This window comes from Sturnus vulgaris, chromosome 29 (assembly GCF_052056855.1).
Source record: "Sturnus vulgaris isolate bStuVul1 chromosome 29, bStuVul1.hap1, whole genome shotgun sequence".
In the NCBI taxonomy this organism is placed as follows: Eukaryota; Metazoa; Chordata; class Aves; order Passeriformes; family Sturnidae; genus Sturnus; species Sturnus vulgaris.
The window spans coordinates 639,342-710,383 of NC_142271.1; the positions used below are offsets into that span (position 1 = coordinate 639,342).

Consider the following 71,042-nt stretch of genomic DNA (forward strand, 5'->3'; position numbering starts at 1 on the left):
GCCCCCTGCCCACTGGCACCCCACGTGCCCCGGCCCCGCGGGCTGGGCAGGGGCCGGGGCAGGCTCGGGGCTGGGAGCTGCCCCGCAGCTGCTGGGGGTGCCGGGGCTGGCGGGGAGCGCGTGGGTGTGTGCGGGCAGGGCTGTATATCCAGTCTGGCAGAGGGTGTGACTGCTCACACGCTGGGGAGCCGAGCTGCGAGCAGCAGCCCTGAGACACCCTGGGCCAGGGGACGTATGGCAAGGAGGGGTTTGGGGGACTAAGCCCAGCACAGACGGTGTTCGGTGCCTCGTGTTGTCCGTGTCAGTGAAGTGCAGCCCCTGCGCCTGTGATCTCCAGCCATGCTGCACTCCCCACTGAAAACAGCGCTGGCCTACGAGTGCTTCCAGGACCAGGCCAGCTCCACGCTGGCCCTGCCCTCGGACCACAAGCTGAAAACCAAGGGCACGGGCAAGCAGCGGGTCCAGGAGCAGGTGATGATGACGGTCAAGAGGCAGAAGCAAAAGTCATCAGTGTCATCAAGCGTGGGCCACTCAAACCGAGGTAAAGTCCTGCAGCGAGGTGGGCCCTCTGGGGCAGGGCTGGTGCTCTGGGGTGCTTTGGTGGGGTTTGGGAAGGGGGGACAGATTGCTTTGCTTCTCTCCTGGGTCACCTCAGGCAGGTGGTGCACTGCATTGGTTGCAAGGATTTAGGACAGGACACAGAGCTGGATGCATCAGTTCCTTCCTGGCTGGAGCTGATCCCTGGGAGTGCTGCTCAGCCCCACTGAGGCACTTGGACATTTCAGTGTGGTGCTATAACCAGTTTTCCCCTGGCTCTAAAGCTGGAGTGGCTGTCTGGTTTTCCAAATCCTTCCTCTGCAAGTGTCCCCATGGCTGGAATTCTCTGCCACCCCCCTCCTGTGGATAGGCAAAACTGACACCGCTCCTCCTCCACCCTGCCATGGGCTGGGGCTTTGTTGCCTCCTGAGTGCTGGGCAGGTGCAGAGCAGGAGGCTGTGCCCACACACAGGACACAAACCTCGGCTCGGGATTCACCTCTGGAACTCCCAGCACATCTCCCATTTGCAGACTGGGAAGTGTGGAGTCTCTGGGACCCCCGGTGGGAGTGGTAGGAAGGAGATGAGCTAGGAGAAGTGTCCCTGGTTTTGGCTGGTGGGGCGTGTTTCACAGCCCCCTCCACATTGCCCATGTTGGGGGCCAGGTGGCCGTTCCAGCTCTGTGCACTGAGTGGGTGCCACAAGCAATCAGCTGAGTGCTCCAGCCAGGTGTCCTGCTGGAAACCCCTCCTCTTTGGATCAAGACTTGGCTAGTGATTCTCTCTGCCATCCTTGTACCCAGAGGAAGCTGATGTGGAGGTAAAGCCCAGCTTTCCCCAGCTGGAAGCTGCAAACCCAGAGGGTTGTGACAACCTCTGTGCAAAACCTCCTGGCTCTTGGAGGTGCTTTTCCCAGAATCCACAGAGAGCTCTAGACTGACTGAATCCACCAGGGAGAGGAAATCCCGAGGCTTTGGGGGCCATAGGGGTGCGTTCAGCTGAGTCTGGAGTGAGCAGCAGGGAGGGGAGCCCTGGGTGAGCTGGGCCAGGCTCCGATTCCTCCTTTGGGAGCTGTACCTTGTCCAGCAGCTCCTCCAGGCTGCACTGTGAGGCTGAATCCTGTGCTGGTGAGGTGCCATGGTCCAGGGACATGTTTGGGGCTGGATTAGCAAGGGAAGCTGGGTGGCTGTAGGCTGCTGGGGTAAGTGTGGTGGTGGTGCTACCTCGGGAGCCATCCCTGCTGTGGGAATTGCAGTTACTGGAACAGAGGGGATGGAGCAGCTCCAGAGCAAGGGCAGGTGGGCTCTGCCAGGAACTAATCCCTTCTTCCTCTGGTTTTGTGGACACAGACTCCAAGGGATGAAGATGGGCCGGGGCAAGGAGAGCTTTCCTCTGCCACCAAAGTGGAAGATGGGAATCTCCTCCCACCTCCGGAGGGTTTATTGCTTAAGGTGTTACAGTGACAAAATAAAATATACAGCAGGATGAGCTGAGGGGCTCTAGATGGAGAGGGAGGTGGGCAGAGGGATCCATAGGCAGGAAGGAAGGGAGGCAGAGGGGGATTATCCTGCTTGGAGAGGAGCCCAGGTGAAACCTCTGGGGGGCAAAAAAAAAAAAGCACATTCGCAAACTGCCTGTTTCTGCTCAACAAGCTAAACCCCTCCTCCAGACACTTTGGGGAATGTCTGGGAATGGGAATTGCGTGGAGATGTGTAGCTCTGGTTTCTGTGTGCCAGGGAAGCTGAGTCACATCCCACTCCCAGGAGCTGCCTCCAAGTACAGGGCCCAGGCCCCCCTCCCCTCCTTCCTACTAGGGGTGGTTGGCCAGCAAAGGTCCTGGGGCTGATTCATCCCGGTGCATTCCTGGATGGAATCCCAGAAGGGTGAGAAGTTGCTGTTTGTTCCCAGGGTTGTCTCCTGGTTGGTGTTGGAGTGGGTCAGGCTCAGCTTTCAAGTGTTGGGTTTTACTGTTCTTGCCCAAAAATCAGGTGGGCAGCCCCGATGAGAAAAATTAGTTTTCCTACAAAGAGGATATGTGAGTCTGTTTAGCGTGGATTCTGCCTGTCCAAACCCTCATCCAACTTCAGCTGCCTGCATCCCCTGGGATTTCTGAGATGCTCCTCAGAGGCAGCACAAGCTGGGGAATTCCCAAAGCCCCCTTACAAGTGCCTGAGTGCTTTGTTCCCTCTGCTGCCAGACAGTCCCAGAATGGGGCTGGGCAGGTGTTGGGCCAGATCCAAGTTTGTTGCTGTGTTTGGAGCTGTGGTTTGAGCTGGAGCTGGAGCAGGGCCCAGAGGTTCCCCCAGCTGCAGGAACCATGTTCTGATGTGTGTAGAATGGGGAACAGGGACATGCACACACCTTCATGCACACAGGAGGATGGGGTGGTGTATCCCATCACTGGAGTTCCTTTAGGAGATTGGCATTTATTCCCTCACTATCCCAGTAATTGATGGAGCCATAAATTAGTTAGTTGGTGATTTGGAGCCCAGCAGGTCAAGGTGTTGTGGCTACTTTGGAGATCTGGTGTCCCCAGGACAAGGTGACCAATCTGGGCCCAAACTGGTGTGCACTGGGGTGGGACAGTGAGCAAAAACCTCCTGCCAGCAGAATACTCCTGAGCCCAGTGGGGCCTTGGCTCAGCACAGCAGCTGTAGGGAGGCTCTGGAGTCTGGGGTCTGTGGAGTCTGTGGGATCTGTGGGACTGGGATCTGTGGGGTCTGTGGGGTGTGTGGGGTCTCTCCTCCTCGGGGGGGTTGGGTTTTTGGGCTCTGCTCTAGGGTTTATCTGTTCTTCTCCCCATGGCAATACCAAACTAGATAGCTCCCCTTGAATTTGTGAGTAATGCACATTTCCAGGGAAAATTAATTTCAGTGGCATGGCAGAGGAAAAGGCCAGGCCAAACTCAACCAGCTCCTTTTAGCCATTAGCTCTGCTCTACAAAGTCCTCCAGCTAAAAGAACGTTCTGCCAGTGATTTGTCACTGAGGTGACACATCCAAGGATTGTCAGATCCAACTCTCCTATGGCTGAGCTGGGACTGAGAAGTTTCTGTGCTGGCTGTGGTTAAGAGGAGAGTAATTCCACCAAGGTGTGATGGGACCCCATCTGGCTTTGGTGGGGATCAGGACTCTGATGTGAAGGTGAGATTTGAGAGATAAAAAGTCTTTAAGACTTCTGTAACTTCCCCCATCTTGAGATGATTCAGTGAAAGGTTCCACTCTTCCACAAACCTTAGATTATTGGGATACAAAAAAATCCCTAAGCCCATTAGCTCATAGGCCAGAAGGCAGAACTGGAGTTTTGTCATTCCTGCAGGAATTTCAGTGTCTGGGATTTCACTAAAACTTCTCTCCTAGAAGGCACCCAGGCTTTGCTTTGTGCCTCCCACAGGCCTCTGCTCTCCCTGTGTTTTTCCTATGTTTAATCATCCTTATTGTTTAAAGCTGTGCATAGTTTATGATTTAACTTGCCAAGCCTGCACTGCGAGTGACTGGTTCTTGTCTTGCCTTTCCCTGCCACAGATTAATATTTATTAACAGACATCCTTTTCCACAATCTCTACGTTGGCTCTGTGTGCCCAGCTGGCTTGGGAAATGGCACTTTGAACACACCTCTCCTCCTGCCAGCAGTGCCAGCTGCAAGAGAGGAGAGTTGCCTTGGAGGAAAGGAAATAACTCATCAAGAGCAGCTACACTGGGTTCAATGGCAGCCTCGTTTTGCTCTGCAATAATGGATAACAGGGATGGAGAAGGGGATGAGGGCAGTGGGAGCAGCGTAGGGGGGTTCACAGAGATGCTCTGCAAGGTCTTGCACTTTTTATCTGCTGTAATTGATTTTATCCTCATGAATTGTCCCACCGAAGATAAAAGAGATTTTAAAGTGTCTAAGTTTTACAGGAGATGTCGTGGAGGAATGATAATTTGGGGAGGGAGGAATCTGCCCGCATGGTCATTGAGAGGCTGCACCTCATCTGTGTAGTTCTACCACATCTTTCCAGCACTGTCTCAGCTATTGAGGGTCCTCTATCATGAGAAGCAGCTGAGGGAGCTGGGGGAGCTCAGCCTGGAGAAAAGGAGGCTCAGGGGGAACCTTCTGGCTCTTCACAACTCCCTGACAGGAGGGGACAGCCAGGGGAGGTTGGGCTCTGCCCCCAGGGAACAGGGACAGGACAAGAGGAAATGACCTTAAGCTGTGCCAGGGGAAATTTAGGTTGGATATGGGGAAAAATTTCTCATTGGAAAGGGTGGTCAGGCCCTGGCACAGCTGCCCAGGACAGTGGTGGGGCCACCATTCCTGGAAGTGTTCAAAAGAGGTGTGGATGTGGCACGTGGGAGATGGGTTAGTGGTAAACATGACAGTGCTGGGGGAGTGGTTGGACTCTTTGATCTTAGAGGACTTTTCCAACCTCAGTGATTCTGTGATTCTGTGGTTCTGTGCTATCTCCTCTGAGTACAGTGGTTTGAATTGGCTCTGTGTTTGCCCAAGTGCACATGGGCTCTTCAGGGACCTAAACAACTGCTTGGGTGACAGCATCTGGGACACAGACCTGTGGACATCACCAGAAAAAAGCATAAGGGGGGCATCTCTCACTAAGAGCATTTCCACCCTGACCCAAATGGTTTTATGTGATTGCCTGGGTTTATCCCAAATTCCAAGGACCTGTGACCCGATTTTGTGGTCTTTACTCTTGAGGTATCTGAAAAGAGGGATCTCCTTCCTGTCCCTGAGGGCTAGGAATATACAGCTCCCAGCTGGCTGTCAAGATGAACCAAGCAGAGAAGTGTCCAAACCTGCACAAGCAAAGATCAAGTATTCTTCAGCCACCTCCACCAAAAAATCCCCAGGTTCTTCCTGGCTTCAAGACTGAGCTCTTCAAGCAATAAATCCCAGTTGAGTGGTGGCAGGAGAAGCATCTTCTCCAACCAGCAGAGTGACTTCAAAATGCCTTGAACATTTGAGGTTCTGTGTAATTATGTGTTTATAAGCTCTTATGTACAGGTTCTGGGAGGTGAAGGCAACCCTTCTACCGCTGGAGAACATAAACTTGAACCAACTGCCTGATCTCCTGAATTTGGCCACATAGCGGTGAATGTATTGAAGAAAGTTACAGATGTGCCTAAACTGGCTTATTTTGAGTGTCTCCTTGAGTGCAAGGCAGGAATGGATCCTGAAAGGAAAAGTGTGGTTGCCAGTCAGGACTGGTCAGAGGGACCTGTAAGTCAGGCACAGAACCCCTTTTTATAGCTACACACTCAGGAAAATGCTCCAGGTGCTCACATGTGCAGTTACAGGATGTTTACAGAGAACGAGAGGCTGATTTGAAGAAGGAATTCCCAGGAAATTATCATGGAATGGCTTCACCTTCGTGCTCAGAATTATGGTTATCAGATAACTCTGTGTCCTGGGGAAACACCTGGCCCAAACTCAGCACTTCCAGCACTGCCTTGCTGCTGCTGAGGCCCATCACTGATGTCCTGATGTGGAGTTGAAGGGAAATCCCAGGGTGGAGAGGGAGCACAAGGTGAAGGACATGACTGAATCTCCCGTTGCATTTCCGTGGCCACTTCCTTGCCTTGTTCTGCTGTGTAACTTTCTGTGCATGAGGCACTCAGGGCTGGGGAGATCAGGTGAGGAGCAGGGCCCACCGAGTCTCCAGACTACGGAAAAGGAGCTGCTGTGGTTTCCTGCACAGCTGCAGGGCTGGGAGCTGGCCTGGCTGTTGCTTGTTCTCCATCCAGGGATGTTCTCCAGGTGCAGTCCTGCTGACAATAGAAAGCAAATCTCATTATTTACACCACGTCCACAGGAATCATGTTCCTGAGAAAATGCAAGAATTTTTAGCCACAAACCAAATCACCATAACAGGTTCTGGGTGCCTCAGGCAGGGCAATAAATAAGGTTTATTCCAAGGATCAGTGACTGGAGGAGACCTGAGTGGCTCCAGGGCCTTTGTGGTCGAGCTTATCCAGTTTATCTCAGAGATGAGTTTTATCGAACAATCACAGAGATTAGGATATTTCTGACATTACCCACCAGTTTAGGTGCATAAGTTAGGACAGGTAAGTCCTGATTTTGTACTTTGTTAGACATTCAGAGCTTCCCCTGGAAGTTAATTGGAGTGTAGAGTTTGCACTTCCTCATAACGGGACCTGGGATGCCACAATTATTGAGCACTTTTGAAAATTAAGCTGAAATCACCCTAAATTCTTTTGGACCATCCAAAGGGGGTTAGGGGAATTCTTTTGGAAAGAGAATGATTCACTTAATTTGTCTTGTAGTGATGAACGTGGTATTGAATAAAATACTTTTAGGAGGGATCAAAAGTTTGCAGTGCCAGAGACTGCTGGAAGAGCTCTTGGAAGGGCTGGGGTAGGTAAATCCAAACTCTCGCTAAAGCACTGAGAAATAGAAAATAGGGGCAATAGGAAAAATGGTCGATGAGTGTAGGGACACATATTGAGAAAGTAAGAAAATTATAGCCTGAAAAATATTCCAGGCTGGAGCTTCTCAGCTCTGTTCCCAGGCAATAAGCTGGTCCAGCTCAAGACCAGGGAGAATTTCTCCCAGGATGATATCTTGGTCAAAATAAAAAGGAATTAATAACAAGATAGAACCCCTGTTGTGGTGTGTGCCCAGGCCCTGGCAATGGGGTGTCTTCTCTCTGAACCAATCACCTTTTCTCTACTCTTGGAATTGCAGTCATGCTATAAAACCAAGTGTGTTTCTGAATAAACTTGGCTCTTTCTTCCTGTCATGAAAGACGACCATGTAGTTGTGCATCTTATTTCTGCCGCACTTAAAGGGTTAAAACCCCTTTCCACGGCTACAGATGAGTTCTTCCTGATCCAAGATATTTGCATCTTTAAAAAACATATCTGAGATCCAGACTCACTTATCCCTCCAGCATCCCAAAAATAATGATGGAGCTCTAGGCATTTTCAGGACAAGAAAGTATAGACACACAAAGATCTTTTAGAGATGAGATAGGAATTCAAAGAGTGCAAAGAGATTTTGTAGTGTTTGAACATTTTTAGATCCCCAGGTGTTAAATAGACTGGATCACCCTTTATCCATGGTGTTTGTTAGTGACCATTGATTGATTTTAGCAAGCCTTGCTCAGGTGGCTCATGCTGATGGGATTGGTGGGATTCAGACATGGAGTGGATTGATGAAGGGGTCAGGGGTAGGTTTTGCCTTCAAAGAGGGAAATTGTATTTATTACAAGTCTTCCATGGCCAGACATTCCCCGACATGTAGCACAGAATATCATCAGGTTCCTCTCATACAATAACTTGGAGGCCACCAAGCTGATCAGAGGAAAGAAACTCCTCGCCAGGAGGAAAGGCTGAGAAACTGAGATTGTTCAGTCCTAGAGAAGAGAAGTTTTGGGGTAACCTAATTGTGGCCTTCCAGTACCTGAAGGAACCGACAGGAGACATGGAGAGAGATTATTTACAAGGGCCTGGAGGGACAGGACAAGGGGGAATGGCTTCCATCTGCCAGAGGGCAGGGTTAGATGGGATATTGGGAAGGAATTGTTCCCTGTGAGGGTGCTGAGGCCTTGGCACAGGGTGCCCAGAGAAACTGTGGCTGCCCCTGGATCCCTGGCAGTGTCCAAGGACAGGCTGGGTGGAGCACAAAGCAACCTGGGCTAGTTTAAGGTGTCCCTGCCCGTGGCAGGGGTAGAAATGGATGAGCTTTAAGGTCCAACCCAAACCATTCTGGGATTCTGGGATTCCATGATGTCAGACACTGGCCCCATCTGTGACCCCTTCTCCTCCTCTGCTTTGGGTTTTATGGCACTCGGTCCTCTGTGCTGCAAACCTTGGGGTGTTTTAGGGGGTCTGTGGTGTGAGGGCTGGAGTTCCCAGCAGTGACAAGGGCTCCTCTTGCTGCCTGTATTTCCTATGTTTCTGTTGAGATTTATAACTGTCACTTTCCCATAACGAAACTTGCTGTTAAAAAAGAGCTTTGTGCTCTGAAAGGAACCTGCTGGAATCTTTTCTCCTGGGAATGCTTTCTCGTGCTGATCATGCCTTTTCCATTTGCAGGTTCCATGTATGATGGTTTAGCTGATGGTTATGGCTACGGGACGTCCCGGGGCAGCTACTACACCAAAACCCAGACAGGGAACAGCAACTGGGGATACCCGGTAAGATACTCCTTGATCTGGGAATTGTGACACAGTCTGAGGCGACCTGGACAGGAAGAACCTCTCACAGTCATGTAGGGATGTCACACAGTGCTTCAGAAACTCGCCCGAGAGGGATCCTGGCTCTCTGAAAGGGATTTGTTGCAGTGCACAAGGAGATTGAGGGCTCCACAGCTGTTTTATGGGGGGATTTTAGAGTGGACAAGATTTAGTTTGGGTTTGTGGTTTGATAGCCGATGGCACGAGAGTTTGGAAGTGGTCTGAGAAATCAGGACTGGGTTCAGACTGTCACAGCTCAATTCAAGTCTGGCGCACATCCAGGAGTTCCCATCTTTGTTCCTGTGAATGACATGAATGTGTCTGGGGAATGTGGATCAGGGGATTTGCATTAGAACTGTGCTGCTGTTCCCAACCTCAGTGCTACTGCAGACTCTTCCCAGGTATTCTCCGTGCTTGCAGAAAACGGGGTGCAGTTCTTCCACAGTGATTTCCAAAAAATTATTGCAGATTTCCAGAAAAAGCACGGGTGAGATGGTATCTGTCTTTGTGCAGTGTGAGTCTGGACATCCCCCAGAGCTCCTGGTCCTTGATGACAGACCTCTGGTACACAGGGTATCGCTGCAAACCATTCCACAGTCCACTGGGACAACTTGTGCTCATGCTGCCCCTCCATTTCATACCTGTGTTCTGATCTTCCTTGCTTTTCATCAGCTCTAAAGCAGAAAGGCGCAATTCACAGATCTGGGATTTGAATATGAGAAAAGCAAAGGGCTCCTTTCAACAACCCTAGGACTGTAAAGCAGCTCCATGTCAGCCATCAAAGGCTTGAACCAGGAAAGGTTTTGGTGGCTCCAAGCACACAGACAGAGGTTGCCAGATCCTCTGCCTGTTCAGAGCACCGGCATTCCTCAGCTTCAGAAGGATTTATCTGGGTCTTCCCTAATGGCCTTGTTGTAGCATGATGGCTTCAAGGCAATGGTGTCGCTTGCTGAGTTTGCATCACTGTGTGTTCCATAGAAAAACTGGGAGCACTGGAGTGTCTTTGAAATGTTTATTTCCAGCCTGTTGTCCCATTTCAGTGTCTTTTCCTGTGCTGGTTAAATCCCAGCCAGAGGGGCTTCTGTCTCCAGAAGGGAAAAGTGTGTTCAGAGGAAGCACCAAGTTTATCAGGGGGATGGATAATTCTGCGGTGAGGGAAGACTGGGAGAGTTGGGATTGTTCAGCTTGGAGAAGAGAAGCTTTGGAGTGACTGTACTGTAGCCTTGCAGTACCTGAAAGAGCTACAGGAAAGATGAAGAGAGATTATTTTCAAGAGATGGAGTGACAGGACAAGGGGAAATGGCTTTCCACTGCCAGAGGGCAGGATTAGATGAAATATTCTTCGTCCCTGTGAGGGATCAAAGGAATTCTCCCCTGTGAGGGTGGTAAGGCCCTGGCCCAGGTTGCCCAGAGCAGCTGTGGCTGCCCCATCCCTGGCAGTGTCCAAGACCAAGTTGGACAGGGCTTGGAGCAACCTGGGCTAGTGGAAGGTGTCCCTGCCCATGACAGGGGGTGGAAGTGGATGGGTTTTGAGGTCCCTTCCAACCCAAACCCCACTGAGGGTTTCCAACCCAAGTCCCATTCTGGGACTCTGGCATTCTGTGATGGGTCAGAGCACAGGTCCATTCATCCAGGTGTCCTGTCTCTATCCCTAAGACAGTGGTGCAGCCCTGCAGAGGGTCCAGCCATGGTAACCAGACAGGGTTTTTGTGGCCACCAGAAAAGTGGCCTTAGAAAACTGAGGTAGCTCCCGAGGCAGAGGTGGAGCATCTGAGCTTCACAAGTCAAACATTGGGATGTTTTGTTTTGATGATATGTTGCTGTTTGCCTATTGTGATTCCTGAATGGAGTTTGTTGTGCTTTGTCCAAGCAAAATTGCTCTCTTTCAGCCATTCCAAAGGTTTGTAGATGGGTTTTTTTGTTAAAGAGGGAAGAAGCCAAGGCCCAGCTATGCTTATGCTGGTAAGGTGCTACTGTAGCTCCTGTTGCTGGTGTGAGGGTTATTGTTTCCTGTTGTTAATTCCTGATCTTGTTCCCAATAATTGTGGCAGCTAGACAAATGCTGGGTAGGTGGGAATGCCACTGGCTGCTGGGGGTTTCTGTCAGCAGTGTTGGAGTCCTGGGGAACAGCTGGAAGGTGGTAGTGAAGGTGATGAAGGTCAGGACCTCCATTAGTCCCGTGGAAACAACAGTTCAGTCCTTTCAGGCTCACTGGGGATTTAGGCAGCTCTGTCTGTTCTCTGAGAGACTCCTCTGCATTTACTGAGGAGGGAAGGTCTTTCTCCAAATCTAAGTGTCATGCAAATCTTTAATTCTAAATATTTTTGATAAACGTCTTCAGGATCCGGGTTACTTTATCAAAAAGGACTGGGATCTGTGAAGGATTCACAGTAAAATTTGTCTTACCTACCTGAGTCTATCTGAGAATCAGCCATTTAGTCCTGACAAGTTGTCTGACTCCTCCCCTGGCCAACAAAGACAGAGGTAGGGGCGGTGATTCATCTCCTTTATCTGGGAAATCTGTCAGCTCAGGATGAATCAGCCCCCCTGGATCCCTATCTCCTGCCACTGGAGCTGGATAGAGCAGGGAGATGAGTGCACAGGGAGATGACTCTTGCACTCAGGGGCAAGCAGTCCCAGGTGCCACTGACACTTTGGAACATACAACCTCAAGTCTAAATGTGCTTAACAAGATCAACAGACAGCAGACTCCCCACTCAGGCACACTGAGCAGCCTCCTCCATTCTGCTTCATCCAGACAGTATTAAATGTTCCACACATCCACCACCAGCCTTCTGCTTGGGACAACTTCAGCTTTTGTCTACAGACCTGTTTCAAGTCTGTGCAGGTTTCTGGGCTTTGTAAAAAATGTTTCCTGTTTGTACTTCCTGGGTTGTAGGACATGAAACCAAAGATAAAGCAAATCTGTTTTTGAAGGCAGAATTGCTGGACTTATTTCCAGCTGGAGCTGGTACTGTGTTAGAAAAGTGGCAAAGTATTTTGAGATGCACAGGCAAACTCAGATACTTCGGGGAAGTGACACAGTGTAATATTGAGGGGAATGACTGACTCCCGGTCCCCTGAAGTTAAAAAGGTGCAGTGGGGAATCCATGTCCAGGATGTTGCTCCACAGCACCTACACGTGAGACTGCTCTTGGAGTGGCCTAATCTAAGGCACTTCCTCAGATGGTGACACTAAAGGCGTCCTATCTCACCCAGAGCTCTTAAAAGCTGCTATCCCTGACTTCCTCTTTTTGTCTTGGTTTGTATCTTCCTGGAAATGTCAAACTTTTCACTTCTGTGTTTTCTTCCCAACCTTCTGAGACTGATGTTCAAATATCGGAGTAAGTAAAATGATGGATCTGGAGGAAGAGCTCCTGGATCACTCAGTTTGGAACAGGCTGCCCAGGGCAGTGGTGGAGTCTTCAGCCCTGGAAGTGTACAAAAACTTGTGGATGTGGCTCTTGAGGACATGGTTTAGGGTGAATGTGGCATTAATGATTAGATTATTTGATCTTAGAGGGCTTTTCTAATTCAATGATTCCATGATTCTTTGTTTCTAACACTTTGAATTAAACTCTTTTATTCACCCATTATTACAGATTATTTTCTGTGAAATCCCCTTGTGAGGTGCCTCATTTGCAGCATCACTGTCCCCAGTGAGCACCTTCTCACTGCCAGTGCAAGGAACACTGAGCCAGTGGGGCCACTCCAGAACCTTGGAGGCACTTGGAGGACAGTGTCTTTGCTCTTGGCTGCAGCATTTCCCTGGCTCATGTGTCAGGGGCTGGTGCAGCCCCCAGGGATGTTCAGCCTTCAGGAATTTCTATGCTCAGGTACCACACTGGGATGCAGTCATGGGAGGATCCATAACTGCAAACCCTTCTGGGTCAGGGTGATACCTCAGCCCAGGTGCTGGGGAGCTTTAGAGATATTTGTCCCCTATTGCCACTGTGAGCTATGAGTGGCCAGCAGTTCCCAAAGCCCTTCAGCCTCAGGAACTGTGTCCTGGTGTGAGCAACACCTCAGGTCCCACAGGGGGGTCAGTGGTGACTGTCACTGACTGACCAACCAGAAACCACTGCCTGAAACCCATGAAGAAGAAAGAAGATGAACACCGAAAGAAACACCACCCAAAAGCCTCCATCTTGTCCCATATCCATTACTATACTATAAAAACCTCAAACTTAAAAAATGTGAAAAAATGTGCAAGCACACACTTCTATTTCACTACACACCCTTGATTTTAACTTCATCACTCAAATTTAGAAGCCTTCTCCAAGGCCTCAGGTCAAAACCAGTGTTCTGGGGATCAGTGCCAGAAAGCACAGAAAGCTCAAAAACCCCAGGTTTGTGGGATCCACCAGTGACCCCCCATTTACACAGACGAACCCTGGGGAAGGTTAAAGAAGCTGGACTGGGCACCTAGAGCAGTGCAGTCATGGCAGAAGCCTCAGCATGAGCCACACCCTTGTCTCTGTCAGCTCAGTTCACACCAAAATGGAATCTCTCCAGCACTGTTGCAAAGCCACAGCCACAGTTGGGTGGTCCATGGGTTGCAGGACCTTGGTGCTCAACCCAACTACAGGCACAGCTTTGGAGAGGCACAACCAAATCCCAAACACACAGAGGGCAGCACGTGGGGTGCCACCAGCAAAGACCTCTGAGGTTTAGTTCTCACCCTGCTCTTGCCTGGGTCTGCTGGGTTGGCAGGTCCATCGCTGGCAGGGAGTCAGGGCATTCCCAGGTCCCACAGCATCACCAAGAGAGGCAAGACCAGGACAAGGTAGAGAACCCTCCTGGCTCTCCATGCTGCTGCTTCCACATGAAGGAAATGCCCCACATGATTTAAATGTGTCCACAGTGTGTCCCCCTAACACTGTCCCCAGCGAGAGCAAACAAACCCTGGATGTGCTGGGGAGAGAATCTCAGATGTGTCCTGTCTCCAGAAAATCCTTATCCCTACAGAGCTGAGCTGAGCCCCACAGGCTTTCACAAAATCACAGGATCACTGAGATTGGAAAAGGCCTCTAAGATCATTGAGTCCAATCTTTGACCAATCACCACTGAGTGCCAGGTCCAGTCATTTCTTGAACACCTCCAGGGACTCTACCACTGCCCCGGCAGACCATTCCAATGTTTAACAACTGCTTCCATGAAGAAATTCCTCCTGATGGCCAGCCTGAACCTTCCCTGGCACAACTGATGCTGTTTTGTCCTGTCCCTGTTCCCTGGGAGCAGAGCCCGACCCCGCTTGTTGTCCCCTCCTGTCAGGTTCCCCTGAGCCTCCTTTTCTCCAGGCTGAGCTCCCCCAGCTTCCTCAGCTGCTCCTGGTGCTCCAGACCCTTCCCCAGCTCCGTTCCCTTCTCTGGACAAGCTACAGCCCCTCAGTGTCTCCCAGGTGGGGCCCAGGTGTTACTTTAACAACACCTCTGCAGCAGCCATTTGGCTGGCCTGGTGGTGCTGGATTAAAGAAAATACCTGTAATAATTGCATCCGTTATAGCACTAATGAGAAACACACACTGGTGATCCTTCAGAGACTCTGAATATTTTAACCAAAAACCTCTGTGGGAGGAACAGTCAGAGCTTTCTCTCCCAAGAGCATTACTTGAATAAGGGGTGATGACTGTTGTCCTTGCCTGCCTTTGCCTCTTTGGACAAAACCTCTCATTGTAGTGGGAGCTTTGTTCCATAAGGATTTCAGGTCAAAATTTGTTGTTTGTTGTGACGATACATCCAAGCTTAAACAAACCCCAAAAGAGAGTGGTTTGGATAATCTTCCCAGAGAAAACAAAGGTTTAGAGTCACTGCACGTCATTGCTTGGTCAGAGCCTGGTGTCCCTGGGAGGTTTGCACAAGGCTTTAGGCTTTGGAACAGCAAGTTGGACATTGCCTTCCTTGGCCAGAACCAACAGAACCAGAAAGATTTAAATCTCAGCTGAATGAGAAAAAGAGATGAAAAAACATAGGGAAAGGCAGCTCCTGGGAGAGGTGGGAAGGAGCATTTCAGAAATAGATAAACAATGTATTTGCTGGTTTTGCAATTTTACTCCCTGCCATGGAGGGAGCAGCACTCAGAGAATTTCGCAAGGAGCATGAGGAGCTCTCCCCACCCAGCATTCAGGGTGGGACCTGCTCAGGTTGCATCTCCTCTGCTTTGCCCTCCAGCCTGGGAGAAACCTGCTCTTGACGTGTTTATACGGAGCCCTTACTTCTCTGTCTGCTGCTCTAGAAACAAACAAATTGCAAGGGAAAAAAATCTAGGCAGGTAATGAACTGATGGCGTCCTCAGATGCAGAATCAGAACCACCCAGTTCTCTGGGAGGGCTCTGACGTGGGAAGGCAGAGCTGGATCCAGGTGCCATTCCTGGGCTGGTGCACCTTGCTACCTGCTTCTGCTTCTCTTAAAAGTAGGGGGAGGACGGAGACTTTTCCTGCCGAGCAAAAGCATTTATGGAAGGAAAAAAACAGAAAAGGACTCATGACTGATAGCTGGGGAAATGCCATTCTGACTTTCTCTCTAGACCCAGTTTTATTCCAGCTGAAATAAGAGGTTAAAGATGTTTTTTTACCTGTCTGATGGGTTGGATATTCCATTTGTTCCTAGAACATACTGCAGGCTGAGAACTGGAGATCCACAAATATTCATTAATTCCAAGGCAGGTCTGTGCTTCTGCTGGCACTTCCTCCCTGGGCCTGACAGGAGCACCAGTGCCACCAGTGCTCATCTCCAGTGCTGTTCCTCCCTCCCTGCCTTCCCTGTCTGATGTGAATGAACAGCTCCTGAGGCCTGGCCTCACACAGACAGACTCACAGTGAGGAGGCGAAGTTCAGGCTAAAATTCAGAATCTCCAGTGGCCTGACTGCATCTGAGCATCCTCCTACATCCTAAAACCAGAGGGGACTGCTAGGGCCTGATGGAATGACTGGAATCAGAATCATAGGATCATAGGATTGAAGAAGGGTTTGGCTTGGAAGGGACCCTAAAGATGATCTCATTTCACCCCCTTCCACTATCCCAGGTTGCTCCAAGTCCTATCCAACCTGGCCTTGGACAATTCCAGGCATGGGGCAGCCACAGCTTCTCTGGGCAGCCTGTGCCAGGACCTCTCCACCTTCACAGGAAGAATTTCTCTCCAAAATCCCATCTAACCCTGCCCTCTGGCAGTTTGAAGCTGCTCCCCTTGTCTTGTCACTCCAGTTCCTGATGAAGGGTCCCTCTCTATTTTCCCTGTAGCCCCCTCATATTCCTGGAAGGTGCTGTGAGGTCTCCACACAACCTTCTTTTCTCCAGGCTGAACATTCCCAGCTGTCCCAGACTGTCTCCAATGGGGAGGTGCTCCAGTCCCCTTATCAGCTTGGTGGCTTCCTCTGGACTTGCTCCAACAGTTCCATGTCCTCCTTATGTTCAGAGCACCAGAACTGTGCAGAGTATTCCAGGTGTGGTGTCATAAGAGCAGAGTAGATGGGAGAATCCTCTGCCTCCCTGCAGCCCACGCTGGGGGATGAGCCCAGGACATGGATCATTTTCTGGGCTGCCAGTGCACATTGCCAAGGAGTTGTGTGCTGGAAGGAGACACTTTCCAAACTGCTACCACGTCTCAGCTCCCTTGGGGAGAAGCTTCAGTGACAGCCTGACCCCTCCAAAATGCTTCCCAGATCCCGCAGTGCAGAGAGAATCACTGCCTTCTGTCTCCACTCCACTTTGAGGGATTTCCTGGTTTTTCCCATCATTTCCCCCCACTCCTAAAAGGCAGAGGTGTGGATGGCGCAGCATGCACACACCCACGAGCAGTGGGCAGATGCAGTTCGCAGCATTAGGAAATCTGGGCACTGATGAGGTCTGAAGGCCAGAGATTGATTCTTTCCTTTCACTGCTGCTCTTCTGCACAGGGAGAGCTCCCTGCACACAGAGTGGCATCAGCAGAAGTTGGGAGATGTTGTCAGGTGGCTCTTTAAACCACAGACTGTGTGACAACATCACCTTCCCCCTCGAAGATGGCATCTCTCCAGACACAGAATGCTTTCCCTTCTTCCTTGCTGGGCATCCTGTCTCACTGATGGCTGCAGGCAATTCCATTCCCTTGGCCACATCTGCTCCAGTGCTAGAAGTGATGGTCTCTGGCTTAGCTGGGTCAGCATCCAACACAGGGATTTAGGTTTTAGTATGGGGAAGCTGCTCTAAGGCACAGACAGGGCACTTTGCCAGGAACAGGAAGGGATCAGGTCAGCCCTGACCATGCAGGGATTCATGGACTCTTTGGCAAGGTCTGAGGTCTGCTGGAGCTGCCAGGAGAATCCTCATCAATCTGGAGCCGTTGGACCAGGCTCCTTCTGCAAAAAGGAATTCTGAGATACCAATTAGGTCCGTGCCACTTGAAAGAGATTAAAATCAGTCAAGCATCTGGTAGAATCAGCAATAAAAGTCGTGGACTGCCTTTGGTAATGAGCTTCACATCACACGGGAACGATTTTCCCATGAGTTTGCAAAAGGCTCCCCCGCCCTGCCGGGACCTGCTCGGACTTGCAGCCCAGGGCTCCTGTGTTGCAGAAAGGTGTCTTTGCAAACAGCTTCACCCATCTCGGGGCTGCCAAGGAGGAGGACAATGCTATAGTCTCTCTAAAACCCAGCAGGAAATCCAGAACCCATGATTCTGTCTCAGTAAACAGAGATGCACTCCCCACTCCCCTCAGTGAGTGCACTGCAGAGCAAATCCCAGCTTTAGATAAACAAGTTCTTCTTCCAGGCTTCCCTGAGTCAGTTTCAGCAGATGCCCAGGGGCTCCACAGCTCTGCCAAGCTTCTGACAGCCCTACAGAATAATCCCAGCTTAAACTGACTCATAAAGAAAACCAGCATCTAACAAGCTGCTCTCTGTCCTGCAGCTGCTGCCAGCGGCTCCACTGAGCATAAAGTCCACCCTGCACCTTCCCACTGTCCATCCCTCACTGTCCCCAGGGTTTCTGAACCCAGGAAAATGAATTGAAATGAGGATGATGTTACCTCAGAAGGACATATATGCTAGATCATGACTTCATGGAAGATCACTGCTATTGCTGCGTGTGTGCTGCATTCCAAACACACCTGGGATGAAGAGAGCCTGTGTATGTGGTCATCCTGGATTTTATCCTGGGCAGAAGAGGGCTTATCCCACTGCCAGAGAGCCCCTGAGACCCATCACATTCTACTCTGATGTGCCTCACCCTGGCTCTTCTTTTCACCTGCACTCTGTCCTTCCAAACCCCGGGATCTCTGCAGGAGGCTCAGAACCTGCAACTGCCCCACTCAGCACTGGGTTTGTTCTGTGTCCTCTGGAGAAGACACAGAGTGAGTCTGCTCCTCTTTTGCCTCCTTGCAGCAATTCACCTGTTTAGATGCACATCTGGAAGTCTGAGAACTATTCAAATAACAGTTATCTGGGCATCAGTAGAGATGGACTAAAGGGTTTAATCCCACCCTGGTAGTGCCAGGGAGCCCCTTGGGAAGGGTTTCAGCTGTTACCTCTGCAGCTCTCTGGGACACAGCTGAGAGGATTCCCTGCGTTCCTGAAGATCAGTTTGCTAATGGAAATATTTGGCTTAATTAATTAACATAATGACAATTCTGCAGAGTGTTGGAGGCAGGAATGATGCTGAGTGTGCTGAGGCTGGGATAGAGTTAGGGCAGAGCTGAGGAACTTGGGGTGAGCTGGAAGAGGATTCCCATTTCTCTGTCATGGAGTATTTCCAGGTTAGGAAATATGGATTTTTTTTTTTTTCCAGTGACATGAACTATTACACCAAGGACAGGCTTTTCACTATTCTAAGGAAATGAATAGGAGCCAGTGTTAACTTTTCTCTCCCAGGCAAAGGGACCTTTGCTGCCCTTTGCAGACAGTGGCATCTGAAGTGCCACTTCTTAGAGTTGGATGAGAAAAAATCAGTTTGATCCAACAAGAGACCATGGATGAGCTTTCCCAGGATAATCAAAGGGAGATGGGGCAGGCAGTTTTATTCCTGTTTGCTGTATGTCTTGGAGATCTCCTTGTTAGACTACTGAGGGGATGCAGAACACAAACTCAGCATCATGGGTCAAACAGCACTAAAACTGTTTAATTTTTTTTTTCTTTCTGGAGTACACATCTGAATGAGTTGTCTCTCATTTGGACATATCCCTGCAGGCTCCTACAAGCCAACAGTGACATCCCAAAGGTTTAACATTTCAGAAGAAGATTGAATTCAATCCTGGTGTGGCAAACTTGATGCAAATCTGGAGGACTTCTGGTGAAGTGGTGAAGGCATTTTGAACTGACAGCAGGGCAGTTAAAGCCATCTTTTTGTTTTGCTAATTGTAGATGGTTTATTTTACCATCTTTTATCCTTTCTTATTTACTTCCTCTCTTAGTCATCTCAGTTTTTATTGCACATTCCCCATTGTTCCCAGAGCATCCCATTATCTGAGCAGATACTACACGCCTCGGTAACTCATAAGCAGATATTCATTGTCTCCACTTGTTTCTTGGCACAGTTTGATTCAAGAATCCATTCTTACTCATTTTTCACTCCCTTTACTCCCCTTCTAAGGACCTAATAGTTGGGAAGGGAAGAAAAGAGCATAAGGAAATTAAAAATGAATACAGGCACTGCTGGAAGGTCAGAATGGGGCATCAAGCTCTATGATGGTGAAAGATGTGCAGTGAGCTCCTGTAGTTACAGGGTGGGTTAGACCCCGTGTGTTGGGAATAAAGCACTTTCTCTATTGCCAGGGTCAACTTTCAGTTTGTGAAAAATGAGATTTCGTTTCTTGGAAGATTTTTAAAAGTTGAATAAAAGACAGTAAGAGACAATAAAGCAAAAGGTTACAATGGCTGGGTGCTTGGCATTTTGCTAAGAGCACGCCTTAACTTAGAAAACGTTTTGTTAAATGCATTAACTTGTTGCATATTTATAGATCTTTCATGCATTATTCATAATTACCTCTTCTAATCTGTAAATCAACATTTTAACTTTTTTTTTCTTTGTGGCTCATTCTTGTTGGTGTAGTCTTTGATAATGGAGATCGATAAATTTTTCCTTGGAGTTTTAGTGTTTGTCACCTCTATTTTTATTCAGATAGGATAATCTAAGAATGTGAAGAATTTTTAGATTTTTTTTTTTACTATTTTCTGAGTTAGCTGCATGAACAAAAGCTTTTTACATCACTACATTATAGTCCAAGAAAAAATATATTTATCACACTACTATTTCTAAGTTTTGTTAATAGCAGAACTAAAAGAAACTATATTCATTCAGCAAAGTTTTCCAACATTATACATGTAGCACTCATTTTAATATTTGCAAAAAGCCAATCATATAATGTGAAATTATAACAAGTTTTACTTTAAAGCTCCTGGATCCCACATCCTGATCCCTCAGTGTCCCTGATATCCAGGTGGGGCTTGGCACCTTTGTAAGGGCTGCAGGTTGGATAACGCCCCAAAAATTTTGGGCACGAAAATGCTTGAGAGGCCCCGGAGAGCGGTAAGAGGCAGTGAGGGCAGGCGCGGGGGCGCAGAGCTGCAGCTCAGCCCTAACCCGCTGTGTGTATTCGGTGTTCAGTGTTCGGTGTTTGTTTGGCAGCTGTACAACGGGACGCTGAAGCGGGACGTGGAGAGTCGGCGCTACAGCTCCTACAGCCAGATGGAGGGCTGGGCCAGCCGGGCCCACGGCAAGGCCCTGTGCAGCCCCCGGGCCGGCAGCGACTACTGCTTCGTGCAGAACATCAAGAGCAGCCGCAGCGAGCCCGACCTGTACTGCGAGCCGCCCCGCGGGACCCTGCGCAAGGCCCACGGCGGCGGCCGCGCCGAGCACAAGGCCACCCTCAACCGCCAGAGCATCTACAGCTCCTGCAGCACCCAGCAGGGAACCAGCAGGACCAGTAAAAAAATGCCAGCACGAGCCCTGTCCTGCCCCTCGAGCAACAAGCCCGACGTGGTCTATGCCCAGCCCGTGATGAGCTGCAAGCAGGACGGGGTCTATGGACAGGCCCAGTCCAGCTCCAAGTAAGTGCTCGGACCCTGAGGGAGGGTGAGCAGTGCTGGGGAGCTCTGTCCACCAGAGCAGGCACCTGAGCGGCCCTACGGCCCCTGGAGAGCCCTTACAGTGCATCCTGCAGCACTGATAATGGGTCAGAGGGGTCACTCCTAAGGGCTTTCTTTCATTTCCTGGGCTGTGGAGGGGAACTGATAGGACTGGCTCAGTGCTGACATCTCTGCTGTAGCTCTGTGATATTGGGCAACACAATCCCTCAGTGTCTGTGGTGGCATTGACCCATAATGATACGAGGATGGGGAGGTGAAGAGAAGAAGGCCTGGTGTCAGGGTGTCTCTCCTAGCTGTCCTCCTGCTTCAGTCTGGCAGAAACCTTATAAAAAAAACAACCTGTCTTGGAAGGAGCCAGGTCCTGAGGGTCTAAGTCAGAACAGAGCTGAGAGCCTACTAAGCAGTGGTGTTTCCCTCTCTTCTCTCCACTCAGCCCCTGCTTAACTTGCAGTAAAAGGTCTGATTTGGGTTCTAGAAAAAAACTGAGTCATAAATTGAAATAAATACCCCAATTGGAATAATCTGACTAATCAAGAAAGAGCAGCCAGTGGAAGCTGTTTAATTCCTTCCTGTCCAGAGCATTCAGTCCAATTTAGGGTAAGGATGGGGTGGTCCATCATGTTTGAGCATCAGATCCCTTCTTGTAGATGGTGCTGTTATGAATGATTTTCTATTTTTCCAATTTATCAAACAACAAAGATTAAATGTAACAACAAATTTTTAATAGTAACAATTATAAATGAATAAAATCAAAAGTATTAAAGATGATTACAAAAATTATTGAAACTGAATACAATCCAAGTAAAGTATTAAAGTAGAATAATTTGGGATAGATAAAATTTGAGAGTAAGTGTTTTAGTATAATTGAGGTTCGTATAAAGCATAAGCAAAACCGACCGGGGGTACGGGGAGGGGCCTGCCCTTCCTCACGTACCAAAGCATCCAGGCTAACAATCCCACTTATATACTGTAGGCTACAGAAGTTTCTAGAAAACTCCTCCTAGTTTCTATTCCTAAAATCTACGTCACTATGTGTATGGCACATGCTCTACTAATGGGTTAGGGGGTCTCTCATCCTTTTGAGGGTCTTATTTCCGATGAAGGCTCATCGTCTTCCTCAGTGACCAAGGTGTGACCTGCAGGTAGCGCAGGTGCCCTGTGTGACTGAGCAGATGTTTTCCATAGCAAGGCTTTAATTGAGTCCCATGCTTGGAATCATCCCATTTTGGCCCATTTCAAGGTTGAAGCTCTATTTCTAGATGCTGCTTATCAGACCTACGTCCTTCTACTATTCTTGTTTGACTTTCTTCCAACATCCTTCTTCGACTCCCAACATCTGGAAGATGTCCTTTGTCCTGTCTCACCCATCTCCCCCCCCCTTTCACTCGGTAACAATTGTCTTCTATTGATCTAAATACAATTTTGCTAATATAGTTACAATTTAATTAGCACGAATCACATTTATCACAGTGCCTACAAGCACAGGGCATGTAAAACACAGCAGTGAGCTCAGACCCTCCCAAGGATGTACCTGTGAAAGCAGCAGAGCTCCCACTGACCACCACCTGGTTTGGGTGGTGACTGAACGCTGCCCCCATGCCCTGTGCTACCTCCAGCTCTGGAGCACCAACCATGTTCAGTTGTAGTCTTGGGAGAGACTTGATCTGCACAAACCATAGTCTTGGAAGCCTTGGAAGACCATGGTTTGTATGTTTTGAACTGCAAAACATTGCAGTGAGAGCTGGGCTGCAGCTTCCACAAGAGTCCCCAGGGCTGCTGCACCATCATGCAGGACTTGCTCTGCGCCAGCCCAGAAGCTCTCACAACTCCCTGACGGAGGGGGAATTTTGTCACACGACCCCTAAAAGCTCCCAAACTCTTTCCTGGTCCCTGGTCCCAAAGAGAAGTTTCCCAGTGCAGGATGTATGTGAGACTGTTTATCAGGGCTCGTAGATTTTGTCACAACTCCCACCAAAGGCCTGAAACTGTTGAGCCGTTGCCTCAAGGAATGATGGAGATACTGAGAAATTCCCCTTCCCTGACAGCAGTGTGAGCCAAACCATGCCCTTTTCCACATCTGAATGGCCCAAGTTACTCTGGCTAAACCTCCCTCCTTTGGGATTGAGTAGGAGGGTGTGTCCCAGAGCATGGATGCCAAGAAGTGTCACTGTCCCATTAGAACGTTATCATTAACCCTTGGCTGCCCATGTGCTCAGTTACTCTACGTTTGACACAGCCCTGGCCAGCCCAGGGCACTGGTGGCCCTGGCTTGCTGCTGTCAGCAGCTCCATAAACCCTCTGGAACAGGAACCAGAGATGTTACACAAACTAGAAGTGATTTGTTCTAGAGAATTTCTCACTGAAAAGCAGAAAAGTTTGGTGGGAAGGATGGCAGGATGCCTGAACTCAGGGCTGCAGCTGCCTTCACCTAGGGAGGACACAGCTTTGGAGCACTTTGGCAGGCTCTGGCCAAAGCCACACTCGGGGGCTTGGTCATGGCTTTGGAGAGGTCACTTGAAGAATGATGGCATTTTCTGAGAAGAGAGCTGCTGTTGTGAGAGAAATTCTCTCCAGCTCTGGCTGCCCTTGGTTAGGGAGTGGCTCCATTTACACACTCCTGGCTTGGGGCACGGCTCATCTGGCAGAACTGGTTCTGCTGTGGAAACCTCAGGCTCCAAGTCGGGCTTCAAGTTGGGCTTTGAGCTGTGGGCTCAGCTGGGGCTGTGTCACCTGGGTGAATCTGATGTGGCTGTGGCACAGCCCCTGCTCTGCCTGAAGCTCTGCAGAGCTGGACTGGTACAGGGGGCACCTGGCACAGAAGTTGTGCTCAGAGGGGAGGAGGTTGAGAGCAGCTGTCCTAAAAGCTCTGGAGACATACAAAGGAGTTGTTGTCTTTGGAAAAATGACTCTTTTAGATGACTCTTAGCTCTCAGAAGTGTTTTGCAGGGCACTGTTGGCCTTGCTCTCAGTGTGCTCTTGTTAGGGAGGGGCTTCTGAGGTGGGTCAGGAACATGTCTGGGCTCTGCTTGCTGTGTAGGGCTGTTGTGTCTGGAGGATTCTCCACCTGGAGATTTCAATCTTCCCTTGGATCCCGCGATGTTGATTAAGGAGAGCTTTGTTTGTAAGTACCTCATTATTAACCTCCACATGCAGGGACAGGGCTCAGCTGGGTCACAGCTGCTGCCAGGTCCCAGTTTGGAGCTCTGTCCTTCCATTCTGGTCATTCTCCAGACGGAGTTTGTGCCTTTGTGACATGGAGAATTCTGTGTTCAGTTTTGGTGCTGCAGATCTCCTGGTTTGGGAAGTGTTGGATGTCTTGTCTGCAGGCTTGCAAACAGCCTGCAAGAGCCAGGGGAGGGCTGGATGCTTTCCATGCTTTCTGAGGATGGATGGATTTCATGATCCATGGGGTGATCTGAGGTGATCCATGAGGTGATTTCCATTGCTGTGAGAGAGATTGCACCCTGTGATCCACTGGGTCTGTCTGTGATACAAAACTCTGTAATGCCCATTGATGGTGTCAGTACTGGCTCAATAATGGTGCTTCTCAGGCATCCTCTGCCGTGGATCTGGTCTCCCTGGATGGTGTGAGTGGAAAAATTGGTCACTGGGTGTTCTTATGTGGTGAGAGTGCTGTGCAGGTATCAAAATTCTGAGTGTGTCAAACTGTCTGTGCTGAGCAGTCACTCTGCATCTGGTGACAAAGTTATTTAATTTCTGCAACTCTTCTCGATCATGTAATTGCTGCCATTTATTGAAGTGGCTTTGGCTGCGTGAGACAGGAAAGAGTTGCCTCTGATAACTGATATCCCTCAGATATCCCTCTTACAGCAGCATATCTGACCAAAGCCTCTTTCTTCCAGCTGCCTGATGAGCAGTGTAACACTGAAGTGTTTTTCAGGAAAAGCCATTCTATGATTCCCTGATAAACTAGATCACATCACAGGGGTTTCCTCACCCCATGCTGTTGGTTCTGGTGATGAAATCTGAGTTCTGCACAGTTTGCCAGATCAGAAGGTTGAACACAATTTAAAACTCATGCAGTTTATTCTCCTCCACCAGCCCCATTGTCATAATCCTGCCTCAGTGAGCAGAGAGGGACCTTCTCATGTTCATTCCATTTCTTCCACGAATAATTTCCTCACAGAAAGGATTGTTAAACATTGGCAGAGGGTGCCTAGGGAAGTGGTGGAGTCCTCATCCCTAGAGGTGCTCAAGGAACACCTGGATGTGGCACTGGGCTGGGTGACAAGGTGAGGATTGGCCACAGGTGGACGTGATGGTCTCAGAGGTCTTTTCCAACATCTGGGATTACAGACATACTTCTCTATAACCACTCAGAGACTTGAGCCTGGGTAATCATTATGTCATATCTGGATCAACATTTCCAAGCTCAGCACCTCTGGCCTGGGCTCAGATATTCAGGGTTGTTCCAGTGGCTCCTGCTCATAGGCTGCTCTCAATGAGCAGCACTTACATTTTGCCAAAATGCAGCTCTCTGGAGTCTGGTAGAGCTGGAGGAATTTTCTTGGTGTCCAGGACTCCCAGAACCCTTCTCCTTTCTGATCCCTGTGACATCCCCCAGAGCTGCAGCATTTTACCCTGGAAGCTGCAGCACCAGTGATTTCAGCAGCTGGTGGAGACCACCCATATTTGTCCACTTTTAACCATTTCCTCTGCTGGGTGGCACTTGCAGCATGCCCCAGGTGACCGGATAGCACCCTGAGCAGGCAGCTTTTGGCTAAATTACGTGTTGCAATACTACTGATGTTATTATTTATGCCCACTTAGGATAAAAGTCTCTGCATCCTGCTTGGTCATCAGGGAGCAATGATGAGAAGCAACAACAAACAATGAAATGTTTAATTCTCCTAAGAAATTTGGAGTCTTTGTGCCCCTCCAACTGGAACCTGGGGTACAAGAAAGCTGAGTCCACCAAGGACTGACATTGTATTAGTTCTTCTTAGAGCTGTTGTACTTCGTGCTTCAGGGCCCACATGGGACAGAAAGGGCTGGGCAAGCTGGTGGCCTTGGTGTCTGTGGCCTTGCAGTGGCCTGAGCTGGTCACACTACTTCAGGAGATGCCTCTATCTGAGCTGAGGCATCTGCCCCCTAACAAAGCCAACACCTCTTGCTGATCTCAGGGAACCCCAGATGTCTGAGCTGGAGACATGGCTGAGAGCCCAGAATCATCCCACTCCTGGAGAAGGATTGGGGGATTCTCCTTTAGGAGCATGGAATGGGGAGCGGGGTGTCTGCAGACAGTCTCTGGCTCAGGGTTTGCTGATCTGGATCAGGAGCTTTTAATGGCCACCTGCAAACCCACACTTACCTTTGGCCCCATTGGGAGATGTGGATGCTCTTCCCTTTGGAGTTGTCTGTGTGGAGAAAGAGACTGAAACACCTCATTAGAGACCCTGTGGAAGCGAGTGTCTCTCCAGGCACCTGGGAATCCATAATATCCCAGAGTTGCTCTGTCAGAGGTCTTGGATGCCTCAGCTGGCAGCTGTGGAGGGGGCAGTAAAGACTGTGGCAAGCCTTTGGCATTTCTCAGTGTCACGTTTGGCTCTGGTGACACCGACCTGGCCCCAGATGAGCTGCTGCAGTCTCTGTGATGTGGCTGAAGCTCAGGGACAGTGTGTCCCCTAAAACCATTCCCTCCTGTTATCAGCTTCCCTGGAAGTACTGCAAACAGAGAGAAGAACGGGAGTTATTGAAATAGTCAGGAAAGGTACCAGGGGTGTTTTCTGATCCATCTCTTGTCTTTTGGAGTAATTAAAGGTGATCAGTATCAAAACAATGCTTTGGGGCTGAGCCACGCAGTGAAAGCAGAACTGAGTACAATGAAAGGCACCTTCATTTTGGTTTGTTTTTATTTGGCATAAAATTCTGGGATGTGCTGAACACTGTTTTGAGAGTCCCTATTCTGATTTTATTAATGAACAATGGAATTTGTTAAGAGTTTTCTGGCTTCCTCCTCTCTTGAGACTTGTAGCCCTAACAAGCAGGACAGAAACTTAGGAAGTAACACAAAACAATCTTCTCATGAAACGTGCGGGAATTTGTCTTTTTCAGATACTGATCCCCTTCAGTATTTGTTTGCCTTCCATCCCAGAATCTGATCTTCTTTGTCTCCATTGAATCCTTTCCAGCTGAAGTCTCTTCCTAGCCTGCTCCTTTCTTGTGGAAGAACAACCTTTGGAGCTCTTCCTTCCAGTCACATTGGCCAGGCTGGACATGGCTCAGTCCAAGAGTTTGTCTTGAAGCAGGTTGTTGTTCCCACAGTGTGGATCTGGTCAGGAGTATCCCTGACTGGCTGAGGAACAATCTCCCCTTTGTGGGACTTGCCAAGGTGATTTTATTCTCAGGTAGGAGAAATCCCTGCTGCTTCCTGGGCAGTGTGATGGAGCCTGGCTGTGAACTGCTGTGAACTTCTGCTGAGGAGACAGCAGGGGAAAAGGAACCTTCCCCATCTTCTCCCACAGAACTGCACCTGCATCCCCAGTTTTTCCCAGCTGGAGAGGGTTTGTCCCTCTATGGAGTGGATATAAAGAAAATTGCCTTCCTTGAGCAGCTGGACCAAGTGGACATCCTTCTGTCTCAGAAAAAGTGCATCTGATTCAATAATTATTGAGAAAAATAGATCACTATGGTTACTTGGCCACTGACCTGGTATTTTTACCAATCTGTCTCTCTTCCCACACCTCCAGTCCAGGTCCCAATTCCCAAAGGAGAAGCTCCTCCCTGGTGCAGGATCCATCAGTTGTCAGCTCAATCATCTCAGGAGCATGAAAAGCCTGAGAGAAAATCACATCCTGGATCCAACCCAAGGATTTCTGGGGCTCCATAATTTCTAGTTTACTTTGTTTTTCCAGTTTTGTGTCTCCGTATTGCAAGTTTAATGGAAGCTCCTTGGTGCCAGGTTTTGATAGGGGTTCAAACTGATGAAAAATCTTATGAGGAAGTGATGTTTTATTGCAGAGTAGAAATAAAAGTGGAATGAGGTTTATCCAGCTTTAGACATGGAATGCTTAAGGTCCAACCCCAGACTGTTGTCTCTCATTCCTGCATACCAAGAGAGACAGAGGCATCTCCAGAGGGCAGGGCTTCCTTTCCTAGAAAAAATGTCCAAGACACAAAAGCAAGGTGGTTTTTGGAAGAACTGATTTCTTTCCACTGACTCCACAGATGCTTGAATGAGTGATGCAGGCTGGGTGTAACTTTATGCCAGGGACACCACAGTCCTTCATTCTGCCTTTTGTGTGAAATTCCTTGTGGAATTGTGCATATTATTCCCTGCTCTGTGCTGTGCAGAGGGGAACCCTGGGATTTGTAAGGATAAATGTTTTATCTCACTGTAAGTGCTGCTGCTGGTGACCAAATGTCCTTTCCAGACCTTTATTATTTACATTTCTTTGGTGCAGTCAAAGTGACTCTGTCCACCCCATGCCTGGAAGTGCTATTGTCTTGTGGTGGAATTTAACACTTCAAATTCAATGGGTTCATTTAAAGAACTTATTAAAAATCACTGGTCTATGGCATTGTCTGAAGATGAGCAGCCCTTCTACAGAGTCACTCCCTGATATGACATGTAGCAAAAATGTATATAAATAAATGTGGTTCAATCAGGGACTGATTTCCTGATCTCTAGGTAAAACTCCCCATCAGTCCCAGGGAACATCATCAGCCAGGCACAGCCATGACTTCACTGGCCTGGGAAAGCCCTCACACTTTTGGATTCCATCCACTGCTAATGAAGCCTTTCCCTTTGTATCCCATCACTGCAGACAGTAAAACCAAACAGGAGTTTGGGTTTGACTCTCCTCAGACCTGGACTTTGCAAATTAATGCAACCACCACTGCAAGCTGAGATCCCCATACAGCCCCTGCAGGATTCAGCTGCAAGGGCACTGACAGGAGACAGGAACTTTAAATTACATTAATTTCTATAGCTGGAAGCACAGACAAGCTTTCCAGTTCAGACCCCTCCTGAAATTTCGGACCCTTTTCTAATTCTATGTGGTTAAAACTTCAGAGATGGTACTGAATAAGAGCAAGCCAAAAAGAGCAGGACTTTCACATTTCTAAACAAGTGGAAGAATCTTCAGGTGTTTGTATTTCTCCTGAAGTTCCAGTCCTGCCCCAAGCCAGAGGAATTCATATCCTTCCTCTGAAGTTTCAGGCACATTCTTTACCTCTAACAGGGATGATGACAGTGGTCAGCTTTTATAAGAGCTTGGAGACAGCCAGTGTGAACATCCCCTGGGAGCAGGATGTCTCAGAGCTATTATTAACATTTCATAAACTGCCTATTTGTCCATGCCATCACTCCAGACAGGCCTTTTCCTAAGGGATGTGCTTGAGCTTCCCCAGACTATCAGCTGCTCTTACATTTCTGCTTCCACCACCTCTCACATCAAAGTACCCCATGCTGTGGGAAAACGACCTGCCTGTGTTACCTTGTCCTCACAACCTGGTGGATGGTTTCACTCCTGTCCACTCACTCCTTTATTTGGGGAACAGTGAACTGGGTCTCTATTCATTAAAATTCCACTTTGGACATGACCAGACATCCACCACCTCAACCCAGCTTTCGTTTTATGTCTCCTTTGCTTGTGGATAGACTGGATCTGGAATTTATTACCCTTAGTGCTCTTCACTGTGTCTTTTCCATCTTTTACCATCTCTCTTTAGAGACAGAGAAATCCACTAGTGCACTGTGTGCTCTATGTGGCGATGTGATAATATTTTATCACTGATTCCTTCCCAGTAACTCTCAGTGCTGACATAGCTGTCTTGGCTGAGTACTCACCCAGTTCTGTACTTCTCTTTGACACAGGATCTGTGGTGATGAGGTTGATGCTGGCACCATGACCATCCAGAAGGCCATCCAGCTCCTGTGCTCCTCTGATGACAAGTACCAGGCCATGGGGGCTTACTACCTGCAGCACACCTGCTTCCAGGATGAGTCTGCCAAGCAAGAGGTGAACAGACTCCTCCAATGCTCTGCTGCCCAACAGAGGGATGGGACTGGTTTTCCTTAGTGCCAAGGATCCATAGGTTCCCTTGGTTTTCATGAGGGTGCTTTATACTTCATTAGTCAGGCTCAGGTATTAAGTAAGTAGATTTTTCAGCTATTAATGGCCGTTTTCTCACAACAGCAGTTGCTCAGGATTTATCACCTGGAATAGTTTCTGGGTAGCAGAGGAGACTGTGCCTCTGTGCTGTAGCACAGAGTGATGGGGTCTGACAGTGTGGAAGTGTGGCAGCTGCCATCCAGTGTCCTCTCCTGGGGGCAGCTACAGCCAGTTCCACATCAATCTTTCACTATCTCAGAGCTGTAGAGTTTGCCAAACAAAGCCGTTTTAAGTCCCACTGTGACCTTTGCTGGGCATTGGGCAGTGACCCTGCAGCCCTTTGCCAGCCTTTTTCACAGCCCTTTTCCAGACTATTTCAGCCATCTGAGCCAATAGGTTAATTAACGATCATGTACAAAGACAATTTTGCACGTCCACAGTGGTGGCTGCCCTATCCTGGAAGTGTCCAAGGCCAGGTTGGGCGGCGCTTGGAGCATCTGGGATAGTGGAAGGTGTCCCTGGCCATGGCAGAGGGTGGTACAAGATGAGTTTTAAGGCCCTTTCCCACCCAAACCCTTTTATGATTCTGTGATACTTGACCACAGAGAAGCCCTTCTTATAGCACATGTTATTTTTCTGTTGCTCTCCCTCCTCAATTCCTTTGCCAATATGCAGTAAAGGAGGCAGCCTTTGGATGGATCTGCTGCAGCAAGGATGTCACCAAAGTTTATCCCCACCCTGGATTTACTGAGATGCCAACCCTTTAGAGGTGGCTTTCCTTGTGCTGGCACAGCAGTGGAGCTGGGAGTGCTGGCCCGGTGTGGGGCACAGCCCTGTGCCCTGGCTGTGCCTGGATGAGTGCAGGTGCCCAGCCCACATTCAGGTGGCCGATTGTGGGGTGGCCACACCCTTTGTTACCGTTGCAAACCCTCTGTGAGCACTGGGCCGTCCCATTCTTCCCAGAAAGATGTGCCGGAGCAGGTCGGTGACTCATCCCAGCACACGCTTGTTTTCCTTCCCTCCCGAAAGGTGCTCATTCATTGTCCATTGTCAGCACACCTCAGCCGAGGGGGTGTTTGTGCCAGGATGAGCTCCAGGCGGGATCACGGCCGGTGCAGAGCACATCCCACAGCGGGAACACTCAGCACTTGGAGAGCTCAGCTGCAGGGATTCGCCTTCAAAGCTCCAAAGTGTGGTGTCCTGCAGATCTGGACTTCCTCCACTGCCTCTGGCTGGCCTCAAGGGTGGTGACACTGGCCATGAGCATCCCTGTGAGTTCAGCCTGTGATCTCAGGATGCAGATAAATGACCACAGCATGTTATTAGATGGCTATAAATGGCCTCTGCACATAATCAGGGCAGCATTTCTGCTCAGTGCAAACTGTGGGGGTGGGTGAAAGTTTGCAGGAGCACATTTCCATCGGCAAGGGACTCTGTCCATGGTCATTACTCACAGACAGCCAGTCCTGCAGTTTAAGCTTTTCACTCCAACCTCCAGGCCAGGAGCTTTGTCCTCATGACCTATGGCCTGAACCAGACTTGTCATCTCTGGCCCTGGTTCCCTGGCAGCTCTGCTTCTCCAGCTCCCCCAGGATGGGATATCTGACCCCCAGCACTGCTGGGGCAGTTCTGGGTGTTCCTGTCCCAGCAGTGTCCTGTGCTCTGTGCTGCTGGCCCATGTCTGTCCTGGTGCCGTGCTCATGGCAGGTGTCTGTCTTGTGTCTCTCCTGTGTCTGTCCCGGTGCTCCATGCTCATGTCCTATTTCTGTCCCATGTTTGTCCCATGTCTCTCCCGGTGCTCCATGCTCATGCCCCGTGTCTGTCCCATGTCTCTCCTGGCCAGGTCTATCGGCTGGGGGGCATTGCCAAGCTCGTGGAGCTGCTCCGCAGCCAGAACCAGAATGTGCAGCGGGCGGCAGCCGGGGCCCTCCGGAACCTGGTGTTCAAGAACCCCACCAACAAGATCGAAACGCGGCGGCAGAACGGGATCAGGGAGTGTGTGAGCCTCCTCCGCAGGACAGGGAACACTGAAATCCAGAAACAGCTCACAGGTACCCACAGTCTGCTCAGCCCCAGCAAGGCGTGGGCTCCCCTTGCCTGGGGTCTGTAGCCCTGGTGCTACCCTAGCGTAGAGGGGGGGTTTTCTGCTCCTCTTGCACCAAAGGGTGACCCCAGTCAGAAAGCACAGGTAGTCCTGGCCTTTACATGTTCCATAAGGGTTCCTCACTCCCTAAGTGCCCGTTGGGGAAGCACCTGCCCCAGGTCCCCTCCCAGCTATGGTCACCCTGTCATTCCCATGCCTCCCTGCACCCTGGCCCCTGTGCTGTTCCCAGGGATGGCCAAGGGAGCTTCCAACCCCAGTAGGGTTGGCTGGCTTCTCTCCTTGGTGCCTCACCTTTGCCTGAGGAATTGATGGGAGGTTTTTGGTGTAGGTCACCCTCAGTTGTGTCCCAAGTTTTTTGTTGCAAGCCTTTTCATGATCCCTGGAGAGATGCTGCTGTCCCCTGTGACCTAATAGCAATAAACAGCAATTTTGGGAGGAGGGAGGATGCTTAAATGCCCACCTCCACATGGACCCCTCCTGCCTGTCTCCTATAGGGGTGGACAGGGACTGGGGTTGCAGGCAGCCTCTGCACCCTCAGCTCAGAGAGATGAAGGGAAGAAGGATTTTGGTGCTGGAATCATCCTGACCTAAACAAAGCTCCTAATGCACATGACTCTGTGCTTGAGCTTCTGTCCCACATACTTCCTAGGACTGCTCTGGAACCTCTCCTCCACTGATGAACTAAAAGAAGAGTTGATACAGGAGGCTCTGCCCGTGCTGACAGACTGTGTTATCATCCCTTTCTCGGGCTGGTCTGATAGCAGCTGCAACAGGACACGAGAAATTATCGACCCAGAAGTGTTCTTCAATGCCACAGGGTGTTTGAGGTGAGTCACCAGGCAGGGACTGACTGCAACTTGTGTCTGTGGGCAAAAACTGAAGCCATCTAAATCCTCTTACAATGAGTTGAATCCATGCTCATTACAATTGCGTTAATGAAAAATTCTCCTTGAGAAAGTTTTCTTGACTAAGAGAAGGTGCAGAGAAAAAAATTACATGTAAAATACTTTTCTAGTAGCTTTTTATTTTTAATAATTTTGTTCTTGCTAAGTCTCTTCTCAAAAAATATGGAAGCTGTTTTGTGCACTAGTGAAACCCATCAGTGTTAAGCTCAGACCAGGAAAAGGGACAGATTTTGCCTTTACAGTTTTGAGGCTTCCAGAAAAAACAAACTGATTTAGGGTTTAGATGACAAAAAAGCAGAATTCTCTATGTGGGGAAAAGAAGCATTTTCCCACTTCTTTTGATATCTGATTTAGCACAGAACAGCCCCACTGTCCTGGACTTTTCCTGGCTCATTTCATCAGGAGACTCAGCTATGAAACAGGAGGTGCAGACTGAGCCCAGAGTAGTTTATTTTGTTCACGGGAAACCAGAGACCTTTTGTAGAGGATTTTCGCCCTGACTTGCTGTTTCTCCCGCCTTCCTCCTCCACTTGTATGTGAGCTCCTTGTCTCAATGGGAACAAGTGGGGCAAAAAACCTGCCCTGTATAATGAGGTGCTTTCATCAAGGGAAGCTCTCCCCGAGGGAGGCAGCGCCGGCCACGCCCTTCCCAGACATGCAGCTTGCAGGAGCTGGAGCTGCTTATGAAACGAGAGGCTGATCATGGCAGGGCCTTTGGAGACATGATACCATCGGCTTCTGTGGCTGGGAACCGTGTCTGAGAGATAGGGAATGCTGCTCCCTCCTGCCCTGTCCTGGAAGGCAGCTCCACTGAGCAGCTGGGGTATGGTGGGTATGAGCTGCTCTGCTTTAAGGACATCCCAGCCTGCCAACACCATGAAATATCCCATTAAAATGAGGGAAAGACAATGGCAACAGCTTGTAAGAACCTTTTGGGGTTTAACTGAAGGTAGGCTCTGCTTCCTGAGACTGATCCCAGCCTGTGGCAGCAGTGCCCAACACCCCAAAGACTGGCAGCTGCAGGACAGCAAGGGAGCTCCAGAGGGAGCAGGACTGGGGAGCAGAGAGAGTGAGGGAAGCTGAGAGCTGGATCTGGAGCCCTGCTCCAAGGGCTGAGCCAGGACTGCTCTGAGTCACTGCCCTGCCACATCAGAACACAGGGATGAACAGCCCTGGGTTTGCCCTGGGCCTGAGCCATTGCTGCTCAAGCATTTCTGGATTGCAGATGAATCCATGTTAATGAGGAGGCTGCAAATCACAGTGAACATCAGATCCAGTTCTGGAACGCCTGCAGTGAATATCTCACAACCACTGCCAACCTCTCCTTGTTTTTTATTTGCAAGCTATAAGGCAATAAAATAGGGAAGAAAAAAAAAAGAGAATAAAACAGCAAAACTCATATCCTATTACTGGAAAAACTCCCCTGTCCTGACAGCCGCTGGTGTCCAGGAACCCGTTTCAACCTCATAGATGGGTCAGTCCCTCTGGCCAGAGCCATTGCTGCTCTCCAGCATCTCCACTCTGTTTCCCACACAGACATTGCTGCTAACCCTGGGTAGGTCTGTGCTTACAGCCCTGTGCACCTTCCTGATGACCACAACAACCCCAAGATGCCCTTTAGCCAGTCTTCCCTTTGGAAACTCCTCTCAGGAGACAGTGTCTGTGTTGTGGCACCTGAAGTGCCTCTGAGGCAACCTCCTGGTGGTGACTGTCCCTAGGAGGGTGTCTTCTATGCAGATCTCCTTGCAGGACATGTTCCAGGTGAAATCAGTCCTGAAGAGCAACAAGAGAGCTGTGCACTGGTGCAGTGGGTCCAGAATGGGAGCAGCTCTTCATCCTTGCTCAACCTGCCAAAAAACCCCTGAATTCAGTGACAACATAGCCAGAACAGTCCAACTCACCCTGTCTCCTCCTTGTCCTCTGCCATGCTTCTGGATGGCTTCCTCAGGAACCTGAGCTCTGCAGACATGGGGCGCCAGACCATGAGGAATTACCCCGGCCTGATCGACTCTGTCATGACTTATGCCCAGAACTGCGTGGCCTCCAACCGCCCCGACGACAAGGTACCAGTCCCACAGTTAACAACTGCAGTCTTGGGAATGCCTCAGAATCCCTTTCCAACAGACACAAGAGGTGGCTGGACTCTCTGGCTGCTCTTGTCCTTCCAAGCCCCAGTGGGATCTGTTGGAGGGTTGTAAGTCCTCGGGGCTCTGGGCCTGAAGTAGAGCTGGGCTTTAAAATTTTCCTTTAACAAACACAGAGGAACAGTAAAATACTTTGGCTCCTGAGTACCCAGGATACTTCCCTTCCCTTCCCTTCCCTTCCCTTCCCTTCCCTTCCCTTCCCTTCCCTTCCCTTCCCTTCCCTTCCCTTCCCTTCCCTTCCCTTCCCTTCCCTTCCCTTCCCTTCCCTTCCCTTCCCTTCCCTTCCCTTCCCTTCCCTTCCCTTCCCTTCCTTCCCAGGAATTTTCCAGTGTCTTAATCTCCATCTCTTGCTCTTTACCCCTACATCTTGTCACCCAGCAGGACTCGAGTGTATAATCCCCAGCTTGGCCCCATGTTTAGCAGGAAGCCATGAGCTGTCATCTCTCTGCCTGGCTCTGACTGATGGCTGTGTGTGTGCTTGCCTTGGACAAAATAGTGTTTGTAGACACCTTTCAGGTGTAACCCTCAAAGTTACCAAAGTTATTTTAAATCCTCTCCAGATTGAGCAAACCCGCTTTTGGGAATGGCTTTTGCAGGAAACCCCTTTCCAGTAGCACACACAGAATGCAGCTCTTTGGAAATATAACCACAGGTCCTGGTCTTGGTTATGGGTATCCAGCCAAAATTCTCCCTTGCTCTTCCCATTGGGCACTCTGACATCCAGGGAAAGGAAGTTTAAAGCCTGTTTTTGGTAAAAAGCTTTACCTATCTGTAGCTGTGACTCAGAGAGAGTCATTGGAAGTTGCCTCTGGCGAGAGGGGGATTTCAAGACTGGGAATTTCATGGTTTGATCCAACCACTCTCACATTCTCTTTTCCTGTTTGCCAACTTGTCTGTGACAAGTGAGACCTCCCAAGGCTCTCTGGGTCAGCAGCTCACTGAGATCCTTCCTTCACAGCTATTCCAGCTCCTTCCCTCCCTGAACCAGGCTAAAGAGCATCTGTGGTGCTAAAAAGCTGCTTATGGCCCAGTCCATGTCCTCTCTGGTGCTGCTCCATAGTTTTCTGCCTAACGTGATGTTTGCATTTTTCTTCTGGGGGTGATGCAGTCTGTGGAGAACTGCATCTGCATCCTGCACAACCTCTCCTACCGCCTGGATGCTGAAGTTCCCAACAAATACACCCAGCTCAACCACATGGCCCGGAGTGTTTACATGGACAAAACTCTCACAGGCTGCTTCAACAGCAGGAGTGGGAAAATGGAGGTAGGGTGTACCACAGAGGGACTGGGAATGTGGTGTTCAGCCCCAGCAGAGGCTGCAAGGGAAGAGCAGGATCTGAGCTCCCCGTTTCTCATGTCTTTGCAGAATGATGAGTACGGGGTCCCCCTTCCCGAGGAGGATTTCAAACCCAAAGGCCCCAGCTGGCTCTACCACTCAGATGCCATCCGCACCTACCTGTCCCTGATGGATCAGAGTAAGAAGGATGCCACCCTGGAAGCTTGTGCTGGAGCTCTGCAGAACCTCACTGCGAGCCGAGGGCTGGTAAGAGCTTCCCTCTGCTCCACATGTGCACCCAAATGTGTCAGCACTTCCATGGAATCAGAGAGTCAGTAAGGTTGGGAAGACCTCTAAGGTCACTGATCATCATCACTTCTCAGCCATGGAAAAGGAAAATGTCCTCCTTAAACCTCAGGGCATCACAGCCAGTCTATCCATAGTGTTTGATCCAGTGGGATGTTTATTAACTCCAAACTCAGGGTCTCATGGGGGGCTACAATCAGTATCCCATGGATCTGTCCGAGACCCATACACTGGGTTTCCAAGTTTCCCCAGTCTGTTGGTCTCAGCTGCTGGTATTGGCACCCTCCCCCAGGGCAGCAGAAAGATGTGCACCCGTAGCCAGATGTGATGAGAGGCAGTGGAAGGGCTGAGCCACCCCTCCCGTGCGTGTGCTCCAAGGGGAGGCGGCTCTAATGACAGGGTGGGTTGTGCTGTGGATTGTGGCTTTTCCACACCTCAGAGCTACCTGTAAAATAGCTGTGACAGATGTCCTGACCCATGGGCACAGCGGCATGGTGGTGCCAGGGGCTGGATGATGCTGTGGTACCGTCAGGGACATGTCACAACTGTGGGCCCATGTCACTGCCCTGGGCACGTCCTTGCAGGCTGCCTCCCCTGGGACAGCCCCTGACTTGTCTGTTTGTGCCCAACTCCATCAATCCCAATTTAAATAAGATGGATGGGCAGATAAAGAGATAATGATTCCATAGATAGGAGAGGCGTGTCACGTGTGGGGAGTGTCCCACCCAGAGACACGGGTGACTCACACGGAGCCTTCCCTGCTAGGATGGCATTAACCTGCCAGCTCTGATCTCCTTTTGTCACAACAATTTCTATGCTAAATAATTGGGAACCTTGACTTTTGGCAATTTAACTAAGCAGTGCCATGAACCTGAAGGTGGAGAGAGGCTGTCACGTATGGGTAGAGCTGGTCAGAGAAATGGGGCTGGAGTTTTGGGCTCCAGAGAAAAGAAAATTTCAGCAATCAACAACATTGCACAAGGGACGAACAACCAAACCTAGCTCTGACAGTGCTGAAGCAACTTAATTCAGCCTCCTGGAATGGAATGGCTGAAATTTGTCTGGATGTGCAGAAGTGGCTCCTCCCCTCAAGGGTCTCATTCCATCTCAGAGCTGGAGCTGGAATTGCTGAGTCTGCTGTTATTTGATGGAAAGGGAATCTGGGGATGAGCTTACAGAGCTTGCTGTGATCCTTTAGCTCATAGAGGATGGCTCTGAATGTCTTTCAACTGCACTTTACACACCCTACATTCCTGCTGGTGTGATTATGGAACAGGGCACGTGTTTTCCAGTCCCTTCTCTCCATTCCTTTGTCACTGTTGATGGACATGTGTCTCCAGCAGCCTTTCTGGTGGGGCAGGAACTGAGAAGTTCAGTTTAAGCTCTGTCTATAAGGGCAGTTTACTCAGGGGATGTGCTTGAACTCACCTGTCCTGGCTGCATCCTGAGATCTTCTACATTTACAAGCATAAGATCACATCTAACATGAATATTTTTGGTCCTCAGACTGTCTTTTAAAAGCATCCGTTATCTGTTCCTGCTTCCCAACAGCCCATTGTGGCATGGCAGGGAGCTGCCAGGGGGTTGTGAAGGGTGAGGGCAATGTGGACATGAAAGTAAAACTTCTCCAGCTTTTGAAATGACAGTTGAGTGATCACCTGCTCCACTGGGGCTCCAGAGAACAGCAGAACCAACTGCGTCACAGCAGATGAGAGGCTGGCTTTTCAAATATCACAGAATAATGGAATCATTAAGCTTGGAAAAGCCCTCTTATATCACTAAGTCCATCTGTTCACCCATGTTCACCACTAATCCATGTCCCCGAGTGCCCCATCCACATATTTTTTTAACATTCCCAGGGATAGTGACTCCACAACTGCCCTGGACAGCTGCGCCACTGCTTGGCAACTGCTTTGGTGAAGAATTTTCCCCAATATCCAATCTAAACCTCCCCTGGGGCAGCTTGAGATAATTTCCCCTTGTCCTGCCCCTTGTTCTCTGGGAGCAGAGCCTGACTCCCTGCTGGCTGCACTCTCCTGTCAGGGAGTTGAGGAGAGCCAGGTGGTCCCCCCGAGCCTCCTTTACTCCAGGCTCCCATAACTGTAGGGAAGAGAGATAAAGGTGCCAGAGTAAGTGGGATTATGGCAACAGGAGAAAGGATTGTACAGTGCACTTTTTATGGCAGTCACATTCCTCCAGCCCTGACCATCATCCCAGCTGTTTCCCCCTAGCACTGTCAGTCATGGACATCTCTGCTGTCCCTCAGATGTCCAGTGCCATGAGCCAGTTGATTGGGCTGAAGGAGAAGGGGCTGCCCCGCATCGCTCGGCTGCTCCAGTCCAACAGCTCCGAGGTCGTCCGGTCCGGGGCCTCTCTGCTGAGCAACATGTCCAGGCATCCTGTGCTCCACAAAACCATGGGTAAGTCCTTCCCCACCCTGGATCCCAGCTTTCAGCTCCGTGGGATCTGTCCAGCTCGCTTTGTAAGCCCCATAAGGAGACTTAGCCAAGCTCCAGAACTGGGCAGAACAGTGTCAGTTCCCCAAGGACAGTCACCACTGCTGTGTGACACGTGCTGTGCTTTACAGACAGTGACAAACCTGCAGCACCACAAGGGTGACAGTGTTTTGAGAACTTGAGTGCCCATGGCCAGCAACACTGCCCTTCCAAAGGCCTGCAGCCCTTGTTTTGTCTTGGAAAAATCCACTGATGATGATGATGCCATTGCTGTGTGTCCAACACTTCCAGTGCCTCCCTAAAAAGATAATTTTGCTTGGTTATCACTGATATTGGATTATTATCATGGATATTGGATATCATTATCAAATAGCATCATTCACTTGTGCCAGATTGTGTTTAATTGTTGATCGGAACATTCCTCCACCTCTTTAGCTCACCAGGTGCTTCCAGATGTGTCCCGTCTCCTGTCGTTCCAGTCTGGAAACACCAGCAGCTATGGGGAGATCATGACATCAGCTTGTTACACTCTGAGGAACCTCATCATGTCCAACCCCCACCTGGGAAAGTCTTACTTGTCCAGCAACTTGCTAAATAATGTAGTGAGCCTGTGCAGGAACGGGTGAGTGCGGGGCACAAGGCAGGGACAGGGACAGAGCCAGACTGACCCCAGAGCCTTCCCAACACCTTCAGAGCCAGAGTAGGGCATAATTTCTTACTGATAAAGGAATTGGGCATGTTGGTGGGCAGAAATCCTCAGCACTGGTTTCTTGGAAATTGGCAGGAACCATCCAGGGTGGAATTTGCAAAGAGGCCTCTGGAAATTTCCTGGTTGAATTTTAGGAAATTCTAAAAACAACTAAAGCACCAACATCTTAAAGTCTTTTAGAAATAGTACTTATAGAACTTATGAAAAAGAGAAGTGACTTTTTGTGCAAGCAGATAGCGACAGGACAAGGGGGAATGGTTTCAAACTAAAAGAGGAGACATTTATTCTAGGTATTAGGAAGAAATTCTTCCCTATGCCAGTGGGGAAGCCCTGGCACAGGTTGTCCAGGAAGGCTTTGGCTGCTCCATCCCTGGAAGTGTCCAAGGCCAGGCTGGATGGGGCTTGGAGCAGCCTGGGACAGTGGAAGGTGTCCCTGCCCATGGCAGGGAATGGGACTGGATGATCTTTAAGGTCCCTTCCAACCCAAACCACTCTAGGGTTCTCTGATCTATGAAAAATTCCAGCCCTCAGAACAGGGGATGTCAGTGACTTCCTGGCTCCTGGGCTTCCCTCAGACCTTGTAATGAAGGTCAGGTCTGAGGTTCAACACTGAAGATACACAAGGATTGTGCTTAACGTTTATGTGCAAATCTGTTCATCTTTTTGTTGAATCATCCTCCTCCAAATGAGCTCTGGGGGAACATAGACAGGAATTATTTTAAGTACCTCCCTGGTCTACTCCTGTATTTTACAGCAGCTGAGCAATCTCATAATATTTTACCTCTTTCTATTTTAGGACTTGGTTTGGGGTTTGGTGGTAGGAATTCTGTCCTGTTTGTTGCCCATATTCCCTGCAGCACAAGCCTGTCAAGCCTTGCCAAGTTCTGTGTTCGTTTCTGGCCAAACTGGTGTTAAACTTCCATTATCTTTCACCATGTTCTCTCTTTCCTGGGCTTTCATCTCTCCTGCCATCTGTCTTTGTTTTAAAATGCCTTAGACAAATAACCATTGTTTTCTGTTGTGAAAATCCATTTGCATGCCTTCATCATCCTTTGATAAAGTTCTTCCAATCCACCTCTTGTTCCAGGGCAGACACTCTCAGTGATTGCACGGGGCCTCCTTGTTTAGTTTGGGCCTGGGCCAAGGAGCATCACTCTATTTGCTGCTTTTATTTGCTTCCACTCTCCAAGGAGCCAAATTACCACGAAACCCAACCCTCTTCTAAGCCCTCGTTGTTTCAAATGGTATTTACTCATGCTGAAGTCCCACTGTGGCTCCCTCAGACCAGTGCTCAGTAATTTGCTGCTCCAGCACAGCCTTGCACAACCCGGGCTGGGAACACTTTAATTGCCTTGGCTGCTGGGGATGAGCTTTGGTGGAGGTGACTCACTGAACTGTGAGGAGTTACCAAACTCCGGAGATGTCTCCACTCCTGCCTGGATCACAGAGTCCTCCCAAGAAACTCCCCAGTTCTTACGATGTACAAAACTTGAGTTTTCCTTTGCCTCCATTATTCATTTTTGTCCCCAAAAAATTTTATGCTGTTCGATACTTAGGGATAAAGAAAAAGAGAACAATTTCCACCCAGGACTAATCTTACTTGTCCGAGCTGTATTATTTCAGACTGTTCCAGTAGAGCAGATGTTGGAGAGACTTTCAGCTCTTGCTGGGTCACAAGGTGAAATTTTCCCAGTGTCACGTGTCACCTGTGGAGATAAACAAGAAAAATTAGGGTGGGATTTGTCCAGTCCTACGTCAGAAAGAGCCTCCCCCTCCACAATGGAAATCATTAAGTCCCCAGCTTTGCAGGGGGCTGGCTGAAGCCCCCAGGTCCCCGCTGTGGTTCTGAATGTGGTGAGTCCCATGCCATCAACCTCCTCCTTCCCAGCACCACAGGCAGCAGAGAGGGGAGGACAGGGGGCTCAGGGGCGACCCAATCACCAGGGGGGACGCAGGGACACCCTGCCAGGCTTTGGCAGTTGTCTCTGTTAATCTGCCTCAGTTCCCTGTGGACATTCCCTGACCCCCAGGCCGAGGTTGGTGTCTGGGTGCTCCCTCCCTGTCTCCTGTGCCCCCCTTAGATCCTGCCCTGTGTTTCTGAGCTGGGCTCTCAGTGCATTGCCAGCTGCAAACCAGGAGCTCAAACAACTTGAGAGTCATAGCTTAGTAAGAGGCTCCAGGTTCCAGAGCAGTGAGCTGTAGATCTTGCCCTTTCCCATGTTCTCCTCCCTTTCCATGTTTCTTTCTCCTTGTGTTTCTCACAGCTGATTCTGACTGAAAGGCAGAAAGGGTTCAGCAGTTTATCTGATGGATGTGGTTTCTTCTTCCTGGAGTATCCCAAATTAATAATTGTGTCTCCTGCAGATGCTCTCTTCTATGACGTGGGGTTCGTGGTCAAATGGGATTCCTTTATTCCTCATTATTTTTAATCCAAATTGCCAAAATATTGAATATTTCTTTCAATTTTTGGTGGTGTTTCTAAAAAACAAGCCACTGGACCTGATTTATTGAGGTGTTTGGTTTCCTTTTCATTTTTCTTCTCCAGCTGTGCGAAAAACATTTATCTGCTCATTTTCAAGCAATATTATTAAATTGAAATTCTCCTCATTAATTCTACTGGCTGCACTCAAAGCTTTTCCCAAAACCTCTCCCTGTGCTTTCAAGCATCACATTTGCAGTTCATCCCTTTACCATGGATTAATTTCTGTTTCCCTTTGTTCCTTCACTTTTCACACATTTGTTGTTGCAGTTGTATTTTGCAGTTCCATTCCACCACAACATTTCACCAAAATTAATATTTCGAGAAACCCAGACCTTCCCTTGATTATTCCCTGTTCCAGAGAGTTCTTCTCATCCACACATTTCCAATTTCCCATTTCTTGCAAAGATTGCACCTTGATACTAGTTTTATAATCTCTTCACCTCCTGAAGGAATCCTTGTTCTGGGAATTCCTTGGCATTCTCAGTGATGCACATAAAGTTCTTTGTACTTTTGTCCTTTGAGGAAGGATTATTTCTCCCTATTATTTTATATCTATGGACGAGATTCTTGTCTTTTTTGCCCCCATTCTGTTTCTCCCCATTCCCCACCATCTCCTTCTGTTTGTGTCTTATGTTTTGCTGTAGCTTTTTGGATGAGTCCTGCCACTGCCACCAGGGGACATCTCCCTCATTGCCTTTCCACAATTTTTCATGAATAATTCTATTTGTAAAAGACAGACTGTACTTAAAATCAACTTTGATTTTCAGGCAATTTGTTATTAAGGAATTTTTTCCCCAAATCAGCTGTCCTTGATATTCTGCTCCATGTTATCCACTACTATATTCACATTATTTTGTTTGGGATATGCTGCTTTACCTATTGAAGTTGGCATCACAGCTCCACCAGCTCATATTAAGTTTTTTATACCTAAATAACAGTTAATGCTGTAAGAAACAGTTCATGTCAGTCCTTCAAATGAAGAGTTTAGAAAATCTTCTGCCTGAATTCATAAATGACTCAGGTACTGATGCTGGTAATTTTGGATTGAAAATACAGAACTTCTGATGTGTTCTCTGGAGACAAAATGGCAAAAAGTACATATTTAGCATCATTAGAAGTAAATTATTTCAAAAATAAGAGAAAATTACTCTGGCTTAGGAAGAGAGAAACAACTTGAAACTACAAATCCTTGAAAGAGAGAATTCAGTTCGTGTTCTGCCCATCTGATCACAGCTACCCTTGGGTTTGTAGAGATTTAATGGCTTTTCAGCCACAGCCAACATTTCAGCCAAAAAATGTTTTAAAACATTGTCATTGTGGTGACAGAGCATAGGGTGGTTGTAACTAGAGGAGAGATTTGGCAATAAAACCTGTTTTTTTTTCTGTTCCAAAGCATTGCTCAGGAATTTCTGGCTGTCCTCCAGCCCTCCACACAAGACCAGGAGCTGCACAACACCTTTGAAATTTATGACCAAGTTAAACTCGATCATTTCTTTGGTAACAGCTGCTGTGTATGGCAGAGAAATGCCCTAAAATTTACTGGATGTGGTTCCATTGCTGTCCTCCCACACTACAAAGGGTGGAATTGATGTCCCAGGTTCCTCATGATCTATTGGTCCCATTTCTTGTAGGCTTTTGGGGACTATTTCGAGCAATGTTTTGAGCACTGTTTTTGAGGACACAAGGTTTTGTGGAGCTGTATCAGACAGGAAGGGTCCTGAGCTTGGTCCTGTTCCTCTCCATCACCCTGGGTGGGACAGGCTGGGGCTGCTGCCCTGAACCCAGAGCAGGAGGAGGCCCAGGAGATTGGGAGCAGTGATGGGAGCCAGCAGGGAGGGGATATCTGGCTATGAAATGTTCCAAAATTATAGAAGGTCCTGCATGACTCACGGTTTCGAGCTGTTACGTGAGCAGGTATCTGTTCCCTTGTGCTGAGTAAGGGCTCTGGGCTGCTTGCAGATGTTGCTGTTGCAAAGCAGCAATAGCTACTCCCATCCCTTGTCCTCACCAGGGAGCTCCCCTGCCCCCTCCCAGGATCCACCCACGCTGTCCCTGCAGACTCCAGCAAAGGGTTGGCACCATTTCCCTTCTCTTTCCCTCTCTCAAATTTCAGACTCAGCTCAGTTTTATGTTCATTTTCCCACTCAGATCCTCCCCTCTCTTTCTTTTGCCCTGCTGTGGTCACAGCTGTTGTCACACAATATTGCTGAGAGAGCAGGAGGGTGTTACTGACTGTCCTGTTCGTGGCTAGCCAGGTTCCCAGCTGGAGCTGGGTTTGTCCCAGGTAGTCAGCAGTGTCTGTGGGGTGCTGCTCTGTGCCTGTTATAATCCTCCTGTTCCTTTCATCTTCCCAGCTCCTGTCCAAAAGCAGCTGAAGCTGCTCGACTTCTCCTGACAGATCTTTGGTCCAACAGGGAGCTCCAGAGTGTGCTCAAGCAGGTAAGGACAACACTGCTGTTTCTGGGAGCCAGGAACAGCCCTGGGTTGTTCACTTGCTGAAGTGGGGAGCTGGTAAAGGCCCAGATGCCCAAGTGCCCCAGGCTCCTCCTGGACCCTGCCCAACTCGGGCACCTGCCTGGGATCTGAACAGGTGGCAGGGGTCACTGTTGGAGTCACTCTGGGGACAAAGCAGATGGCAACGTGCCTGTGTCAGACACCTCCTCCCTGGGGCTGTGCTGGAATGTTCCCCAGCACAGCTCCCTCACTCTGGGCTGGGACATGCTGTGTGTTTCACCCTAATTTAGGGGATTCCCTTCATCAGTCCATCAGTCCACTCCCAGCAGGTGCCTTGCAAAGTCCCTCCTCTCTTTATCCCCGTTTTCTTCTGTGTCCATAACCCTGTCCTGTGGTTACATCCCCCTGCAGTCAGGGTAAGCTTTCAAACCAAAAGGAGAGGAGTATTTGGGATTTTTATTTTTTTTTTTGCTCCCTGCAACAGAAGCTGGGAAAGCAGAGCCAAATGGGCACTGAGCCAAGTCCCACCTCCAGCTGCTCCCAGTTCCCAAATCCCAGCTCCCAGCTCCTGCTCCCAGTGGCTTTCTTTGAACAAGCTGTTTTTCCAACTCAAGAGCAGCAGCACCTGTAGAGAGTACAGGGCCAAATTAAAGAGGAACCCGTACAAAGGGGAGCACCTGGAGGCAGGAGCAGAGGATGTCAGCTCTGTTTCTATGTTGGCAGTGGGGGACTCTGCACAGGAGATGGGGTAGTTCTGTGCTAGGCTCTGCTCACAGCCTGTGCCAGCTCATTTTGGTGTGACTGAGTCACTCTGGTGTTCACACAGAGGTTTATTGCATAGGTAAGTGCCAGGGGAGGAGGATGAGAGTCTTCAGGGGTACATGCATCATGCAAAGACTTCTGCTCTTTTTTCAGGATGAGGAATTAAATGAAACAATATCCAGTGAATGATTAAATAAAAGTTTCCTCCAAAAACCTGGAGGGGTCCAGCTCTGGGTTGATGGAAAGCAATGCAAGGAAAAGCAACCTGGTCTACAGGAAGGTGTCCCTGCCCATGGTAGGGGGTGGAATGAGATGAGCTTTAAGGTCACTTTAACCCAAACCATTCCATTGTTCTATGATTCTATGGAGTTCATCAATAAGGGTGACAAAGGTACCCAGAGGGCTGACACAGGAGATTGACTGAGAATGAAGCACACTTTGCTCAGTAACTGCTCTCAGTATAGAAACTGATATGCACTCACTGCACTTCATGTTTCTGCTTTTTCAGCAAGGATTTGATAAGAACACGATGGGATCTTTAGCTGGAACGACCTTCAGGACCCTCTCCTCCAGATTTTAGAGCCTCTCCATGCACATCCAGGCTGCAGGTGAGAACATGGCCCTTGTGCTGGATTTGGGGCACAGGTATCCTTTGAGATTGTTGCTACTTTTGATCACCCCAAAAGTCTCTTTGTGACATTTTCATCCCAAATCTTCCTGGCCTGGTCTGTTTCTGTGAGTGGTCAGAGGTTGTGCTGTCCCTGGGCCCAGGGCAAATGTTGCCCCCATGGCCCAGCTGTGCATTTTGGAGATGCTCAGCACAGATGTCACAGGACAGATAAAGCTGCTGGGCTTGACTGTGCCTCTCCCTTCCTTTGCCAAGTAATCACTGGTTCAGTCCATTTTTCCAAATCCTCACAGGTGATGCTCTTCCTGGGATTCTCCCTAACAGTGCACTCATACCTGAGCTTTGAGCAGTGTTATCTAGACAGTGCCCGTAATGTGCAGTGAATTCCAGAACATCCATGGCTTCAGCCATTAGCCTTAGCAATTGTTTGAGCCCTTAATCTAGCTGTCAGCCTCAGGTCAGAAGTGAGACCAACATTCCATCAACTGAAAATTCCAATAGAGAATCCAGGGAAGAGAAACTGTGGGCAGAATTTCCAGGGCATCCTTATGGGTTTATATTCAGGATGAAATTAGGATTTAACCCATCAGGCACTTTTCACTCATGATTCCCACCGAAGGGAAGAGCTTTAAGCACTTTGAAAACACCAGAGGTCTCTTGGATAGTGTCCGAGATTATGCAGAGGAAATTACTTGCTTCCTTCCCCAGCATGGTCCTTGTGATCAAACCAAGAGAAAACAGTGCCAAAGCTCCTTCCTTCCCTCTGCCCAGGAATGGATTTCACTCCCTGCTCTGTTGGGACTCTGAGGAGCATGGAAGTGCAGGGTAAATATCTATGAGAAACTGCAGCCAGGATCAGAGAAAAGATTAAAAGTTGGGGTTTGCTGTAATGAAAAGATCTCTTGAGTGCTTTAATTATCTGGGGTTTTGCTTTTCCTTTGTTTTATTTTTTTTTCCCATTTCAGAATTTGGAGTTGGTTCATGTCCAGGAAGAGCAACGCTTCCATGATTCCTTAGGATGTTAAAGATGTAGAGAGTTTCTGAGTTCAACTCAACTGTAAAGCAAACCAAACACGTGGATTTCATGTGGATGACGCTGATAGTTTTAAGCATTTTCTTCTTTTCGGGGGGGGGGGGAAGGGACTTTTATATACTTTCTTGATGTCAATTTTTTTTTTTTTGCCAAGAGTGTGTCTGTATAACTCTGGGGGTGATGTGGAGGTGTGTGCAGGCAGGACACAAGAGTACACGTGGGGAGCAGGATCTTCCTCCAGCTTTGTCCCCTGTTTTCCACCCAAAGTCAGGGTGATTGTGCAGTTCAACCCCTTGCAGGGTTTTATTCCAACTCCACACTATCCATGCACCAAATACTGCTATGCTAACAATTTGTCACAATGTATTTTTATTCACAAACACAAAAACGGTCAATCTTAGGTCGAGTTCCCCCTTTGCATCTGTCTGTTATTAACAGATACACACAAGGATTCTCTTCTTTCCAAGGCTGGTTATTCCTAACAGTTATGAACAAGGGCTTCTTCTCTGCTTAGGATTTTTCTCTGATAATTGTTAGCATTTTCTTTCCTGTCACATGAATTCTTTATCTGAAGAAGCAAATTGACACCTGCAGATTCTCTCACAGGCCTCCATCACCCTTCCCTGAAGCTGTTTGTGAGAGGACAGTTGGGACACAGCTTGAACATTCCCATTCTCCATTCTGAGCACCAGAACAATTCCAGTTCCTGACTGTGCCTGGAACAAAGGTGGCATTTGAGAAACTGAGCAGGACAGGCCATATGTTTTCCCCTGAAATCATTGACTGCTGCAGGAATGAAAGAAGAGAGGGATGTGGCCTCTTTAATAAGATTTTGTTTTTATTGATCAATGTAAAGAACTGGTATTAATGTGCAAACGAATGTGAGCACTTGTGTGATGTTAGGTTTGGAAATGTGTCATTTCTCAGGATCTTGAATTGCATTAATCTGCCTGTGATGCTGAGGCTGTGATGAGGGACGGCTGAGCTCTTTTCAGAGCAACTCAGTTCTCACCACCTTCCTCTCTCCTGAAGAAAAATATCCTTCCCATGGAGAGAACACAGCTCAGACTCACAGGGAAGGAGTAGCTGAGGCTGTTTGCTGCCTGTGCTTGTTATTATTCCTCAAAGGGTGCAGGGGCACAGGGCCCTGTTTTTCAAACATCAGCGGCTCAGGAGATGCTTGGGGAGGATGGATTATGAGCCTGGAAATGGAAAAGCAGTCTCATTGTAAGTGTCAGGCTCCTAAATTGGTGGGACTCACAATATTCAATTCACATCCATGGGGTGATTTGTGCCCATTAAAGAACCTCTTGTGAAGTTTGGGTTTGCTCTGCTGCAGTTCCAGGTGGCCCTTGCTGGTCCCCATTTGGAGGACAGGGAGCTCCTGCCCACTGAGGGTGATCATTCCCAGCTGTTTTTCCTCTTGAGCTACAAAGGGCGGCTTCATTTTGTGTGCTTTAATGAGCAGCCACTCTTTTCCCACCTTCAGCTGGGAACTTTCTGTGCCAAGCTGCTGCCAAATAAGAAAGGGAAAAAGGCCCCTTTGAAATGGAGAGGCAGAGCCAGTAGAAGTGTTCCAGGAGGGTTTAAACAGAGCAAAGAGCCCCAGCCCGTGGGCAAAAGCCGTTCCACCCCCCAGCAGTTCCCTTGGTGCATGTGGATTTCCAGATGCAAAATGTTCCAAATGCTTTAGGCAAGATCCATCTGTGGATGTCCCCAAGGGCTGCAGCATCCACAGGATTGATTCAGTTTGGGTGTAAAGTGTTCTGTGCAATTTTGCATTCAGATTCGTTCTGTAATGACAAGTCCAACACAAGTCCTGGGAGTGAATGTTTCTCTCTGGAAAACTAATTGGAGAAACAGAAGTACAAAATGGAATGATGGAATATTGAGGAAATTCACTTAATTGGCTGTGACTTAAGCATTCTTTTAAAACAGTGCAGCTGCTTTCACCCCTAATGCAATTACTGAGTCACTGTACAAGGCACAAAGAGCCATAGCTTTAAGATGATGAGCTCACAATTAAATTTACAGGTATTGGAGACTTCATTAGTGAGTATTGGACTCCAGGAGATAGATTAATCATCCACATAAATTTTATTACAAAAAAAAAATGTTACAGTCGTTTCTATTACAGTTTTTTTTCAAAGCTAACAAAATGATAGAAATAAAATCTGTCTCCATGCTCAAAGCTCTTCCAAATGTAACTGGGCACAGCCCTGAGCAATCTCACCCAGCTGGGATGTCCTGCCCTGATCTGGGCACACCAGAAAGGTTTGAGCTGTTTTTAGGATGCTCTTTGTCACTGGTGACAAACCTCAGGGCAGAGCCCACTCAGGAGAGCCGTGGGCTGCAGGAATCACAGCCATTCTGCCATCCCAGGGCTGTTCTGCAGTTGGATCTTCCCCAGGAAATTCTCTGATACCTCTGTTTTCCTCTCAGTCTCTCTTTAAAATCTGGACACCAGACTCTACCCAAGTCAGTGGAGTGACTTTGATGCCCAACTGTGAGAAGTGAAAGGAAAATCAGACATTGGAATAACTGGTGTTGTTCCTAGCCAGCTATTCTGGGAGCTCAGTGAGGTTCCCTCCAACATAAATTAATGCTGTTTTCACCTCCAGTACAATTTTTTCCTTGTGGGGAGGTATTTTTTTAAAGGCATGATTTTAACTGTGACATCTTCCCTGATGAGCTGGTTTCCTGTTCCTTTCTCCTTGAAGAGCCAAGGTAGAGCACACCCCCAGGAGAGGGACAGGGCAAGTCTGTGGCACAGGGATGGAGAATTGCTGAGGAGGAAGAAGGACTGTGGCCAGCAGGAGCAATTGGACACCCAGCCGTGTAAATAAACACCACCCTCAATTGTCCTGGGCACAGCAGAGCTTTTTTGGTCTATTTTCTTATAAATGCTTTGTTTATTTTATGTGTGTACAATCCCACCCCAGCATTTCAGAAGCCTCATGGACAAGTCAAAGGCAGTTTTACTCCTTTCTGAACACACACCAGTGTGAGACCAACTCAGCCTTACCAGTCCATAGCTCTATAGTGTATTCTGTAAGATATAGGTATGTGAGAAAAATGTCTCAGAGTTTTGTTTTGGCTGTACTGTATGTATTTGCTTCATTGGAAAAACTGAAATCAATAAAAATTGCTGGAATTTCTTCAAGCTTTCTGATTGGGATGGTTTTATTTTGGTTGCTTTGCCAGTGTTAGGAAAGAAGAAAGGTCTGAAAAAATCCTGTTATCCTGCAGCAGGAACTAGCTTGGACTGCTCTGCCTTATCTAACAGGAGTAAGGAAGATGTAAATCCCATTTCCTCCAGCCTGGCACTCCCCAGGCTCCCCAGGGAACGAGCACAGCCCCGAGGCTGCCAGAGCTCCAGGAGAGTTTGGACACCACTTTCAGGGGTGCACAGCGTGGGATTGTTGGGGTGTCTGTGCCGGGCAGGGGTTGGACTCTGATCCCTATGGGTGCCTCCTAGCCCAGGATCTTCCATGATTTCATCCTCAGTGGGTTTCTCTCCCAAGAGCTTTCACAGCCATCACTTCAGTCCATGAAAAAATTAATTACCATTAGTGTCATTTGTGTCACTGATGAAAGGATCCAAAGGCTGTGGCAGGGAAAACCCCTCAGTTTCTTCTGGACCTGCCCCACCAGAGCTGTGGTTGAAGCTCCCTGGTTCTGATATTTGGAAAGAGTGGTGAGGGCGAGGGGATCCTCCCAAGTTTCTCTCTGGGCCAGGCTGGGCAGGCCCAGCTCAGAGAAGTTCCTCACACAGACCCAGCAGCTCATGGCACTCAGTGACCTCCTCTGGACCCTTTCCAATGGAATGATTTCCCTCCTGAGCTGAGGAGCCCAGAACAGCACAGGGCAGATGGTGAGTGAGCCCGGGCTTGTGTTGGGACATCACAGCCCTTCCTGAACTCTGCTCTGTCCCTACCCATACCTGATATTCCCTTGGAGTCTTTGTTGAGCTGTCACTGGGATGGGCTGGCCATGAATTGTCCATGGAGTCAGTTCCATGCCCATCTCACAAAAGAAAATACTGTCTCACCCCACATGTATCACTTAACATTTCACTGTACTGATATTTGTCTGTCATTTACCTCCTGTACTTACTGGTCTCTAGCTCCCCAAAATTGCACAGACATTCCTCCATCTTCAGGAATGTCATTGATGTGCCAGGTATAGCAGCTTGTAGGAATCCTCCCCATTTCTCACAGGCATCACAAACTGGAAAAGGTAAATACCTGCTCTTCTCTGCTCCTCTCCTTCCTGAGTGCTCCTTCTTCCAATACCCACTGACCCCACCCCCCCAATCTCCTGGCAGATCATTCCCCTCTTCTGGGAGATGCTCTGACTTTTTGGCTCATTCTTTTGACTCCAGCTGGCTTCAACTGCGTTTGGCAGGTTTAGTGTAGTTCATGTTGAACTTGGATGATGTTGTGAAGCCTTTCCTATTTTTGTCTTCAGCTGTTTGAAAATCACCTGCTGGTACCTCTTTTCTCCTGCTGCTTGCCCAGGCCAGCTGCCTTCTGCTATTCCTCAGGGAATTCCTCACTGACAGAATGTGCTGGGATTGAACTTCAGGATGATGAATGCAGCCCATATTGCCTGGAAACTTTAACTCTCCATTTCATTTTCCCTTTAAAAGCATCCCTCTCTAAGTTCCTGTTTTGGAGGATGAGCCTGTGGTGATGGATATGAAGGATTTTGTTAAGCCTAGACTTTTCCTGCTAATCAGGACCAAATTGGAAGCTGCATCTGCATCCTTTGGGGACTCCCAACCTGCTGCCTGGAATTACTGTTGACAACTTCAAAGGATTTGGTCTTTCCATCAGACCCTGCAGGAACATGAGCTCAGTGTACATATCCTTGAAGTGCAGGATGAACAAAGGACTGTATGTCCCAGTGCTGGGGAACACGGGTGTGCAAGCACTGCAGCAGCCTCACAGAGGGAATAAGGAAGCAGCACCTCTTGATCTCCTTCAGAAGACTCTTCAAAGCAAACACCTGGCAAAGGGGAATGAGCTCAGCTCTGAGCTGTGTTTGGTATTTACTCAAGGCAAGGCTGGGGAATAATCCTCTACCATTGCCAGGATCTCATGAACAGAGGATTTGCAGCCCATCAGACAGGCTGGGCACACTCTGTGAGCCCGTGCAAGGGACAAGGGACAGGTGCCACTCCCTGCATGTGGCTCAGAGCTGCTTACCAGGAGCACCCTCTGCTGCTCTGCTCAGGCTGCTGAACGGTGGCTGAGCACTAAAGGATTAAGCACCCAAACTCAAATGTCTAAACCAGCTTTGGGTGGACCCAACAGCCCTTCAAAATCTAATTGCGTTTCAGCTTCCTCAGACTGCTCCTGGGCCCAGGCACAGCAGCAGTGTTTGTAACTGGCTTTGAATGTGGTACATCATTGGTTTATAAAAGCCCATTAGGGAGCAGAACATCCAGCAGCCCTTGGGAGGATTAAATTTGACATCATAAACATCACCAACTGGGGATGTCCAGTCTGCAGCTTCTTCAGGCATGAATCCCATCTGAAGCCACACCTAAGAAAGGTCATATCAATGACAGGCTGGGAGAGTTGCCTTCTACCCAATCTGGAGTGTCTACAAGGAATGCAGGTGAGTCACACTGCCCATTCCAGAGTAGCTCCCTGAACACTGGAGAAGGGCAGGACATGACAATGTCCTGCTCAGAACACACCTCCAGTTGGGAAATGAATTCTTGCTCACCAGTGGAGACAACACACAACCACGTGCTTGGATCTCTGTCCATGTGCAGCAGGTGAAATGAATCCCAAGAAACCACTGAGTCTTTTTGGGGTCTGCATCCTGTGTACAGGCACACGACAAAAGGCCATTTTTGGATAGGGAGGTCTGTGGGCACACACAAAGACCACAGGGAGGTTGCAGAAAAAGGCAACCAAGATGGGGTTCAGCTGTGCTGTGAAAGGGTTCCCTTCACAGCCCCTCTGACAGTCACACATGCACTGATTTAGCTCAGGTGTGACAGGACTGGCAGCAGAATTCAAGGGGGAGAAAATGGGTGCTACAGGGTGCAGAGCACCCACAGAGCACTTGTTGTCCCAAAGAGAGCAGGCACTAAATCCTTGGAAACCATACAGGTCCTACAGTCCCGGGATCTCCAATAATCCATGGTGCTCCACCAGCAGAGCCTTATCCCACCAGTCAGGCAGCCCCTGGCATGGCCCCATCCCACAGCACAATGTCTGAATCCTTTTTCTCTACTTGTGATGCTTCAGGGCAGACCGCAGTCTTCATTTTCAGGTCCCAGGCATCAGAACTTCCCAACTTTCCCGGGCCCCCATGCAAGAGAATTCCATGGCCCAAGTTCCATCCTGAACTGTGCAGGGCACCTGTAGGAAGCGCCAAGCCCAAGCCAGAAACCTCCCCAGCCCCAAGGACCCCACAGCACTGAGAGGAATGAGGGATTTGTCTTTACAAACAAGATGTGGGCCTGGTGGCAGATAAGACTATCACTGAGAGATAAAAGAAACTTTGGGAAGGATTCCACTGATTGATGAATGGAAAAAAAGATATTTACCTTTAGAAACAAACTGCAGGTTTGCTGATAAATGAAATTGGATTTTGAAAGATGAAAGAAGCAATGGGGGAAAACTATGAATTCTATAAGAATTAAAAATTAAAAGGGAAGGTTATACATTAGAGGGGAATCTTAGGTATCAGGTGTTCTGGGAAGTCTGTGCCTCTCAAGTGCCTCAGCCAATGGGGAAAGAGAGAGGGAAATGTGGATGGGAAATCAGGATAAAATGGAGGCTGCATCCTCCAAAAATTTGAGACATCCCAGGGGAATGCTCCATGGCCTCTCCTTTTATTCAAATAAAGAGAAAGGATTCCTCTGACTCCTTTTTGGATATAAACCTCTGGTGTTTGTGGATTAATTTTCCTGACAGCACCAACACCTCCTGCAGGGACATACAAAGCTCCTGCTGGGACAAACTGGCTCAGCAAAGTCCCTGTGTCTCAGTTTCCTAGCTGCTGGGTGGGATCACCCCAGGCACAGGCTCTGCTGTGGCCCCATGGCCAGACAGGGTGGCAGTGCCACAGCCCACGGGGCACACTATGGGAGTGCAAGGCAGGAGGTGCCTGTGCCCCACACGAGTGCCTGTGCACCAGAGTTTGGCATTTGCACACAGAGCCCCCAGCAGCCACTCCCAGGGCAGCTCCCCTGGAGCTGACTCAGGACAGGGCAGCAGTCCCACAGGGACTCAATCCCTGCTTGCCTGCCCTGGAATAGGCAGGACTTTGGGCTCCTCTGTACAACCCCAATTGTACCTCTCCATCCTTGAAGACTGGATCTTGCACAGAGGTTTTTACAGATCCCAGATTGTTATTGGCCCTTTTCCAGTGCTTCCTAAGCTTTTCTTTGTCTCAGGAGAGCCTTTTGAGGGACCTAGGAGGCATCCCAAGCACAGGGCCATGTCCCTTTTATCCAGCACCAGGAAGCCTCTCCTCTTCACTGCTGGGATGCAGAAAGCTGAGCCTGAGCCTTCAGAGCACTATCTCCATCAGGGTGGGGGCAGCAGTGACATCCAGAGCAACATTTCCCAGATAAAGAAAACTGAGGGCAGTTCGTCAGGATGTGGCATCTAATCCCAGGCCTCAGGAATGCTTCTCATAATCCCATCACAACTCTGCAGCTTGATCCTCACATGCAGAAAAGGCTTTGATGAGAGATTTTGTTGTAATTACCTCCCTCTTGCCCCCTCCTGGATGTAGTGGCAAAAATGAGATGAGATGCCTGGTACAGAAATGAGGTGCACCCAGCCTCCTCATCCCAGCTGATGGAGACCAAGAAAGTGTCTCAGCACAAAAAGAGCACTGCAGGAATCCTTGCAGGATACTGGGGAATGTCATTGGGAAGGTGGAACTGCTGACAGACATTTTTAGGAAGCAGATCTGTTCTTGATCAACACTTTGGCCAATATTTCAAGTCCCAGATGAGATCTCAAGTATCTCAAAGGTGGGAGGTGGTCAGAGCTGAGTACAGTTCCTGCAGCAGACCCAGAGCTCAGCACTGTGTGGGTGCAGAGCCTGCAGGGGCCCTGCATTGACAGCATTTCTGCAGAGGAGAAACAAAGCAGCCAAACCCCCCCAGCTGGGCAGCAGGGAAGAACTCCCTCGTGTCCAAGGCAGTCTGGCCTCCCAAGGGAATCCCATGGGAAAAAGAGCAGGTGGAAATTCTCAAAAGTCATGAATCTATTGGATGTTCCTGGCACTGCAAAACCCAAATACTTTCCCAGAGCAGGAGAGTTCCTCCTGTCTTTCCCTGGCACTTCTCTCCACAAAGAGCCTCACAAGGCAAGGATCTTACCGAGAGAACTGAGCTCAGGCAGTTCCTGTCGCTGCTTTTGGGTCCCCAGGCCAAGTTTCAGTGTGGTAGATGCCCCAGCCTTTGCTGTCCCGTGAAAGGCAGCAGAGATTTGCTTTGTGCATCTCAGTGCTTTTTTCCCAGTGTTTTTTACTCCTTCGCCAGGAAGCCTCTTTCTCTCCCAGTACAGGTAACTCCTGCTTCAATCAACAAGGAGCTCTCCTGGCAGAACAGGAAAATCAGTCCCACTGATTTTCCCAGGGCTAAAAGAAATGCTCAAAAAATGTAAAGGGAAAAATTGGAGATTATCTTTGAGTTCCACCGTCAGCTTTTCTTTAGCATGTTTTACCCACAGTGAAATTGATTCCTGTTTCTTTCCAGGGGAGGAGATGCAGCTAGGAGGGAGAAAGACACTGGAAAGGATCATTGGAGCAGGGTCATTGGTAGGATTTCACTGGGACCCTGAATTTCCCAGGCAACAGCACACCTCTTAAACGTCTTCTGTCATTCTTGGCTATGCAATGAGAAACTGGCTGTGCCTATCCCAATTTTTTTTTTTTTTTTCCCAAGGGTAAGCCAGAAGTCACTGAAATTATTTCCCACAGGATGTGTCAAAGCAGGAGAAGAAGAGCCAGGAGAGAGGGAGCAGGAGGAGATGACTCAGGGAGTGTTTGTGGTATTTGCAGTGATGGCTCCCTAGTACACGGAGCAGATCCCACACCCAGAACCCTTCTGCCCCTGGAGCCTGCCCCAAGCTCTCGAGAGCAGCAGCAACACCTCTGCAGGCTCAGCCAGTGTGGGAAAGGAGCAGAGCAACTGCAAGCCCAGATGGGGCTGAGTCACTGCCCCACCCTGCAGGAAATAGTAGTAGGCAGAGCCCAGAGAGGCTCCCAAAAAAGGCAGAGCACAAGAGGGTCAGACCCAAGGGACCCTGATCCCATCCCCACTACTGGTAACTGCAGCTAAAGCAGGGACAGATGGATGATGGATGGATGGATGGATGGATGGATGGATGGATGGATGGACGGATGGATGATGGATGGATGGATGGACAGATGGATGGATGATGGATGATGGATGGATGGATGGATGGATGGACAGATGGATGATGGATGGATGGACAGATGGATGGATGGATGATGAATGGATGGATGGATGGATGGATGGATGGATGGATGATGGATAGATGATGGATGATGGATGATGGATGATGGATGGATGATGGATGGATGGATGGATGGATGGATGGATGGATGGATGATGGATGATGGATGATGGATGGATGGATGGATGGATGGATGGATGGATGGATGGATGGATGATGGATGGATGGATGGATGGATGATGGATGATGGATGGATGGGTGAATGATGGATGATGGATGATGGATGGATGGATGGATGGATGATGGACGGATGGATGGACGGATGGATGATGGATGGATGGACAGATGGACAGATGGATGGATGATGGATGGATGGATGGATGGATGGATGGATGGATGATGGATGATGGAGGATGGATGGACAGATGGATGGATGGATGGATGGATGGATGGATGGATGGATGGATGGATGGATGGATGGATGGATGATGGATGGATGATGGATGATGGATGGATGATGGATGGATGATGGATGGATGGATGGATGGATGGATGGATGGATGGATGGATGGATGGATGATGGATCATGGATGGATGATGGAGGATGGATGGATGGATGGATGATGGATGATGGATGGATGGATGGATGGATGATGGATGGATGATGGATGGAGGATGGATGGATGGATGTCGCTGTCTGCTCTAGGGAGTGACGAAGAAATCAGCGACGCAGATTCCTCTCAGAGAGTAGAAGGAATGGTTTATTTTAAAAGTACACACATTTAATAGACTCCTTCGCTAAACCAAGAATGTTATCAGCCCATTGGTCCAAGAAAGGCAACACCTCTTGTAAACATACTTTTACCAAAACATCACATCTCACACACACACATCCTGTCAACAATTCCAGGTGCAACTTTTGTTATTAATTCTTTCCTTCCTGTTTGCCTTCAAGCTCCTGGGAAAACCGCAGTATCCACAAGTATCCTCCAGTATCCACAAGTCCCCCTTCTTTATTATAAAAAGAAAAAGAGACGTGTTTGTAGTTCCTTGCGTGGCCCTGTTGTGGTTTAGAGCAAATTTGGGAGGAAACCTTTGAATGGGGTCCCTCTGGGAAACAGATTCAAGGAGTCTTTTCACCAGTTGTTTCAGGGTAAAAAAATTTTCTTGGAGAGAAGTGGGGAAAAAAACCCTGTTTATTAAACAGGCAAAACACTTCCCAGCACAAAAATGAAAAATACTGAACAGCAAAACCTCTCGCCGCTCCAAAGAGATGACAAATTCAGAATAGTCCCTTCCATGGGCTGCAGCCCAGCTCACTTAGTCTGTTCTCTGTCACTCTGGAAATATCACAGCCCATGCCAGGCCTAGTGGGCCACAGGTGTGAGCTCCCTGTGCTCTTCTGGGTGTTTTCAGTCCAGAGCAGGTTCAAACAATTCCAAGAAAAAGGAGGAAAAACATAGTCCAGGGAACTTCTTTGCCTCAATTGGTTAGAAAAAATCTAATCAAAAAACAAAAGAGAGCTCTCTCCCGCTGTCCACTACAGACAATATAGTCTGTGAGCAGGAATGCGGGGGAGCCTGTGGTGGTGGCACCTGGGGGTGGTGGTGGAGTACCGCGATCTTCTAGAGAAGTGTCCTGGGGAGGACGAACTCAAGGCACGGGCACGTCCTCCTTGCTCACTCCCGGGCAGAGAGTGATTTCAGCTCTTTTTGGAGCTCTCCACTTCGGCTAACGCAGGAGGATGAGACAGGAGCCATGTGTGGTGACCCAAGGCAAAGCTTTATTCTTCTTCCTTGAAGGGGTCCAGGGATGAACTGGCTTGAGGGGTCTGAGGGAGCAGGGTTGATATAGGAAAGCCTGGGGGCCGGGTAGAGCATCTTACCAATTGTCTGAGGGTGCAGGGGCAGTACGAGGGGGGGAGGGCCAATAGGGTACAATTGATTTACATAGAACAGGGAGGCATGTCAGGAACCACTTTTCAGTAGCCACTCTGAGGAGGGAGTGCCTAAGGGCATTCCCTCCAGGGGAGAGAGGCAGGCTCTTTTGCTGAGAGGCTTTCGGCCTCCGCAACTCCCCTTTATTTATTAAAAAAGCTTCTCTGACAGCCTTTTTTTTTAACATATGAGAAAACATAACCAACACAATAAAAACAATAACAAAAGTCCAAAGAATGCCTTTAACTAAGGAAAGCCCCCATCTCTTGAGTCCCAACTGTCCAAGAAAATTTTTAAAGCCATTGGTGAATTTTCCACACTGTCGCAACGACAACAATGAGTTAGGTGGTCTTCACTGTTGGGTTGGGATGGAGCTTTGAGGTAGATGTTACCAGTAGAATTGCTTTACACAGCAGAGACACTCGATCTACTGCTGGTGGAAGCAGCATTATGGCAGAAAATTTTAAACTGAGCTTAAAATCAATTTCAGTTAAAATTAAAACTGGAAATGAGGTAAGTAGGGTTGGAGAAGGGTATTAGGGGACTTGGGTAGGAGGAGAAACAGGAGGGTAAATATAGAGGTAAGTAGGGCTGGGCATGTTGATTAGAGGTTATTTGGGGATTATGTGGATGAGGTAGTTGTGGCTAGTTTGTGCCTAGCCTACAGTTGCATAGTCGCGTCTAGTTTTGTATCTTTTGCCTGGGATCTTATGGTGGGGGTAGTTTGGTTGCTGCTGGTTTGTTGCTCTGCAGCGTCTTCTCCTCCAAGCAGCACTCTTTTGGTCCTGTAGTCCTGCTTTGTTAGACTTGGAAGAGACTTTGTTATCGGTGGTGGTGGCAGTGTTTGTCAGCCCCAAGTATGGCTTTATACATTTCCCTGGGAGCCATTTTGGGCCAGATGGTGTTGACACACAGGCATATCCCCTCCCCCAGGTAATCAATGGGAAAGGCACTGATATTTGTTGGGTTTCCGGATCCTTGATCAACACCAGTGGCTCCTCATCAAGCTTAGCTTGGGCCGAATTTGAGAAATGCCAGAGTATGCGGGGAGTCAGCTCAGAAAAGGAACAATTTAGGAAATTCATCACATACAGAGCATTACAGAGTGTCTCAACCGGAGACATGGTCTCTGTCCCTCCTCACTGTTGATCGAGGAGCCGCTTGATGGTGCCATGGGTCCTTTCCACAATTGATTGCCCTGTGGGATTATGAGGAATGCCTGTAGCATGCTTAACTCTCCACTGATTGAAAAATTCTCTTAGTTTCCGGGAAGTATAGGCAGGGCCATTATCTGTTTTTATTTCTTTGGGGACTCCCCGGTGGCAAACGCTAGGAGAAGATGCTTGATGCTGTACACAGCATCTTCTCCTGTGTGGGCCAAGGCAAACACTGTACCTGAGAATATATCTACTGATACATGAATATATTTAGATCTTCCAAAGGCAGGAAAGTGGTGTTGTAGTTTAGACTTGCCAATTTAAATATACTCATTTTCTGTTGTGAGACAGAACCAGGAGCAAAAGAGCAAGGCAGGCCTAAAACTTAAAAGGCTATTAAAAAAACTTTATTAACTACACAAAGAAAGAGAAAGAAAAGCAAATTCAGAATAAGATCTTCAGAGCACTCCTTCCTTCCCTCTTCCAACCTTCATAACAATAAAAGAAACATAGAAAAAACTACTTCAGTCAGTTCCCAATTTAAATAGTCCTTTTCAGTTCAGTTCGGAGAGAGGAGTTCCCTCTTGTCAGGCCATAGGGACTTCTCCACAAGAAGGGAAAGAAAAACAGTCCTCTTGTGGTTTCACTTTCATGATTTGCATCGCCCAGGAAAAAAAACTTGCAAAGTCGTGAAGCTCCTCCCATCTTCACAGCTTTCCCAAAGCTGTGCTTATGGGTCATGTTAAACTCATGGAGTATTTACTTTTAAGAATAAAATGTTCCAAACCAAAAATTCCCATCTCTCTTTCTCTCTGTTCATGCTTCATCTCCAGAAAAAGTGATCCCCTTTTCTCCTCGGGAAAAAGAATTCTCAACACAGGTGCCTTTGGTCAACAGTCTATCAAATGGAACATTCCAACCTCCCCATGTCTTTCTCCATGGTTTATAGGAATATTCAGTGTCACATCAGTTCATCCCTACAACTTCACAAAAGGATTTTCAGCCAACCTTCATAGCATCTTCTCATTCTCCTTCCATCTAAAAAAAAAACTTAGCTCTTGCTTCACTGACTTTGTATCTTTTCTGGCTTTTTCCCTTTCATTCAAAAGAAAATGGAGGTCTGTAGATCTTGTCTGAGCACTGAAGAGTTAAAGTTTCACACAGAAGCGGCAAGAGCTGGGCCAGGCCGGGGCCTGCGGGGTGAGGGGCGGCTGAAATGTCAGTCAGCCTTTCTGGGGTTTGGCTGCAGCACCCACTGCCTATGGCCACCCCTGCTTCCCAAACAGGGGCCCGGCTGCCTCCCGCCCAGGCTGTGTAGGGGCTGGGCGGGCTCAGCCCCTCCTGAAGCTGCTCCGAGCCAGCAGCAGGAGCCGGGCACCCCTCCCAGAGCCGTGGGCCCACAGGGGAGGAAACAGGGCTAAGGTCTTATCAACGAGCCTTTCCTCCCCCTGGCCATCGGGTCCCCTGGTTTGCAACCAGGGCCCAGGCAGCCTCTCGAGTCCCCTCCCCTCCCCCCCCCCCGCCCCAGCATGGGAGGGAGCCCGGGCTGGTGTTACCTGGTCAGCCACCAGAAATAAAAGAGAGCTTTTTTTCCCGGGTTACCTCCTTCAAAATGTGTGTTCACGGAGCAAACTAACTTTCTCCAATTGGTTTTTAAGGCTGTCAGTAACCAAGCCAGCCTTCAATTGGTCCCATCAACGCACAGAGGAAGTCCTCATAGAGAAAAACCTCTGAGTCTGTCCTTCCCCAGGTGAAACCAGCACAAGTGGGTTACGCCAGTCTGCCATATCTGGCAACTGTTCAATCCTCTGGGGTTGACCCCAGATCATAATGATGGCAATTGGTAAGACTGACAATTCGGACAGGTGGCCACAACGGTTCGGGCTTGTTCTCTCGTAAGTTTAAACTTTCTTATTAAAGCCAGGACGTTCTGATGATAAAAGGCATGGGACATCTTTGCTTGTGCAAAGATGTCTGGTATGTTGGTGACTTCAATGGGCATGGCTAAGGCGACTGCTTTCCTGTTTCCATCTGCAATGGCTCCTGAGAGGTCGGTGTGTGATCTCTCATGCATAATGTGGTAAGGTTGCTTTCTGTGGGAGATGAGATAGATTAGCTTAGAAAGCAATTTATATAAATTGGGTTGGAGACCTCATTTCAAAGCGAATGTTCTGCCCTCATAGCTACGCCAGCAACATAAGCCGAATCCGTGACCACATTGATGGGTTGTTGAAATTTCTCAAAGACTCTGACGATGGCTGCTAGTTCTGCAATCTGTGGCGATCCTTCAACCACTTGGATATCAGACACTTCTGTGTCTTGGATCCTTCCATGTCATTACTGACTTGTGGAAGGATCCAGAGCCATCAGTAAAAATGGTCAGGGCTTTGAGAAGTGTTTTGCTTTGAATAAATTTTGGGACCAAATTGAAAATTGATTTAAACAACTTGTGGCTTGGTAAATGGATTGAAATTTTGCCTGGGTAGCTATCCAGGGCAAACTGGAGGCTTTTGTTGGAGTGGAGCAAATGCTCCAAGTCCCCAGTTGTTGCCAATGGTAAGAGTATTCGTGTGAATTCACACTCCACAAGAAAGCAGAGGTGAGCCCTAGCTTTCTTTATTAGATCTGCCATTAGCTCCTGTGGCATTGTTATAGCTTTTGTGGGCTGATGGTGTAAGAAAACCCATTCTAGTATAATTAAAGGATCTCTTAGCTGATTGTCCCTTGATAGATGAGCCCATGAAATCTAGGTGCTGTACCCAAGACCACCATCTGGAAGGGCAGGCTTCGCTCGTAGCGATGTGCTTGTCGTGATGTCAGGGCTTCCTGGACTTTCTGGATCAACTCCTGGGCTTCTGGAGTGAGCACGCATGGTGAGTCCAGGTCCTCGCTGCCACAGAGAAAGTTGAAGAGAGGGGTGAGGTCTTCTGTCATGATTCCTAGCAGCAGATGTACCAAATTGATGGACCTGCAGAGATGGTGGAGATCCCACAGGGTCTTTGTGTCATCTTTGATGGCCAATTGCTGAGGAACAATGGTGCACTCTCTGATCTGAAGTCCGAGGTAAGTCCATGGGCTGGAGAATTGGATTTTATCCTTGGAGATTTTGAAATCTGCAGTCTCGATTGCTTGGACAGTCTTATTTAGAGTTATTTTCAACTAAGTCAAGTCCTGTGCACAGATTAGAATGTTGTCCATATGGTGTAATATGATAACTTCTGGGAGCAGGCTCCTAATGGGTGACAGGATGTGGGCAATGTACCACTAGCATATCGTGGGTGAGTTTTTCATGCCCTGAGGCAGAACAAGCCAGTGGTAACGTTTTAAAGGGGCTTGCCTGTTGGGGGAAGGCACAGAAAATGCAAACCTTGGGGCGTCCTGGGGATGGAGGGGGATGTTAAAGAAGCATTCTTTAATGTCCATGAGGGCGAGTTTCCAGTCCCGGGGCAACATTGAGGGAGAGGGCAAGCAGGGTTGCAGAGGACCTATGTCCTCAATGGCCTCACTGATCTTTCTGAGGTCGTGGAGAAGCCTCCCCCTGTCCTTGTCAGGTTTTTTCAGAACAAAGACAGGGGAGTTCCAAGGGCTGGTGGTCTCAACTATGTGGCTCTTGGAAAGCTGCTCCTCCACAAGAGCTTCCAAAGCACGCAGTTTCTCATTAGAAAGGGGCTACTGCTCGACCCACACTGGATGATCTTGTTTCCAGGTGAGCCGAGAACTGGTAGGTGTTGTGCGCTGGGCAGTGGCCCCCACTAAAAATCCCTGCTAGGGATGCAAATGGAAGCTCCCCATTGAGATAAGAGGTCCCTGCCCCAGAGGGTGATAGGTGCCCTCACAATATATGGCCTGATGGTGGCCATTTTACCATCAGGACGGGACCTTCCACTATGATATTATACTTACTGCACATTGAGATGGCGACCCCTCCAATCCCTGAAATCATCCCCACCACAGGTTGGAATTCGATAGCCACTCGGAGCGGGCAATAATGCTGACATCCGCTCCGGTGTCCATCATCCCTGGGCGGAAGATTTTCTCCTCTTTACAAAAGATGTTACACTCTATGATCGCTATATTGGAGCCCACAATCTGTACCCACATAATTGTTGTATTAATTGGAACCTGTTCTGAGTAGTCTATTGGTAAAAGGAAAAACTTGTGCAATAGGGGTCCCTTGGTATAGTTCAAAAGGAGGCTCAGTGCAGCTGACAGAGACTAGGATTTCATCTTCTGGGCCTACAGTTTGCACCTCAGGGAGGACATGGAGGTTGTCTGGTCCATTTACAGAGTTGCTAATAATTAAAATGTCTCTAGGCCCATCCGGTGGTCCATATTTTCCTGTTGTTATCCTAAAAACACATTCATCCACAAAGTAGATTTTTAGTGTGCTTACCAGCTGGCACCGGGTTCCCACCTGGATCGCTCTGTATGGGAGGTCTTCTGGGTGTGTGTTGGAATGTTCGGAGCAGACGACTGATTTTCCCGATGTCCTGGGATGGTGAGCAGAGCAGGGCGAAAGGGCTTCTGATTTGGTGTCATAGCACACGGCCTCTCTGCCCTCCACTGGAAGTTTCCCAGATGCTGCTGGCAAGGCGACTGCTTTTGGGGCCACAGATGACGGTCATGAATGGTCGCTCTTTCAGGACAGTCTTTTAGAAAGTGTCCAGGTTCACCGCAGAAAAAACATTTTTGATTGTCCTTTGCATCTACCACTGCGAACGCTCCTGCCACTCCACCTGCAATTCCCTTTGCTAATGCCTGCGCCACGATGTTTTCAGTAGAGGCATGTTTTCAGTAGAGACATGCTTTGTGCAGGCTTCAACCATTTGTTCTATGGTGGGCTCAGAGTCAAGAGGTAAATACTTCAAAATTGCCTTGCACTCAGGATTGGCATTGGCCATGGCAATTTTGTTTAATATTTCTTTTCGCCCCTCAGAACTTTTAATTTCTTTTTTGAGTGTGATTTTTAATTGGTCAACATATTCGATTAAAGACTCTTTTGCCCCTTGCTTGATGTTAACAAAGTTTTGTGTAGGGAGGGAATTGTCAGGGGTGAGGAGCAGGGCTTTTTTTGCCACAGTGGCAATGTCTTGTAATGTCATTTCAGGCAGTAATTGGGCCTGATCTGTGGGCTTTTGGAAGTTCCCCTCTCCAGATAGTTGCTCCACAGAGAAATTTGGCTTGTTGGGATCTTTCGAATGCACGTCTGATAGTGTTATTAGGTGTTTTTTCCAGCACCTGTCCCATAATATGCACTCAGCCAGTGTAAGGAGACAGTGCACTATATTTTTTATGTTGTGTGGAACAAGAACGTGAGCTGAGAAGGTGGCTTCCAAAAGGTTCTTGAAGTAATAGGAGCTCCTGCTGTGGTCCTTAGCCAATTTACATAGGTCTTTAAGCTCCCCATAGGGGAGGGGCTCCCATAGTGGAGGTGATGTTGACCTCCTCCTCCGCTTGTAGATAATTGGGAAGACTGTGATTTTATCTGCCAGATCCCAGTTTCCCTCCCGGGTGGCCTCCCTATGGATTTTTGCCCAGCGATCCTCATACTGGAAGTGGGAATCCGAGTCTGAGTCGTCGCTGCTCTCATCCTCTGAAGAGGATGCAGAACGTCTGATTGCATGGCGAGGCTTTTTTGGGTGAGACAGAGATGCCAGATAGTGAGTGGCAGTGGAAGCCAAGATGGCCTCCTACCTGTCCCTGTCAGGGCCACTTCCGGTCCTGGTGTTGTGGGAGCCAGAGGGGGATTGGTGTGCGAGGGAGGGATCAACCATGGAGGGGAAGTGGGTAGGGTCCACAGTAGGGATGGGTTTCCCAATGGAGGGGTTACACTCATTGACATAGGGGAGGAGGAGGAGCTGGGCACAAAAAAAGGCAGAAAAGGGAAAAAAAAAGGGAAAAGGCAGAGGAGAGGCAAGAAAGCAGCCATTTTGAAGTGGTAGGGCAGGAAAACTAGGATATGAGGGAGGCAAAATGGCAGGGCTGTTTTGTTCAACGCCATTTTGTGAAACAGTAACAGGGAACAAAGCTGGGTACAGGGGCATAGGTAGCAGGCTGGGGGAGAAATCCAGAACGGCATAGCCAGTGCCGCTCTGGCAGGGGGGGAGAGAGGATCCGGAGGTGTCAGGGAGTCAGAAGCAACCCTGTGCATTGCTGCAACAACCACCTGCCAATCGCCCCACAGGCAGGGAAGGGGTTTTGGGAGCGTGGGGGGAGGAAAGAGGTGAAGAGGTTTTTAACGAGGGACCCGAAATGCTTGATTTATGAGACAAAGGAAAGAACTTTGCAACTGAAAGCCCAAAAATAACCCAAACAACCAGATTAGGAAACCGTTTGAAAACCCAATGAATACATCTTTTAAGTTCCGCTTTTGATAACTTAAGAAGGGTGCTCACAACTTGGAAGTAAACGTCCTTTTGAGGAGGGCTGAGCTTAGAACAACTGATCTGATTGCCCATCCTCAAAACTCCAAATCCCCGCCCAGCAGAAAAAGAAGAAACAGAAAGGAAAAGACCCCGAAATCTCAAACTCACTCTTTCTCTTTGGGCCAACCGAAGCCTGCTGGGCCAATGAAAACGCTGCTGGGAGGTCATCAGGCTGTCAACCGGTCTTCAAGGGTGTCCTTCCAAAGGTCCTCATTGCCCCTCAAATAGCTTCCACTAGAACACGGAGAGCTATCCTTGGGGAGCTGGCTGTCCCAAAAGCGACTTGTGTCCTGCAGCTGATGTTGTAGGAGACGCTTCTCCAGGAACCCTTTAGCAGAGGTCCCTGTTCAGGCACCAGCTGTCGTGGCGGCACCTGGGGGTGGTGGTGGAGTACCGCGATCTTCTAGAGAAGTGTCCTGGGGAGGACGAACTCAAGGCACAGGCACGTCCTCCTTGCTCACTCCCGGGCAGAGAGTGATTTCAGCTCTTTTTGGAGCTCTCCACTTCAGCTAACGCAGGAGGATGAGACAGGAGCCATGTGTGGTGACCCAAGGCAAAGCTTTATTCTTCTTCCTTGAAGGGGTCCAGGGACGAACTGGCTTGGGGGGTCTGAGGGAGCAGGGTTGATATAGGAAAGCCTGGGGGCCGGGTAGAGCATCTTACCAATTGTCTGAGGGTGCAGGGGTGATCCGAGGGGGGAAGGGCCAATAGGGTACAATTGATTTACATAGAACAGGGAGGCATGTCAGGAACCACTTTTCAGTAGCCACTCTGAGGAGGGAGTGCCTAAGGGCATTCCCTCCAGGGGAGAGAGGCAGGCTCTTTTGCTGAGAGGCTTTCGGTCTCCCACAGGAGCCAGTGCAGTCTCTGATAACTAATTCTGCACTTCTTCTCCCCCCATCTTCACTCCTGGAACCAGTCTTAAAACTGCAGAATTCAATATTCAACACCAACAGAGCAGACAATTTGGGGATACAGGCATCATGCAGTCACCCCAAGACAGGCCCCTCGCAAGGGAGTACAAACACAGCTCAAGAGACCTGAGGATACCTTGAGTACTTAGGAAATTTTCACACCTGTTCCTCTTCTGTGCAAGAAATTACAGAATAGTATTTCTAATACAACAGTGAAATCTGTTACTGTCTTTTATAGAATTGCAATCTCCTATTTCTAATATATTAATAAAATCTGTCTATCTAAAAATCTCTCACGAATTTCAAAACAGTTCAGACATGACCAGGTGAATATTCACCCTCTACTTGTAGAGGGACCATCTGGTCAGTGATCAGTATGTTGATCAGCATTTGAAGGCTGTGCACTGGCCACATTCTGTTTCTGGTGTTGCAGGTCAGGGCAGACACACCTTGTAGGTAGCCAGTGTACTCTGGTATCCACTGAAAAGCAAGCATACCCACGACCCCAAACAAGAAGTTCATGTGGGCCCTCCCACTTATTCGTGGTTAGATCACATATAAAGACATTCGCTCGAGGCAGGCGTGTCCTGTCTGAAGACGGTAACAAGGTAAAATGATTTACAATAACAGGATTATTTGAGTCTTGTGGCACTGTAACGTGATTGATGGTGTACAAAGCCTTTTCCAATCAGCTGGGTGGTGTTTCTCCAGCCATGCCCCTTCTCTGTCCAAAACACGCTTTAAAGTACCATGAGCGCTTTCGACAATGGCTCGACCTGTTGGAGAATGTGGAGTGCCAAATTTATGCGAGACTCCCCACATCTGCAAAAACTGCCTTCTCTTCTGTGAGATATATGCAGGGCCATTGCTGGTTTTCACAACAGAAGGTACACCCAGAATCGCAAATCCATCCTCCAATGGGCAATCACACTGTGACATTTTTCCCCAATATAAGCAGATGCCCATATGGCAGAAGAAAAGGTGTCAATAGACACATGCACATATCTAACTCTGCCAAATTCAGTGATGCAAGTAACATCTGGTTGCCAAAGCTGTAGGGCCTTTACACCTCTAGGGTCCACCCCCGCTGGCAAAAGTACTGCAAGCCCATGACAGTCAACCCAAGATTTGACAATGTCACAAGCCTCGGTTGCAGTTAAATGAAATCCTTTTCGCAGAGTACGTGCATTCTGATGGAAAAGGTCATGAGATGCTCTGGCTTGTGCAGTCTTGTCAGGCTGAGGTACTACCCATGCAGGGTTAGCCAACCTATCAGCCCTGGCATTACCTTCTGTTAGAAAACCTGGTAAGTTCGTGTGACTCTGTACGTGCAGAATATAATACAGATGAACTTGGGCTTGAATTGTACACCACAAGGCCTCCAGCAGCCAAAGCGAGCAATCCAAACACTGAGTTATGTCTGCAACAGAAGTGGAGTCAGTGACCAAACTCAAGAGTACCTGAGAAAACCTCTAGAATGCCATTGTCACAGCCTTCAACTCAATTATTTGAGCAGAGCCTGTCTCATGGCCTTCCAACACTTGCTAGCCAGACTCATCCTCCCAGGTAACAATGGCCTTCCCTGTCTTGCCTGACCCATCAGTGAAGATGGTGGGGCCTTGCACTGGCACCCGACTATTTTTAGGTCTCAATGACTGCTTGATTGTTTTTGACATTTGTAATAGCTTATGGCTGGGCAGATGATAAGCAATCTGTCCTGTAAAGTCTGGCAGTGCGCTCTGCAAGGGAATATTAACAAGGCTCCCCTCAAAGAATTCCCACTCTACAGGAAGAATAATTTTTGCAGGATCTGCTGCCGTCAATTGCAAGCATCGTTGACAGCAATTGATTATCAGTCGAGCAAACAATTCAAAGACCATAGTTGCAATCTTCCTTAACAGATGCAGCAAAAAAAAAAAACCATTCTAAAATGTGGAAGGGATCAAACCATTTGTCATTTCACTGGTGGAACTTCTAAGTGTCAAAGTCTGCTCTAGGGAGCTGCGAAGAAATCAGCAATGCGGCTTCCTCTCAGAGAGTAGAAGGAATGGTTTATTTTAAAAGTACACACATTTTATAGACTCCTTCACTAAACCGAGACTGGTATCAGCTCATCCGTCCAAGAAAGGCAACACCTCTTGTAAATATACTTTTAGCAAAACACCACGTCTCACACACACACATCCTGTCAACAACTCCAGGTGCAACTTTTGTTATTAATTCTTTCCTTCCTGTTTGCCTTCAAGCGCCTGGGAAAACCACCATTTTCCCAGGCTTCAGTATCCACAGAGGGATGGATGGATGGATGGATGGATGGATGGATGGATGGATGGATGGATGGATGGATGGATGGATGGATGGATAGATGGAAGGAAGAATGGATGGATGGATGGATGGATGGATGGATGGATGGATGGATGGATGGATGGATGGATGGATGGATAGATGGATGGATGGATGGATGGATGGAAGGAAGGATGGATGGATGGATGGATGGATGGATGGATGGATGGATGGATGGATGGATGGATGGATGGATGGATGGATGGATGAGCTTTTCCTCCAGCAGCTGAGGCAGTGATAGGCTGAATGGTGACGGTTAGGTCTCCAGGAAGGGGATGGGATGGGATGGGATGGGATGGGATGGGATGGGATGGGATGGGATGGGATGGGATGGGATGGGATGGGATGGGATGGGATGGGCAAACTCCTTTACCTATGGGCAGGACTTCTCAGCTTTGCCCTGGGACCAGTCAAGCAGAGCCCAGTGCTGATAGAGCCAAGATCATGGGATGTGGGAGTATCTTCCCAATGAGTGTCCCCTGCCACCACCCTCCTGCCATGGACCATCCCTGCAGGGGGAAGTGCCAGCACATTTCTGGAGCTGTGCAATTCCCAGAAACCAGGGCTGGGGTTTGTCCCACACATCTCCTGGGGTTTGGCAGAGGGGGGGACCCTTTTCCTTTCCACCTGAGCTGGGGAAGAGGAGCAGATTGTCCCCCTGTGGCAGGGGACAGATGCAGTGTTCTGCAGCCCTGGTGCTTTGCTAAGGACAGGGTGATGACCATGATCCAGCAGCAGCAGAGCCGAAGGCGCTTTCCATGAACTATCCAAAGGGGAAGCCAGCCTGCCCAGAAGTTGTCCAAGGGCAGCCCCTCCATGCCCTCCAGTGCAGAGCTGGGCTGCTCATCATGGGAGCACCAGTGGGGCACAGCCCAAGGCCAAGCCCTGAGGAGGAATCAGGTCAAAACCATCAATCTACAGGTGTCCAGCTTTCCTTTGGGTAGATGCTGCAGGGACAATCCCCCTGTGAGAGCACTATGGCTATTTCTGTCCATGTTTATAGATGTGCCACTGGGCAGGAGTGGTCCAGGATGACCAGGAACACAAGGTTCTCATGCCCAAGCTGTTGTCACCACCCTGTCACCCTCCCCTGGGACCACAGAGGGAGTGGGGCTGGCACCATGACAGTTTCTTTCCTTCAACATTCAAGGCCCAGCCAGGAGTGGGTTTCTCTCCTTTCCAGTGCCTGCTTGGGCCCCAGGGTGTCTGTTCTGCTGAGTTTAGGAAGGTCCCAGGCAATTAACATGGGGGACCTGCTTTGGTCCTGAGCTGGCCCCACAGTTCCCTGCAGGAGAGGCAGCTCAGGCATCTCAAGGAGTTCCCTGTGCCTCCTCCTTCCTGGAAATTCTGGCAGAAAAATCCTCACATAACCTCAGATGCTCTGTGATACCCCCAGATACTTGGTTGGAGCAAACTGGTCACATGGAAGGTGTCCCTGCCCATGGCAGGGGGCTGGAACTGATGATCCTTGAGGTCCTTTCTGACCTGAATCATTCTATGGTTCTTTGATTCTGTGTTTTTGAGCTTAGGGGTGCCTCCAAGCATAATTTATGCAGGACAAATGTGCCAGCAGTGCTGGTGCAGGGCAGGGCAGCCGTGCCAGGTGTGGAAGCAGAGGATGCCCACAGCACCTGCCCTCCCATCTTTGCGGATGGAGTTGCAGTATTGGCAGCTTCCTTGT

The 71,042-nt window shown here is 48.8% G+C and overlaps 1 protein-coding gene across 1 annotated transcript; it reads left to right on the forward strand.

Annotated features, from left to right (window-relative positions):
* The first annotated feature begins 339 nt into the window (after positions 1-339).
* Positions 340-47,154, forward strand: PKP1 (plakophilin 1). Its single transcript, XM_014872871.2, has 14 exons — positions 340-541; positions 8,589-8,689; positions 20,328-20,749; positions 29,628-29,772; positions 31,709-31,916; positions 32,619-32,796; positions 34,823-34,937; positions 36,127-36,282; positions 36,385-36,561; positions 38,867-39,020; positions 39,492-39,678; positions 44,602-44,686; positions 45,972-46,071; positions 47,057-47,154. The coding sequence occupies exons 1-13, from the start codon at positions 340-342 to the stop codon at positions 46,041-46,043; spliced, it is 2,202 nt and encodes a 733-aa protein (XP_014728357.1). The 3' UTR covers positions 46,044-46,071; positions 47,057-47,154.
* Positions 47,155-71,042: the final 23,888 nt, after the last annotated feature.

What these genes read in the sequence shown, in the direction of transcription:
- PKP1 (XM_014872871.2), top strand. Translation starts at nt 340, where the DNA reads ATGCTGCACTCCCCACTGAAAACAGCGCTGGCCTACGAGTGCTTCCAG. An exon ending in ACAGCAACTGGGGATACCCG is followed by an intron (nt 8,690 to 20,327) that starts GTAAGATACTCC and finishes TTTGTTTGGCAG; the next exon opens with CTGTACAACGGGACGCTGAA. An exon ending in AATGCCACAGGGTGTTTGAG is followed by an intron (nt 32,797 to 34,822) that starts GTGAGTCACCAG and finishes TGGCTTCCTCAG; the next exon opens with GAACCTGAGCTCTGCAGACA.